The sequence below is a fragment of the Fistularia commersonii genome, chromosome 8 (genome assembly GCF_037954325.1).
Source record: "Fistularia commersonii isolate RoL2024-O1a breed Wild chromosome 8, RoL_Fcom_v1.0, whole genome shotgun sequence".
NCBI lineage: Eukaryota > Metazoa > Chordata > Actinopteri > Syngnathiformes > Fistulariidae > Fistularia > Fistularia commersonii.
The window spans coordinates 9,821,711-9,883,753 of NC_141291.1; the positions used below are offsets into that span (position 1 = coordinate 9,821,711).

The 62,043-nt window shown below is 39.4% G+C and overlaps 2 protein-coding genes across 2 annotated transcripts; both read right to left on the reverse strand.

The window, feature by feature from the left end:
• Positions 1–7,882: 7,882 nt before the first annotated feature.
• dnajb6b (DnaJ heat shock protein family (Hsp40) member B6b) lies at positions 7,883–28,705 on the reverse strand. Its single transcript, XM_086151061.1, has 10 exons — positions 28,561–28,705; positions 20,641–20,755; positions 19,100–19,209; positions 18,284–18,349; positions 17,908–18,012; positions 14,789–14,926; positions 14,536–14,695; positions 14,369–14,439; positions 9,701–9,853; positions 7,883–8,784 (listed from the first exon to the last, which is right to left on the reverse strand). The coding sequence occupies exons 2-10, from the start codon at positions 20,703–20,705 to the stop codon at positions 8,675–8,677; spliced, it is 978 nt and encodes a 325-aa protein (XP_086007187.1). The 5' UTR covers positions 20,706–20,755; positions 28,561–28,705; the 3' UTR covers positions 7,883–8,674.
• Positions 28,706–32,179: 3,474 nt separating this feature from the next.
• On the reverse strand, positions 32,180–58,244 carry ube3c (ubiquitin protein ligase E3C). The gene is made up of 24 exons (XM_086151062.1): positions 58,120–58,244; positions 57,455–57,565; positions 57,238–57,291; positions 56,899–56,973; positions 55,837–55,983; positions 55,595–55,710; positions 55,160–55,317; positions 53,065–53,218; positions 52,016–52,236; positions 51,616–51,767; positions 51,253–51,440; positions 48,089–48,175; positions 47,792–47,949; positions 47,225–47,451; positions 45,047–45,151; positions 44,322–44,409; positions 42,866–42,963; positions 41,740–41,872; positions 40,308–40,555; positions 37,390–37,602; positions 35,229–35,417; positions 35,058–35,124; positions 34,819–34,949; positions 32,180–33,208 (listed from the first exon to the last, which is right to left on the reverse strand). Exons 2-24 carry the CDS (start codon positions 57,518–57,520, stop codon positions 33,038–33,040), a joined length of 3,246 nt encoding a protein of 1,081 aa, XP_086007188.1. The 5' UTR covers positions 57,521–57,565; positions 58,120–58,244; the 3' UTR covers positions 32,180–33,037.
• Positions 58,245–62,043: the final 3,799 nt, after the last annotated feature.

Here is a 62,043-nt window from a genome sequence, read left to right on the forward strand (position 1 = left end):
AATTGCATCATTCGGGACCTTTTAGTGAAACAAATGGACTGCCGGTATTCGACATATTCAAGAATCACTGAATTTTCAACATCTCTGTTATCTGCACTGAATGATTAACTGCTTCATATTTTTACTCCAATTCAGACTCATGGTGTAGGAACAAATTCAACTTGCATGCAATTATTAAGTCTTTAGAAATTAAGATAATTAAAGTTGGCCTGTCATCCTCATCATGAGCAATGGTATTCTTCTGACCAAGGACACAAGAGGAAAATATATTTTTTGGGTGAGGTGGAAAAGGACTGATTTTCCCATAAAAGAAAAGTCTTGCAACCTTGAAAATGAAAAAAAGGACAGACACAGAAACCCCCGCAATCAGTGGTAAACTTCCAAAGCCAGCGGGGGAGCGACCCGCTGATACTTAAGCTTCACAAGGACCGGTGTTCCAGGCTCAGAGCCATTTTCAGCGCCATCGTCATTGTCATGAATAATACTAATAAGTTCCTCACACCTCATTAAGATGAAGGATAAAAACCAAAGCACAGTTAATTCCGCGGTGAGCTGTGGTCACTCAAACGGCGAGACGGCTCCTCTTCTCGACCTGCTGCGCCATAACACGCAGCACATAAACGGACACCGAGCGCGAGCAGACACTGAAGAATTTAGCCCGTTTAACTTCATCCAGACCACAACCGTCATGCAATTCCACAATGACAACAACTCAACTGGTTTAGCACAAAACCAAGTGCAATTATTCACAACGTGACCTCCCGATGAACCCAACAGGACATAGGTACGCTGACCCCATGTTGCGGCAGCTTTATTCGGCTCCCGCCACTTGTTCTGATAAGACCCACCGTTCACGTTATTCAAACGATGCCGCCATCCGATCATATAACATGCTAGACCAGGGATGGGCAGTTATTTTGGCTGGTGGGCCACATTTCTTATCTAATTCTTATGTGCGGACCAACTAGGCGAACAAAACAAAAATTGCAATTTAAATATTTTAATTTTTTGGCATTTTATTTCAATTTTAAAATCATTAATAATAATATGAATGTACCAACCAACATTTTTTGGGAAAGAAATTAAAGGAAAAAAATAAGTTTCTAAATTCAATATTAATTGAAAATACTTGTTAAATATTCGAAGAAAATAGTTTGGCGGGCCGGTTAAAAAACAAAACGGGCCGGATGTGGCCCGCGGGCTGTAAAATGTCCAGGTCTGCGCCAGACACAGCTCATGCGTGGCTTGCCATTACGACATGAGCAGTCGGGCGCAGAAATCCACAACGCTGCTGTCTGTACCCGAAAAACGCTTGCCTGTCATGTCAAAGTTCTCGATTTGCTTAAAATGGAGTAAAACTGCATGGATCACTTCCTTCCGCCGTGACATATCTAACATCCAATATTCATAATTGCGATCTTCTGGACTCATTTCCTTCAAACTGATGGACAGAGAGCCGTGAAATACCACCCAAGGTTCTGCTGGCCCCAAATTGAGAGGGCATCATGAGCAAAAAGCCGTGGGTCCCGGAGGAAGAAGGTGGCTCACTGATTCCCTGACCTCCACTGCTGCCACCGCCATTTTCCCCTAAATGTCCCCCAAATTTTCCCCGAACATCACGGCTTTGTATTTTCATCGCCAGGACAATTCCTGATCGGTGGAATATTAGAAAGGTGGAATGACTTATTGATTCTTAGAATTATAATCCGAATTAACACAATTTATTTGATAAACTTTATTTTATTTGGAATTTTATTTTATTTTATTCTATTTTATTTTCACTTCACATTGTAACAACATTTTAAATTGAATCTGACTTATTCCCGTGGATAAACTTTCTGTCCGCCACGACACGACACTGCTGCTGCTGCTCATCTCCATCGCGCTCCTCTCACATGTAAATGTCCCAAAAGCGCGAGATGTTTGTTCACCTGCCCGTCTCGTAATCATACCGCATTATTCAGGGATCACTATGACCGTCATCTGATGTCAGAGAGGCCCGATCTTCACTTCAAAGCAAGACACAGTGTGCTCGCCCAAATGGCCTGATAATATCCACTGTGATAATCATGATAATGTCTCTCTGCCCACTTCAGAGTAATCTCGCTCTCTCAGGAGCCGCAGGATCTCCCTGCTCAGCCACAAAATGAAGGAAAGTACAAGCGAGACTGTTCTCAACATACTTGGAGGTTTTTGCTCTGACACGGATCTCTACAGTGTCAAAAAAAAACTTATATGGGACTTGGCGGCAAACTTTTTGAAAAAAATGTGTTGTCTTTAACTGGATATATTGCGTTGTCGTTAATAACATAATAACGATGGTGATGATAATAATAAAAATAATAATTATTATTATGGCTGTTCTTCTCTGTGTTTTATTATCTTCTCCTTCACACATCTGGGCAATATAGGGTCCTATATAGAACCTATAGACTCCAAACAGATGTTTACAGGAACTGTTGATGGTCAAGGTCAATGTGTCTGTGTGAGTGAATTACACACACATACACACTTACATGCACTATCTATGACAGAGGCTCACACAAATGTGTGATGGCACGTCTGATTATGAGGTGAAGTCAAAACAAGCATTTCAAATCACAGATACGGCTGCTGGCCCTACATTAAGCCCCAGAGTTTGTCTAAAGGCGCCGCGATGAGCCATCAGTTGTCCTTTCCTGTTTGTGTTCCGACCACTGCGGAGCTAAGCAGGATTTTTTTTTTTTCCCAAGGACACTCTAGGAGTGTAAAGCAGGTATTTGCTTGAATACAGATCCTGTTCAGGGCCGAAAGTGCCACTGAAGACCATGTAAGTCTTCACATTTCTTAAATCTATTGCACTATATGAGTTCGGACAAACATTGACAGAATACCCAAGTGGAATCCAAAGGCTAATAATTTTAGTCTAACGTCGAAGCAGTGCTAGTCCCTTAAAAAAAGAGCTACCGCAGCAGAATACTAATCCAATTTTGCATCCAATAAGTAAAAGTGTGAAAATGTTTAATGTAAATGGCTGAACAGACACTAGAATACATCTATTCCACATCAAAATATAAGGTGAACTCCGCAAATGATCACTTTTAATGCAATTACAGCTTTTCCTGTGCCAAGTTTTTTTCAGAAGTCACTTAATATAACTTATTTTTACTTATCCCTCTTTCTGCGCTCCTTTTTAAACCCATGCTGATATGCATGTCATCGAAGCAGCCCTCAGTCTATTCCTACACATATTGAATCCACGTTCTCCTGACATGAACTAAGTTACTGTTTCGTGCAAAAATAACTTCCGACATTTGAGGAAAAGTAACTTATTTCTCTTTGTTGACATGATAGTTAAATTCTTATCACGTTATTTCACACAAATTATTATATATATGTATATTTTACTTTTTTTTTGATGTACTTTACTTCCTCGAGTGAAAGTTTTCTGTAAATCTGTCAAACAGAAGCTGAAAGTCGTGATGTCAAAAAAAAAAAGAGATGGGGACTAAATGTCATCACCAAATAGATGCTATCGTTGAGTTCCCGGGGGAACAGAGTTACATCCGAGACAGGCTGTGAGAGGTACATCGAAAAACTGAAAAGAAAGAATATGTATTGAAAAATTGAAAGACACGCTGTACTGTATGAGTGGGGCCTTTTAACCACTGGAATGAATTAAGAAATTGATTTCGTATTAACTTCTTGTCAGACCTGAAATGATTGAATTATCTAAGTTGAAGGCAGCCCAGAGGATGCTGTATGAACAATACACCGCATTTATGGATGTTTTATCTGCATTGCATATCCCAATGGGGGACCTTGCATGCTCTCCCCGTGTTTGTGTTGATTTCCTCCGGTTTCCTTCCGCAGTCGAAAAACATGCAGCAGGTTAATTGGAAAACCACGAGTAGGATAAGTGGCAGACAATTAATGGATAATTTGGTCTCCATAAGCTTCAACAAATTAGATTATATAACTACAATGACAAAACACTTACAAACATCATAATCATTTGAAACAAATTGATCAGGTTTGGGCTCTGTGAAGTCTTGTCAATTATATAATACAGGTTATTCTTTCATTCATTTGATATCTCTACTGCACTCAGGGTTGTGGCCGTCTTTTACTGTGAATTTTGTTTAGTTTATCTTTTTTTAACTGGGGGGATGCCACAGCCAGTAATCTGTGATGTTTATGTTCGTTATCCAGGTCTGGAAAGTATTGTTAGACTTATCCACATAATACTACTAGTACTACTAATAATAAAAATAATAAAAATAAATGAATGAATAATTATTGAATATCATCATTGGACGAGAGACAGGGTTCCTCCTGGACTAGTCTTCAGCCAATCACAGGGCCACATATAGAGACATGCAACCATTCACCCTTTCATTCATACGTTATCCATCCTCCAGGTCTTGGTTTCCACCCAAAGTCCAAAAACATGCAGGAGGTTCATCAGAGACCCTTAATCAGAATCAGCAGTGTGAATGAGAGGGTGAGTGGTTGTATGTCTCCATAATTAGCCCTATGATTAACCGGTGAACTCCACCTCTTGCCTAATGACAGCTGGGAAATGCTCCAGCCTCCCTGCAACCCTGAATGGAGGATAAGTGTCACAGAGAATGAATGAATGAATGAATGAATGAATATCGTGAGTGTGTGAACAGGTGAATGCAATCAAGAGGAAAGCACTTTGCAACCACTGTAAGCGGAAATCATTTCCATCTCAGCTGTACATGTTGTTTCCAGGGATGACACAGCCCTCAGACTGTCCAGACAGAGCTGCAATCTCTTTGAGAAAAAAGAACATCACGCTGTCGGTTTTTTGCATACTTTGGTGATAAACATGCTCGACCACCACGGATCTGTGTATTCTCCAGTTTGTACACAGAAACAAAACTTCAAGCTTGTACAAATCCTTTCTCCGTCCATAAAAACAAAGCAGCATTAATACCTCTAATGCATTGGTACACACAGAACTAACAAGGCAGCAAGTATGAGATCTGTTATGTTTCATTTGGAACAGAGTCTAAGAACATGCTACTAGTCATGAAAGCTCCAAAAAATCCTTCCAAATGTCCATGGATTTGCACAGAATCACAGTTCGCTGTTATTTCAGAGAGGCAGTTTCACGCATTGAGTGGGAAGTCACCATTGTAGGTTAAGGCACGAGCCTCTGCTCCCTTTTCCTGTTTAAAAAGGAAACCTGCTCCTGTGTTTCCTGTCTCCTAATCTGTTGGAGTGCAGCCGCAGAAGACGAGAAAAAAAAAAAAAAAAAAAAAAAATCGCACTTCAATTCAGCTCCACCAAAATCCCTGTCTGACAGCTGTTCGGAAATTAAGGACCCCCAGGTGGCTTTTTGTCTCGGTTTGTATGTCCTGCTTCTTTTCATCGCCATTAGGTAGTCCAGTCATTCTGCAAAAATGTGTTCTAGAAGTCGTCCTGCATCAAGCTTCCATGACCCAAACTCTTTTTCTTTTATTCATTGAAGGTCTTAAGTCCTTGAGCGCAACAAAAGCCCTCTGACAAACGGATGGGTAACACATTCTGTCTGCAGCGACTGCTCAAAGCTTATTTGATATACAAGGGATTTATGAGCCATTTCTTCACCAAACCAATTAGAGGCTGCTGCTATCTAGAAAAAAATATAATAATAAAACATCTGCGTTTCAGAGCTTGTTCTATTTCATACCCATTTTATCCAATCAGGGGAATTCATAAATGAAATTACAGTTATTTATTTCAAATGCAGGATACATTGGTGGTGGTCACACACCCCAGTTTGAATGGATGTGTTTTTTATTAGAATGACAATAAAGAGGCCGTCCACAGCCGGCCGGCTGAACAATGCCCACTCCTCTGCTCTGTGCACCATATCAATAAAACATGCAGGATGCAATCGGTAACAAGACGAATGACAAAGTTTTTGCAGTGATCTGATGACCGCCTGTGAAACAACCACCTTAACAGTTCGCATGTTAATATTTTTTGATCCTCCCCTGGTATTTACACCTCAACATGTAGAAATTAGAATGATGAATGATAATGATTTGGAGTACTTCTGTATTAACTTATTTGGGTCGTCTGTGAAACTCACTGTCCACATTAAGTTGTGGGGTGAAAAAGAAAAATCATTAATAAAATATATTTCAAAGAATTTTTAAAAATGTACTGTGTGTGTCCGTACAACATTAAGCTTTTACTACTGAGAATTATTTTCGATCGCAAGTGTAACTTTTCTGGCAACTGGCACGTCCGTGATGTGATATCTGCAGTACAATTATTGTACTGTGAGTCAGCTCATTGGAGACCCTTACCCTCTCAAAAAAAAAAAATCTGACCTTTTCCCGCTTTTCTGGTACCTCCCCAAATAGCTTTCACATGGCCCTAACATTTAGACTCTGTCCTGTCATTATTTGTCCCGTATTGTTGTCTTTTCATTTATCCATCTCCCTGTACCACACAGGGTCTCATCTTTCCTTGCACATCCGGCATCATCTCTCTCCCTGTGGTGACGGCCAATGATAGGATGCATCGCTTCGGTCCATGGAAAGTGGGCGAAAGAAAAAAATGAGAGACAGACAGAGGCTGACAGGCCACTTGACAATGAGCTGTTGCACTCTTTTTGCTTCTCGGGAGGTAGATGTCCTCAGAGCGGAAGGCAATAGGAGGACTTCACATTTTCCAGTCAGAAACACTTGTGTAATGACTTTGGGAAAAAGGACTGTTGTAAAAAGTAAGGCAATGGAAGAAGATGGGCCACTGCATCGACATGGTTTAATTAAACCCTTAGAGACTGCTGGCTGCATGGGAACAAGGGCCAAATGAGTTGCTGGGTCATGTGCATGTGTTCTGCCCCATGAATAATACAAAACACTGCAGGCTCATCCAAAATAATCTGAGAATACTGCTCCTTCCAGGGCGTCGCTTATGTGACAGGGAAATCCAGGCCGAAAGAACGCCTCCATTCAACCGCTGCACTCAGGAAGCCAGTTTATAAAGAAACGCGCAACAAGGTATTTCCTCAGGTATTTGCTCGTAGTTACCCGGCCATGTGGATATAAACTAAATACACGTTGAGTGAGGAGTGGATGTATATATCAAACCTGAACTTCACAGTCACTCATCCACAACTGTTCTGTTTTGACGTGCACAAACTTGTTTTGTTTTACGTGTGCGTCAAACTGAAGTGCAACACGCATCCATGATCATTATCAGGAGGCTAATTTTGCAGGCTGAAACAAAACATGGCTGCTTAACTGTAAATAACTGATTTCGGTGCTTTCAAGTAGAAGTGGCTGCCAAAGAGGTGGCCAGTACACCCCAAACAAAAAAAAAACATTGTGAAAACATGACACCCATAACATACCACAGCTGTGAAATCGCTGTCTCATGGGCCCACACACTCACAAAGTGAACATCTTCCAAAACTGAAAAACACCTGATTTCAGTGACATAAAATGGCATTTTGGTATATGAAAAGGAGTCATTTTCCCATTAACTATTTTGTAATAAGGGACTCCTGTGCCCCTCATTTCTATTTCATTTTATTTAAAGATACTGGGGTCATCACTTTTTTTTTTGTTCAATTTAGAGTCAAAAAATGTCAGAAGATAGAGACTAGGTTTGGAGTTAAAAGTGGTTTGTTTGTTTTCTCGGTAGTTTTGACGGCTGGTTTTGGTCAGTGCTGTTTTATTCCACGGTATTTGATGATGAGAGAGATACGGTATGCGCAACACTTGTGAAGGGACATTGAAAGACAAATGGTTTTGCTTTTTAGTGAACATTCTGATGGACATGTGGGAAAACTTCTACACATTCACCAATGTAATTTGCACTAAATATTGTGTCAAAACAGAAATATCCAGATGAAAAAAAAAACAATGCCGGTATGTTTTTCTTTAAGCATTTATTTCTAAGAGTCCATAAAAAAATGAACATTTCCTTAACGTCTGCACGTTTCCACTGAGCAACCTACCAAGGACAAATCAGCTGAAGGGAAACAGCCGTCATTTATAAAAACACAAGCATATAGGGTTAACATGGTGCTAAGCCCACTCTGTACAAAGAATACTACAAAAGACGATTACTTGTCGAGTTTCATATATGACAGGGGGCTGTGGTGGGGAGGACAGAATATGTCCCTGTACAAGCTCTACTCTTGAGTGATTCCATTCTGTTTATTCTCACATCCCAACATATTCTTTTCTCTCTGTTGAAAAAGATTCCCTGAATAGCTCAACCTTTGCTCACTCGTACATGCTATACAGTATTAATGCAGAAATGTCTCATCACAAACAAGGCTGTTTCCGTGTATCTCCTTCCAGCTGAAACCTTTTTAGGACAGCTATATGTTGTTTTTTTTTTTTTGCGCTGCATAAAGCAAAGAGTTCAATCGTAGTAGAATAAGGTTTTGAATTCTCACCCACCAGAACTCGAGCAGCTAAAGAAGCTTGACTAAAGTCATCTTTACAAAAGGAAGCACAAGAAGGGGGTGACTTCTCTGCAGGCCGCCATTGATTGACAAGGGGAGATACTCGCACAGCGGCAGGGGAGTGGGGGAGGCGGGCTTCAGCCTCTGATACAAAGCAAAGATGAACTAATGCCACATATGATTGATGGCAGTTCCCCCAACAAATAAAGATAGGCGTGTGCGTGTTGAAGTATATGATATGACTGAGCAGATTCAAAAAAAAGTACCAAGTCCACCAAATCTGGGGAAGAATCTCTGGGCTCGTTTCTTTTTCGACTCAGCTTCCTTCAGCCACAGTTTCTTCCTCTTGCTGTCCATGTGTCCTTCAGCAGAAGGGGAAAACAAACAATGATTGCATATTGTTATTACAGAGGGGAGATTGAAATATAAAACAAATGTGGCAGGTTTATAACCGGCTGATTAAAAGGTAAGATAATGTGACTTCCCATATAAAAGTCCCTATAAACAAACGATGGATTCCATTTGAGTGCAAAGCAATGACACATTTCTCACTTTCACAGTTTAATGCAATTTGTGATGATCTTTATAAAATGGCCAAAACTAATCATAAAACCTTGATTGCATGCTTCTTAGGTTAATTATATATTATTGATTCTCAAAGAAAAATACTGTACATGAGTATATCTTGGGATCTGGACCATCATAAAAACATACTAAACACTGCAACTGATTCCTCAGCAAGTCATTCATTAAAGCTTTCTACACACAAAAAAAAAATCATTTACTTAATTAATACATATCTGTAGAAGATTCAGAAGGTCTCCACCAATAGCAGCAGGACTTTAAAATAAATTCTGAGGTGCCATGTTTGAGTAATTGTCTCCAAAGGAGACTTGGTTCTTGTTTCCAAACCCAAACAGGAAGTATATATTGGGTGAAATTAAAGGTTCCCCACTAACTAATGAAGCTCCCATAATAAAATGTGTTGCAGATAATTGCTCTGCTTTTTTTGCGAGACTTCCTGACCCCGAGAGGAAAAACAGGGAGACACCTCTGACCTCTGGTCGTTACTGCTCAGCAGAACAAAGCTGCCTAATGAACACCCCTATCCTTGCTGTTTACATCTGCCAATCAAGCCCACCGCTTTTCCTTGTCATCCTTTGTGTGGGCATCAGACACAAAAGCAGACAATTAGCTGCGCTTGTTAAGACTCTACTCTTAAATGGAGAGCTCTGTCTGCCCGTAATTAATCAGCCCTGCAGTGGCGGATCGGCGGACCTCTTGTTAGTGGCAGGCTCTGCAGGCCATGCTCCTCCTCTTCCTCCGAGGGGTTCTGGGCACAGTTCCTCAGATAACGCTGGTGGAGGCCGGGAGCCGCGCCTTGTCTGCGGCGGCGCGTTTCTTCCTCCAAGGGGTCCTCCGCTTTGAGGTCTGTGGGTGTGGGCAGAGCATAGGGGGAATGAATCACAGCTAAAGCTTCTCTCGCCACTTGTACGGATGGCCCAAGGTCCTCCATATAGCATCCCCCTCCTTCAGTTGCAGCCGTCTGACATGAGGTGTGTGGCGCAAAATGTAACCTGAAAGGAAAACATTACCTTCTGTTGCCCTTGGCTATGAGAACACAATCAAGCGGGGGGGGAAAGTAGACACACACACACACACACACACACACACACCTATTACGGTAAGTTGAGCACAAGTGCAAAACGCTATATTGATGCAACCGACATGAAACAACATCAATGATATAAAACAAGAAATTCAAACTGTCCCAAGGCTATACAAGCCCCCACCTTCCTTTCACGCCAACCCTATATTTCATTCATATTTCATCTGCCTGACTTTATTGTGATTAGTCATGTAAATAAAATGAGATTTGGTTATTCTTTTCTCAAGGTAATTTACATTTATATTGAATTAGTGGCAGGACGGGTATGGGGGACAAGGGGGGGGACTTATTATGCCGCAAGATTACAGGCAGATCTCATCGCCATTGTGTTGTGTAATTAAGGCAGTGGAGAGGAGAAGAAAGGAGGCCAGATGCTCGCCGTGCTGAACTTGGTCCTATTTAGAGAAGGATCTGCACAAGCATTTCAAATCCCCTGCACGGTGTATAATAGTCCGGCCTTAAACAAATCAGAAGTCATTAGAGGCACGACGGCTTTGTTTGACATATTGTTTCGCACCTTTGGGAGCTACAGCCATCAACATAAACAAAGATGTGCATTTTACAGGGATGAGGGTTGGAGATGTTTTTGAATGTTTCAGGAGGATCTCAAGGGTGCGTGTTTTTCAGCTGAGACAAAGACACCAATTTTTAAAAAAACCTTAATTTACAATATGTGATTCATTGAAACCTTTCATTTGTTTTTGCTGGTTAAGGTCATGTTTTTCTTTACTATTATTCCCCAGCTGAACACATGTACGTTTTAAAAGAGACTTTTATGTTGGGATTTTTTCTATTAGTTTTAAGAGGTCAGCTTCCAGGGTGTTCAATGTCAGATGAACACTTGGTGAGTTTATACAGACCAAGCTGAGCTACCACGGTCTACCACTCAGCTGCAGAAAAAAAAATCTTACCTTGAATTCACCTGTTACTCAAATGTGCACACATTTGTCTTAAAGAAGATGATAGTAAAATGATTTTTTTATTTTAGCGCTCCGATCTTTTGCTCCTGAGGATCAGTATTTATGTCTCCATGTCCTGGGTACCTGAGTGATAACAGTCCTCCTGCTATCAAGTCCCATAATCCATCATCATCATCTAATTAATTTTAACAAAAGAAAATGAAAGAGCAGTGATGATAATCACATATTTTAACAATCATAAAGGAAAGCTTTTGTTTTCAGGATTAAGGAAAGCAGTGTGAACACATTGGAGATCCTGGATGTTTTCATTTGCAGCTATTGTCTTGTGAGTGTCTGTCATTAGTGTGAGACAATGTTGTTTGTCTCTTGAAAGGCTCTGCTATTTGCATTGAAATGCAGCAATTGTGCACACCAGCGCAATCACACTCGAGTCACAGTTACTGTACTAAGATAGACAAATCCAGCCATTCTGCAAAGAGGATTGTAAAATCTGAAATAAAGTCACTGGTCAGGAGGAGGATTAACACTACACAATATCTGTCCGTGAGATCATTCTCTATGGTTCACCTGGTTCAAGAAATCCACTGGGCTGATGTGACTCTGCTACCACAGGAGGGTGCAGACTGTCCTTGTTAAGATAAGGTCAAAAGGAAACTGGCACCACCTTTCTCATCCCTTATATCATAGCCAGCGGGTTGTCTGAAATATTGAGGATAAATCTTGGAAAGATAATCCAGGTTTAGGAAGGACAAATGCAAATGCTTTTTTGTGGACTTTTAGCACAATGGCCCAGTGCAGAAACTTAAGAGATTAAAACAGATAGAAACAACGGTTTGTGTTTTGAGAGTGAAAGAGAAAGAGAGTCTATGATGGTTGACTCGCCTTTTCAAATTACAAATGTAGAAAAAAAAAACAAACATGACCGGTCACCTGTTGCTCCAACTCGTGCACAGCACCGGTTCCCGTTTGGATCTTTTATGCTCTCACTGTGGAACTTTCAAATTATGTCATGCTGTCAAACAGCGTCCCCTAGCGGCTAAGCTGAGCTCATTTTTACTTTAAAATTGTTACTAGAGAGCAATTCTAGTTTTTCTGCCCCTTTTTTTAAGGTAGGTTGCTTTTTTGAATTTTTTTTTCAAAGACTGAAAATTTTCATTTCTTTTTTCTTTTACAATTTTGTGAAACCAGCTAAATTTTGCAGCATGTATGGCAACTACTACACCAGGAGAGGGCACCACTGTGTAACAGATACTGTGTGACTCATGCTTTGTCCGCCTACTCAGCCAGCATCCAACTGCACAATGATCTCCTGTCAATTAAATCATACAAACCTTCATTCTAATTACTTCCAGTAAATTAAATTTAATGATTATTATGATGATGATGATTACATTTATTTTCAGTGATCTACAGTGGAGCTACAAATGATGGGGAATACTGTAGTTCACGTCCTTCAGTGGTTAATTCAATTATCCTTGATCTACTGTGCACATTTACACACGACCACATACTGTAAACTCGGGAGTGGTGGTCGGGGTGGTACGGGTGTCTGCGTGAGAATAGACTGGTGCAGGGCTGCAAGTGTCACCTAGCAACAGTAGCGCGCAAGCGCAGCTTCCATTTCCATTGGTGCTGTAAAAGAGAATTTAAAAGACTGGAAACATACCTGAACACGAGGTGAACACAATGTGAGGTTTGCCGAGCCATTTAACTATATTCTACACCCCGCCCTTCTCTCCTGCTTCTCTTACTTCAGACCTGTCTTGCAAAATATGCAGTGGGGCTTGTGTAAATAAACTAGCCCCAAGCACATTCCTTAAGAAATACACACACAGACACACAGTTCTCTGTTCACAGTGCAACTACACTACATGTATGAATTATAGCTCTGTATTCAGGTCACATAAAGCAAGCAGATGTACATTCATTAGGTTCAGGAAGAGACACTTTTGAGACACATCTGAAAAACGTCAGCCAGGAGATTAAGCTGAAACAATTTGTTTTCAGACTTAGATTCGATTCAGGATCTCTGCTCGAGGCCATCATCAAACAGAAGGGCAACATCAGCACTTTTATGAATCCATAAACTTGGGAGGAGTGAAAAGTAAAACGAAGAAACAAGTGTGGCGACATTCTCACCTGGTCTGGAGTTAAATACCTACCGTTGCTGGGAAAACCACATATCTTCACTGGAAAAAAAAAAAAAAAAAAAGAGGACTGAACCTCTTATCTGATCCCCCCAGAGATTACTTGGGATCTTTCAGTGACAGCACGGATTGGACTTTGTGAGTGCAGTGGCCAAGCCCTTAAGTGAGTCACTCGGACTGAAACTCAGGCGTTAGTAGGTTAAGGTAATGCACAGTGAGACCTAATGGTTGAGGCAGCCATTGTGGGTTCCATTGTTGTGGCTTGTGTCAAACAAGTTTAACACGTGAACAGCGTAAGCACATGAATAAACAATCAAGGAAAAGTGAGATTATTGACAGCTTCCGAAGCCAAACAAATTATCACACAGACGCCAGGTGACTGCAGCAGTTTCCACAACACCAAATTAAGATTTATTAACCAATTCTTAAGTTGCTGTTGTGTTTTTTTCTTCTTCAATATAAAGAATGGAAATCCCCTGTCCATTAACATTTCAGAAGGGTTTCCGTTTTGACACTAGTTGAACCACAAATCAGCCTCCTGGAATCAGCGGTCATGCAAACAGCAAATGTTTTTTTTTTTTTTTGTTTTTCCAAATACACACATGTAATGCAAAAGTTAAAATGCAATTTATCTTAATTTATTAATAATCTGTCATTTATATTACACACATGGACATGTTAACAGGTTAGCAAGGTGAAAAATCATTAGGGTGAAGTGGTTAAGCTTTAATCATCCTCTTGATACAATGATCAATTAAAAAGAGCAAAACAAAAAAAAAAAAAAAGACATGCATAAGTCAATGTACAGCAATAGGATTTCTTGCTACAAGCCAGACTATATTCATCCAAAAGAGGAAAAAAATATATAGAATTGATAAACCACATACTTAGATTTCTGCTTTAGACAAAAGTAAAATTTACAATGTAATTATTGTAGAGAAGAACAACACAAATCCCAGCAAGATGGTTCCCCCCCTTAATGGAATAAATACAAATATACAAATACAGTGAACATCTCTCTTGCCTCCTTCGCAGTTAAGCTAAAATGAGAAAAATGTTACTCTGGAATTAGATGCCAGAGGCCAGAGAGAGGAGAGACCAGCTGCCAGTAGCAAAACATCAACACAGGTGACTTTTTTCAGGTGATATAACCTTTCAAATTCTGTGGTGAAGGATTACTTGTTATCCAGTCTTAGGAGTTGCTCCTTACCATTAACTGTTAGAGATTTTAATTGACCATCTTCCTCAACTTCCACCCGCTCCTGGCCGTTCTCCACAATCCTATCAGACAGAAAATGCAGCACACGCAAGCTCTTCAGAAAGTCGCTTCAAATTAAAAAAGGCTCTTTTATACTCATGCATTTAGCATCTACATACCGTTTTGTGGTGATTTTTCTACCATTGATGAACTTGGTAGAGGTTGATACTGATCGGAAGTTACCCATTCCTCCACCCCCACCCCCACCCCCGCCTCCAAATGATGAGGAAGAAAAGGATGTAAAACCTCCTACTCCCATGTCTCCAAATGAGCCAAAACCTACAAAGGACAAACACTTGAGCTTGAGAATATTCATGAATGATTTAGTTCCCGCAAAATGTCATGCCTGGATGTGTTTGGAAATACCCATACCTGAATCAAACCCTGAGATGCCATGACCGAACCCTGGGAAGCCCCCAAAACCAAACAGTGATCCACCCATCCTGCTTCTGCTTGCACCCCTGTTGTGGCTGTGACCACCTCCAAAGAATTCGTCGAAGGGGTCATCAGCTGTGGAGGGAATCACAGCAGATGTCTCAGTGAAAAAGATTTTGATTGCTCTGCAACCAGATACGTGACTCAAAAAAGTCTGTCTTGTGTCAAAAAAGCAGACAGTCACGCTGTTGTTAATATTAAGAGCACCAGTCTGTCACCAGTCAGTCCCAAGCTGTCAGAACACACACGACTAATTCACATGTCGAAGCCATTTGGACAACGTGCTACGATCTGCACACTGCCAATCTGGGTCACCTCAGCAGAATAAAGCTGGCACCATTTTGCTTAAAAAAAAGACACATTCTTCAACCTCAGATGCAGTGAGGCAGGAAAACTAAGCTTTACTTATTCTATCTGATGGGAAAGCTTAAAATAATATGTGGCATTAATGCAATACAACCCTCAAATACACAGAATTAAGGCAGGAAAAAAACTGCTTTAGTAATACAATAAGAATTAAAGGGTTAAAAAAAGAGAATGAGAATCATCATTGAAAATGTTAAATTGAGTTCCGGTTATTATATTCTCTCCCAGATGACATATTACACATTCATATTATATTGCTGTGCTGAATTCCCTTGAACAAAATACGTAATGTTTTTATAGCTCTCCAACTACTAGTTGGGAAAATAATAACCCTTGAAGGTATAAAACACAAATTACATATTTATTCCCTGCCTCATGTTAGCGTCACAAAATTTGACAACTCTGAGAGAAAAAAAATGTAAAACAAAGTGTACACATACACACACACATATTTTAGTTAGGATTAAACATCCATATTTGACAGCAGCTTAATATGAGCAACTGCAGTATTGAACTTAAACTCCTGTCAAGGAAAAAAAGTGAGGCTGTCGTAGTTCTACAAAGCATATAGCACCATTATGCAAAATTAATTGAAAATAGTTGTGCAAATGGGTGTTTGGAAAGTTTTGTTTTTGCTCACTTTCAGTAATAAGTTTTTTGGCCATTTAGACAGTAACCAAATTTTCCAGTCTGATTTGCAACTATGTGTATTTGACATTTTCTATTGTATATGGGAGGAAAAACAAAAAATAAATATTCTCTTGAGAGATATTTGACTCTGTCATCAAGAATAAAAGCATATAGTTTTGCACACGGCAATTTCAGAAAAATTGCAATACAAAAAAAATAGGCAAGCTTTATTTAACTAGGTTGATTGTCTCCATTAGCTTCATTCTACTGCCCTTCAAGTCCAATTCAAGAAAAGCCACTCAGACATAAAATATTTCATATTTCTGCCCTTTTTTCTAAACGGAGTGTATTCTAATATATCAAATGTTGGTATGTATATGTGTCGGATTATTGAGCCCTGAATCCCTGCTGCTACCACCAACATCAACCTCCTCCTCCTCCATCCACTCTGAGTGACAGATCCACAAGACCAGCTGCTCTTCTATGAGACAAGCTGCTGGACTGGCAACACTGGAGACTGGACGGGGTTCCGTTTTTAAATGTCTAACCCTTTTGAGGCTTGCATTTTAAGAAAAGGAAAGGGGGGCTCCTTGTTTGATTTTCTAAAAAGAAAAACACAGACTTTTCCCAAGATGGGGGTTTGAGCAAAAGGGGTTACCATCCAATCCTGCCTGAGGTTGGCCTGAAAAAATGTACACTTTACTTTCATGCAATGATGTTTTTCCTATCGTGTCTTATTCTGTTAAGAATAGTCAGCAGTACTTGGACAGTTCTGGAAAAAAAAACATTCAAAATATAATGACACCTTACTTGGCTCACTCAAGACATTTACTTGATATTTTCCATAGATTTCCAAGCAGTTCCACAAGCTCACAACTATTGCCTCACATGTGCTTTTACACACACACTTGGCGTTATTACATCTGCTTTTGTTTTAATACGGAAGCTATTTTTGAAAGCATTCCAGCTGAGTGATGTAGACGCTCAAATTCATCCTCTGGCTGCCTCTGAACGCCATATTTAGAGCTACACTGGGTGAACCATACATGCCTTCCAATCAGCTTTTGCTGAACCCAGACAACCCAGGACAGGCGCTAAACTTCTGTTATAGGAGACAGCCACAATACTTTGAATATAAACAGCTGTTTTCAAATATAAATCCTTTGATTGGGACAAATGATCAGCTTTGATGCCCTCTCAATTCAAGACATTTTTGTTTTCTCTTTGAGAACAGACAACAGTTTTTTTTTATTCTTTGTTCTGTTTTTGGCTTAATGGTAGTGTGATTAGTAGAGTTTAAAATAAGCCTGTATTCGGTCAATTTTTTTTTTTTTTTTTTTTTAAAGAAAAACAAAATACTTCTACAGTTAGTAATACTGATATTTGATTGTATAAGTCAAGTTCAACACATCTTCTAAATAAGATATAGGGACTAAAAATGTGCTCAGCATGACAGCTGAACAGATTATTAAAGGGTTTATACAGTGACCCGGCATATAGAAGCTTTCCCTCAACAGATTAAAAAGCACCGGAGCATTATTTTTTTCCCTGCTGCTAGTGGTAATTTACAGTTAATTAAGTCTCAGTCCTGGTTAACATCATGCAGAGACACTCAGCATTTTCCCACGTGTGACATTTAGTGGCAATGACCTCCTCTGGAGAATAGTGCTTATACTGCAGATGAATATCAAGACTGCGGCTTGAATTAGCACCTTCACATGGTCTCTATCTTTCTTTCACATTTCTGCTCAGCAGGAGGGTCTAGCTGATGGGGATACTACAAAATAAAACCATGTGAAAGATTTATAAGATGGACACCTTTTCTTCACAGACTCTCTTGATGATTCCCTGGTCACAGTGTATACATTTTTAACCAGAAGGAAATCTCTTACTAATACTGTAGTATTCAATGAATATGAAGCATTCTTAAGTGTCTTTGGCTCCTCTATCTTCACAAACACCCATTTTTTTCAGGCAAAACCATGAATGGATCTACAAGTACATGTTGTAATATGATATTGTTTTTGATACTGCTTCAAGCAGAACTCAGATGAGCTTACCAAATAAATCTGCAAATGGATCACTGCCACCAAAGAATTCCCTGAAAACATCCTCAGGATTTCGGAATGTGAACCTGCTACCACTGAAGTGATCATAGCGGTCTCCTATGAGATCACAAAAAAAAAGAAGAAAACAGGTTAATCCATCATAATTATACAGGCGCAATTTCACAAATACAAACTGTAGAAAACTGTAGAAAATCTAAATACAGGGTAAGACTGATACTCATTTATTTGAACTAAAGCTAAATAAAATTTTAGGCCTTTAGGAAGATGAGAAAAATGCTGATTTAATGTTTGTCATCTTTTACTATCTCTGACTGTAATTCAAACATTTTATTGCAAGGATATAATTATTTATAGATCATGTCCTTACCTCCTCCTCCTCCTCCTCCTGACAGCCCCTCTTTGCCATATCGATCGTAAATATTCCTCTTGTTTTCTGTTTGAAAGGACACGAGGAGTGATAAAGACACATACCAAAGGTTTTCTATCACTTCACCATTACAATGCTGAATATTGTAGATTGAACTTGAAAATACACATTCATTAGAATCTATTGTCCTGACTGTGCCTTGACCTTCATGAGATCAACAATTTTACTTCGATTAATCATCATGGCTTGAGCACAATTTCACCCTAAGCTTATTACTATCTTGTAAATCAAGTGACAATACTTTGGGCCTTGTGTTCAGCACAGGGATCACATTTCTTGTATCTGCAAGCTGACACATGGCACACAGCTGTGACTAATTTACATTAAAAGGTTTGCATTGTGCTTACAAACATAAATCTAAATTCCCAAAGCTGCACACTAATATGAATTGCATCTTTCCAGAAACTCAGTACACACAAAATCAAAAGTCACAGTTTTCAATGACTATATCAAGATCAGATTCTGCTTGATTTACAGTTTTACCTGTATCAATTCATTTAATGGAAAAGGAGAAAAGAACCATATTTTTCAGAGAAAGTACATTAATATTAAAGAAAAATAAATAAATAATTGCATTGATGGACACAAGTTTTCAACTGTTATTACTCTGATATTTTTTTCTTTTAGGAAACAAGGGGATGTCAAAGCATTCACAACGCCACATAGATTAGTAATGGCTCCAAATCACAGAACTACGATTAACGTGTAAAAAATTTCTTATTGTAAATTCAGCTTCTTAAGAAGAAGAAATCCCACCATCTGAGAGCACTTCATACGCCTCCGACAGCTCTTTGAACCTTTTCTCTGCTTCTTCCTTGTTGTCTGGGTTTTTGTCAGGATGCCACTTCAGGGCCAGTTTCCTGTAACTAAAATAAAATTATGCACGGTAAAACATACATACATACACACAATATACCAAGGACAAAATGTCAAATTAACGCAGAGGGGGAAAATATTTATACATATGAGACAGAACCTATTAGAGGCACTTACTCATGTGCATGTCTATTTTTTAGGTTGCAGCCAGCAACCATGACTACAGCAAAAACATAGGCTACTGTATCAACACATGAACACACGTACACACTGGCCTTCCCCCAACCCAAATAGGAATCAAAGACAGTCTGTACTCCACTGATGTGGATCGTGGGCTCGCACAGCAGCTTACGCTGCATCAGCCATTTGCTTCCCAGAGGCAACATCAACAGCAGACTTGCATACTGTGAACTAGACACAGACTGACAGTCAAACAGTGGAAAGGCTGCACATGATCTGGCGATTGACTGTCTTGAGCATCTACGATGAATGGTCTTTGTAGTAAACATCTTTGTTAGAATCTGGGACAAAATCTGGCCTTGTCAACCTTGCTCACTTGTTACCCAGCTTGACGCAACCTGTTTGGGTTTCATATGGTAACGGGACCCTTGTTTAAACATATATATGTCGTATAAAAGGCAGCATTCATTATCTTTACACTCTGAAAGCTTCATGTTAATTTTAGCATATTATTCCTGGTTTTTAATTAATTAACTATTACATAAAATAAATAAATATAGCTCTGCACAGAGTCTCATGGTATGGCTATAAAAATAACGGAGGTGCTAAGACTGTCAGTGCCAGTTTTTGCCCTCTCTCTTGCTTGCAAAATTGGTACCCAAAATGTCATCAGCAGAAAACCAAAAAAGGAAGCTGAAGCTGACTTGGGCATTGTGTTTTGTAGATAACTACACATTGTGGGTGTGACTATCAATGTTCTGATTTTCTATTTTGCTTTACATTGGGGTTGGGGCAGCAAGGCACAGGAGGTAGAGCAATTGTCTTTGGAACCAGACATTCCTGGTTCGATTTCCTGGCTTGTCGAAGTGTTTTTGAGCAAGACACTGAATCCCGAACTGCTCCCCTAGCACTGATGGACAGCATGCCTACTGCTCATGGTTCACCCATGATGGGTTAATTGCAGAGAACGAATTTCCCCACGGGGATTAGTAAAGGATAAATGATTATTATTAATATTATTATCATATGACAATTTAGTTAATTTTATGGGGAATTATCATAACAAGTAAATGAGGAAAATGTTATTATATAGAACTGGCTTGTTCAGTGGGTGAGTGAAGAGGGAAGGTATTTGACAGTTGCAAGGTTACAGGAACAAGAGTGGAAACTTTCTGCGTTGCAGTGTCTCCCCTTGTGTCAATTTACTCCTCACAGGAGATATAATTAACCTGTGACACTGTGCTCGGCAGCCATTAGTCGCAACAGTGGAAAGAGTGAGCAGAACAGTAAAGGCTACTTACGCTTTTTTAATGTCATCTTGGGTGGCATTTTTCTGTACTCCTAATATCTGGTAGTATTCCACCATGGCTCTGTCCGTCTGTGGATACTGTCCTATTCAAGGGTCCTCTTTCCGGCCTATGTACAGCAAGAGTTATGTTCTGTTAAGACATGTTAGGTTGGAGAGATAAATCTTCGATATCTTTGACTGAGGGTAGCCATGTGTGACGGGTATGATTCCTCTCTTGCAGAGCAGCAGTGTTGAAAAGAGAAGGGGGCTACAGCATTAAACAGGGTGCAAATGCTCAACAATGTAATCAAGGTCTCCAAAATAGAGAGAAGGGAGGAGGACAGCTAAGCTAATACAAGCCCAGGAAAATTACATAACCCAGTGATCATCCCTCGCCCGGAGGCTGTCAAACAGAACATGTGAATCATGTTCTTTTGAATTTTGGAGATGGCTATGAAGACTTGAGCTGATGTTGAAACAAGCAGCTTAGCCTCACAAAAACAAGACAGAACAGGCCGAATGAAAAGGGATCCAAGTGACATTTTTAGAAGCCAAGTTTTAGCTGTTGATGTTCAACTAAGTTGCAGTAACTCAACAGGGAAAGGACATATTAACATATTCAAAAGTCATTCCTACATTCCAGATCTAGCAGGTGAGCTATGAAGTCAATGAATCGAAAATTGTAGTGAATCATTTGACTCTGCGTTTCACCCAGCAGACTACTATTACTCATGTAGCTGAGTGGTCAAATCCGCATAAAATATTATACCCAAAACATAGGTATGATATTGGTAATCAAATTCGAAACCCATGATGAAAGTTTCCTCTCATTTGATTTCTGAATTAATCTTTTTTTCCCCACTCACAGCAAACAACTGCCATAACCAGGAGACTACTGTTAGGTCATTAAACTGTGACTGAACAAGATGCAAATAGTGGAAATAAGAATTAAAGTTGTTGCTTTTTTTAATCATACATATAAAATCACCAATACAATATTTATTCATGTTTGCGATTGAAATTATGCACAGTCATATGAATAAAGATGTGATACTATTTTAATCAACTGTTCACAAACCACAAAGAACATCCTCTATTTGCAAAATGCCTTATTATTTACCTCCTTCATCATGTGTTCTAATCCATCATATGACTTACCATATTGGTACTTATTCTTGTTTTGGTTTTGAGATGATCAACCATCTTATGAGATGTAAATAAACAATGCTGTTTGCTGGTATAAGGCTTCCAAATATTTTAGGCCGCTTTCCTTTACGGAAAGCTGTGCAGTGGGAGGGACCTAAACAAAGTATGTTGCGAGTTCCCTGTCATTCCAAACAGCAAGGCCCACTATTTAAGCTCTGATATCTTGGGACCTCACTCGGTGATTGAAGTTACAAATAACAATAATTGAGAAAGATTTCTTTTACATAAGCATCCAAGTTTTTGGGGACTTTTTAGAAATGTGGAAATGTTTGGATTTTCATATAAAAGGATTGCATATACTGTAACATCCTCCCTTCATGTCAAGCTGTGAGGTCTGTACATTTGTGTACAGAAAAAGAGACACATGTTATGATTATAGGAATTAACCCACACAAACTACTTGCTGTGGCCTCACATTACAGCATTCACACATGTATAGACATTCTGGATCATTTGACCTGTGTAAGACATGCAAAAACAAAGATGAAGGTCAACCAAATCACGGGAGGTAAATAAAAATGAATAAATAAACCCATATTATCTAACAAAATGTTTGTGAACAATGTAAAATGATACACAAGTCAAGACTACTTACTCTGAGAGGCCTCTGTGTCCTGTTTGTTTGCTATTTATATGCTGTGGCCTTTAGAGTTAGATTGTGTATGTGTTGTGAGCATGTGGGAGGGTCAGGGGTATTTGGCAGTGCCACTGAATGGCTCCTGAGGGAGATGTATAAATGAGGTAGAGCATGCCCAAAACCAAACCTTTTTCATAATTTAAAAGGGAAGGTGCAGTGGAGGAGTGCCGGGAGAACGTGTGAGACGCTCGCATACTTAACACTATTAAAGAAAGACAAGCCTCAGGGGTTTTCCTTGGATTTGTTTAACAAACAAGGCAAAGGCTGATTGTGGATAGCATGAATGCTGAACTCCTACGCAAAGGGAATAAAAATCCCAATCTTGATAGATAAAAGGCCTAGGAACAAATTTGACTAGGATGGCAGGATGAATCAAAAAGACAAATTATGGTTTTAACAAGGAAAGGGAACCAGGTAACTCAAGAAGAGTAAATTATAAATGCTACCGAAACATGTGCTCCTTCCTTTTTTGACTTTTTGTTCTCTTTATTTCAGAGCTCACCTATCATCTGTCAACTTAACATTGCCTGAAATCAGACTTCGCATGAATGCTTTGAAACTAAATACGTGCGCATTTTCATTTTTTTACAATTTTAAAGACATGAGCATGGTTGCACATGTGACTGAAAATAAAACAGACCCCGAATATGCTCAGTTTTATTGATCTACTAAATATGATATGGATATTGATGTATGCGGTTTCATTGGAAAATCTTGGTTTTAGAAATCTGGTATATAGTTTGGTTGCAGTGTTGCCAATTCTTTGCCAGCTGTTTTTAGATCCTTCTTTCAGCTACCAGTCAGGTGGTGTGTCCAAATCCCCCCACCCCCCACCCCACCCCACCCCCACTTCAGCTCTCCATCTCTGCTCAAACATGCCTAACACTGTACCGCCAAAATTTCTTTTCAACTCTTAATAAATAACATACATATCTGATAACAAAAATGTTACAAAATAACAACCCACTATCCTGTCTCATCAAGCTGAATTTTGTGACTGTATCTGCTTTCATCCCACTAATATTAAGCCATCTCTGACACACCCTAGTTCCCTGAAGCAGGGAACTTAATAGACTTAATAGACGTTTTTTGCTAGATATTGCTGCTTCTGTGCAGTGTGTACATGTGGGTCTGTGTGTCTGTGTGTTTAGATTAATACATTACAATAGAATCAGACAGGTAACCCTGATCTGATGCATTTCTGCTCTGCTCTGCTCATCATGGATGTTACTTTGGAGTGAGCAATATATATAGGTCATTTGACCCCATGATGATTCAGACAACCAGATGGGATGGTTATAGTTGATATGAGTTTACCAAAAGGAACCTCACAGTCATATTATATTATAGATGTCTAAAATAACCAATGGTAAAAGTCACTTGAATGTATCCTGCCCCTGGTGTAAACCTGGATTGTGGGTTCTTAAAGATGTTTTCAAGATGATAACCAGAATCTGTTTTATGTGTTTTCATGAAAATGAAAACATTTTAAAAATTACCAAGGCTTGCAATCATGCGCGCGTGTTAAAATTTGACAGACGGGCTGGGTCAGCACAAGATATGATACATGTAAAAAAAAATGCATTTGTTAACAGTACATATCTGACGTTTTCTATGAAAATAAAACCAGCTTGGCTTTGAAGGCTCTGACGTTAGCTTGCATTTCATATACAGACAGTTTTGTCCCTTGTAGCTTCACGTCCAGCTCATTCATGTGTATCAGTATGTCCACAGTAAAGGCTAAATCACAAAAACAATCTGGGTCATTCATCTCAGGAAAATTCTCAAGTGTTCTCAAGTAGCTCCAAAAATTAAATAAATCTCCTGTTAGGGCTCCCACATTCATTGACCCAATCATTCAATCATTCACGTCAAGTATGAATTCTGTACCAATCTTTGGCGGGCCGTAATAAAAGGACAAACAGGCCGGATGTGGCCGTAATTTGCCCAGCCCTGGAGTAGTTTGTCTTATAGCCAATTACTGAAAATGCATATTTAATACTTCTTGTAGGCTAAAATTAGAAAGTATATGCAGCTAGAAATCAACTCAATTTTGATAAATAGCTGAAGCAGTAGCATATTGATGGTTTAATAGAGATGGATGCTAAGTTCACGTGGTGATCATCAAGGCACAGAATAACAGTAGAATACATCCATTCTTGATAACTTTTCTGAAATGCTCTTTTGCTGAGGCATTGATTCCTATAATTTTTTTTAGGGGGGGGGGGGGCAAGGCAAGTTATGCAGTGAAAGATAACATTATCTCATTATCTGAATCATTATCTTTTTTTAAACTGTGCTACACTGCCAAATGACTTTTTCCTTGAGGAAATGCTTTTTAGGGTAGACAGCAGATAGACGAAATTTAACACTCGATTCCTGGGAGAGGTATTCACAAGAAAAACAGTAAAACTGAAAGTAATTATGTTAGTCAAACGATTTCTTTGGCTGATCAGTTGATCATCATTTCAGTTAAATTCTGTTATATTGCACAGCTTCAAGATCAGGTCAGAGCAAGATTTCAATCACATAAAGAGACGTCAGAACAGGATGTGTGTCATGAGGTAAGAACCCATCAAACGAAGAAGAATTTTATGTGCAGGTATATCCCACAGTTAGACAATAAGCTCTTATTTCATTAAGGACACAATAATTTGCATTTGTAAACTGTAGCCAAAATAAAGTTATTCCAAATGTGAATAGACAAAAATAAGCAACTAAATCTGGGGACCAAGATAGATTGTAAGATAGGTGTCATATCTGATTGCATTCTTTGTTACAGTTCATTCAGTTCTATCTGCTTTTCTGTCAGACTCAATATTAATTATTTGATAAGGATGAAATGTGATGAAAACAAGACAAGGAATAGTCCAAACACTGGATAAAGGTCAAGTAAGGAACACATATAGCTGAATCATTTTGACCAAAAGATTATTGATTTGACATCTCTGTTTGCATTTCTTATACATACAATTCTGTGTGAATTTGTGATCATTTTAATGTCCGAAATACATCTGTTTTATAGGTTGATATTTTGACTTCAATGGTGAACAGGAAAGAGGTTGATCTGATCAGTTTTCGTCAGAACAAACAGTACAGATCTTATCCAAAACACATCATAAGGAAAACATTTTAAATTTAGAGTCCCCTGCTTCCACTGTGAGCAAAAATATCAAACTTTCTAGAGGCTAAATGTTGTGCCCTCTACCATTCTATTAAGGAGGTTAAAAACAATAGTAGACAAGAATTAAAATAAATCACATCAGCCCATAGTCACATAAATCATATTAAAAATCTTAAACATGTCACAAATCTCTTCACATTCAATGTATGAGCATTTGGCTTTGTAAATATTATTCATTCTGCCGGCTGCTGAACAACATCTCAAGTACATCACAACAGAATTTTCTAGTATATTTGTGACCAGGAGTCTTTAGGATTTCATATCGTACTGACTAATGTCTCTTGAATACCGGACTAAGGACAGCTTCCAAAATATTTAATATCTTGATATCACAAAAGGTCCACCTCATAATTTCACCAAGTGCAAACAAAATAACCAACTTTCAGAAAATGATAGAAGTATGCTTGAGCAACAAACTTTGCGCACACACGCACACACACACGCGCGCGCACACACACGCATGCGCACACACACGCATGCGCACACACACGCATGCGCACACACACACACACACACACACACACACACACACACACACACACACACACACACACACACACACACACACACACACACACACACACACACACACACACACGACCAGAGAAAGTCTGCAATATTTTAAAGGGAAAAAAAGAAAACACTTTTTGGCCGAAAGTCAGATTCTGGACATTCTGCTGCTGAAAGACCAGCAAGCTGAGGTCAAACACAGTTTAGTGAAGGAAATGAAGGCGGCAACAGCCATTATGAAAGTATGCCCAGATCAGATCAGATCATGTTCTAGTGAAAGGGGTTTGCAGAGTTTAGTTATTACTCTAGGGGTTAAAATAATATACAGAAAATTAATGACCATTTTTAATGCTTTATAATATTGTCAGCACATCATGACCATTCAAACCATTGTTGAGCAAGTATATTGACAAGTCACTGTTCTGTGGTCAGATTAGTGTTAGCTGTTGGCTCTCCTACAATCTGTCTAATCCAGGGGTGTCAAACTCATTTTAGCTCAGGGGCAACACGGGGGAAAATCTATTCTAAGGTGGGCCGGATCGGTAAAATCATGACATATGAAGTACTGTTAGGTACCTATTGTTCAATTCACTCCTCAAACCAGGTATTTTTTAGATTTGCGAGCCGGATTAAACCTGTTCACAGTCCTAATCCGGCCCACGAGCCTTGAGTTTGACAACCCTGGTCTAATCCGTAAATAAATTCTCACTGACATATTCTACAAACATTAAACTTTGCACTACAACCTGTATTCATGCATATTACCTTTGCTCTTTATGCCTGTTATATTTGTACACCAAAATAATGTCAGTGACTTCTTCAATATCTATTTTGACACTCAATTTTTATAATTTGGCACATTTTGACATCTGGTGTGTCATTTTAATTCTTTTTTTTTTTTTTTACACTGTTTTCGCTACACATCTCCGTATGTCTTGACTAACATCAACGCTCCAGAAAAATGGTTAACTTCTGACTGCCTGTATAGCAAGGAATTAACAGAGGGGCCATGCATATTCCTAACAAGTACAATCAGAAAAACTTGTTCAACAGTGTTGATGGAAGAAGAAATCATTTTTGTATTCAGTTTTTAATAACACCTGCTGTTGTTTTAACTTCAATAAACAACAGAAAATAACATGTATAATAGAAGATAAAGATCATTATGTTGTGTTACTGTTGGCTTCATAAGATGACTGCCAAAGTCATTTTTATGGGCAAATTAAGATGTCTGCATAACTTAAGTTTACTAACACTGTTGCAGCACTCAGACCAAATATGTTCTGGTTACATTTGTATGTCGGTAAGTTGCTGCGTATTCTCTACAAGATTTTGCACCTTTGTTGCTTTTATCCATCAGGCAAACATTGATGTGTCTTGCTTTTCTGCAAACCGTTTTCACACATCTGGTCGAACATACTGACAGACTATCATTAGAAAAACAGTTCTTGTGTGTTTGCTGAAAAAAGTTTTTCCAATTATCCTAATCAGGCCGATGTTATTTCACAATATCTGTCAGCAAAGAATGTTATTGAGCAGGGGAACTCACTGTGCATGTGACAATAAAACACTTTGAATCCTTGACTCGTTTTCAGATAATACACACTAAACATTATCTGAACTAACGTGTGCTGCCAAGTCGGCATCCACTTGTGAAAAGCACATTAGAAGTGAGGTGGTCACACGTCTCTCCTATGAACGGGGGTCGGGAGGGTAACCAATGGCAACCGCTGGTAATATGTGTTTTGTTTCCGATTGTTGCTATTGCGGCTGAACTTTCTGGAAGCTAACAACAGCAGGCCGGACGAGCATCACACGTCCAGTAGGGGAATACGGACAGAAAGCAGCCGAAGAGATGTTCATGGGGGGGGGGGGAGCACGAATGAAGACGCGGAGCAAATTAAAATGTCTTTAAAAAAAACTGTGACGTCGTGAGTTTAATATTGGACCGGTAGTCTCGGATTGCTGAGCCAACGTCGGTTTGGACGAGTGCTAACAGTCAACTTGGAATTGTCAACCCGATCCGCTTGGAGGTTTATAATAGTCTCCTGCTCGTCGGAGGTTAGTTTGGCTAACAGCTAGCTGTAGCTGAATTGTCGTTTGAAGAAGCTCCTGTCGTATAAGAAGGGGGGCTATTCCACTCGTCAATTTTGGGGGTTGCGGCTCATAAAACCGTTAGTTCGTAACCTCAAGACACGTCTGAAAACTATTTCTTATTTGTTAAACTATTTGAGGTAAAAATGTAGCCATTTCTGACAGAGAAAACAGAATGCGACACTCGAGCATCTCCACATGTACCGCGGCGGACGTTTGACGTGTCTAAAAACACTTCTCTCCGCAATGCCAAGTCGTCTGGGCTCTTTAAATTGAATACACAAGAGTTAAATCAAGCTCACCTGTTTCAAGGGAAGAGTCCGCATCAACGACTTTTTTTCCGTGGTTGCTTTCGCCCTGCCTGAGTGTGGGAAGTGTAAGGACGGCCGTTGGTAACCGCGCCGCTGGTGTGACGACTTATCGACTAGCCCACTCTGCTGCTGCGTTCACTGTTTGTAGGACGTTACAGTTGCCAGAAAAAACACAGCAACCATATTGAATAATTCCAACACTTCATTTACCTAAATTAGTATTAGTTGATATATAATAGTAACTGAATATAAAGTGGTATTCATTATATAGGCTGACAATTGTCATATCAGTTTTCTGTTACTAAAAATGGTACGACTAAGGGGCTGAAGGACACTGTGAAGTAACGGGCACTGGCAAAGTGTCAAGGAATCTCACAATACCTGATACTTTATCTTCCAGTTCCTAGTGAGCCTGTGGGAGTTGATGAAATGTAGATGTGAATGAACGTTTTTATTTATTTAGTTTTTAAATGGTAAACCTGCCTTTAAGATAATACATGCAAGAACTGTTTACTTCCATTGTTGCTATTGCAGTGCCATCCACAGTGGCATCAGTCACCTTTGTGACATCACAGCTCTGGCGCTGAGAGTGTGTTCTACACAGGGTGGAGGAGCCTGAATTACTTACCACCTTCATGGTGTCATCACAGCTTCCCATTCCATGAGCTCTGAATTTCTTTGCAAAATGAATGAAAATCACTCACATGTCAACACATACGGCACATAAATTGTATATCTGAGTTGAAGTAATTTTTTATCGGGAATGTTTTTCATAGTTTGGGGGGAGGCTATTACATGTAAGCACACCATATGGTGTTTTCACAATAAGATTAGCACCTCATCTCTTTTAAAAGGGGGTGCTATCCAGTTTGTTCTGGGATAATTCAAAATGGCTGCATGTTAATCATGTCAAATGTACATAAACTGCATGTAATCAGCACATGATCACATCTTTTTTTTCCTGGGAGAAAAATTTTGATGTTAGACTTTTTTATTTCATTTACTTATTTGTGGAGAATGAGAAACATAAGCCTGCAGAGTGAGACAATACTACAAGACTTGAAAAATGCAGTGGTTGTAAAACTGCATTATTTTAAAGCTTGTGTGATTGTAAGATACAGATACCAGATACATACATTGAATTTGCTGCCTTATGTGCATTTGTGTCTTTCTTCCATTGTTATTTGCGTTACTGGGCAAGGAGCATGTTCAAGGACACGTTTGCTTTAACAGTCGCTTACTAAGACGCTCGTATTGCAGATTTCCAAGGCGGCTCTGAGAACTTAGTGGGAATCCTCTCATTTGTCTTTTTCGATCTGATAAGTCCATTTGAGGCGTTAGAAAAACGAATCTGATTTTTACGAATAGTACATGAACGCAGCGCGTCTTTAAGTGTCGACGGCAGCGCCGTTTCACTGATGCGCTCACATCCATGATGACACTCGACACAGCCCGCGGGCGGAGGACGACGCGCCGTCCTCACTCCCACCAGTGCACGACACTTTGACAGACGGCGAGGCTTCACCCTGCCTGCCACCTTAAAACACCCGAGAATCTACCAAAGCTGCAAAATGCGGGTACACAAGGCAATCTCCTGCAGCAAAGCTGGGCCCTGTGCGCCATCTGTCGTGTGTCCTGGGAATCAGATGCCCTGTGACTATTTTAATCTTCCAGGGCGCTCGAATGGACTCCGACAAGAATAATAAGAATAAGGAGATGGAAGACTAGGGAACAAAAACATTTGGCGAGGACGGTTTTAGCTGTCCTCAAAGGGCCCAACGATAAATCAAGTGTTCGTAGTTTAAGTGTAGACCAGGCGATTCAACACACACACATTTGCACACAGCCAGCCAACGGCCCCTTCAAATATACGAGTGTCATAGATAAAAATTAATTTGACGCAGTTTTAGAACGATGTAATTCCTCATTTATTTCCTTTTTTGTACTTCATGGCAATTGTTACAAATCTATTCTTGTAGGGCAATGTCTTACCAGTTTGTTTTATAATTTTCAGTCAATTTCAAAATATAGATAGATAGATAGATAGATAGATAGATAGATAGATAGATAGATAGATAGATAGATAGATAGACGGAGACAGAGACAGACAGACAGACAGATAGACAGATAGATAGATAGATAGTTTTTTTTTATCTTATTTGACATAAGAAATACTCCGCAGAAACACACAGTAAATTAGACTGACTCTTATCTAATTTGATAAATTCTTGTGTGATGCAGCAAATTGAATGACGGAATTATAAAGTTAAGTTGTTCAATGCAGATCACGGGGAATGTGTATTAGACACGAGAAAGAAAGAAGGAGTGAGGTGAACTCATCTTAACCCAGAAACAAAATGAGGCCTCGCAGTTTATTGCGGGTTGGGATCGAACTGGGCCGAAAACGACGGACTCGCATTGATTTTAAATGGAAAATGAAGGTCGTCTATGCAGTTAAGGCCGACCGGAGCCGCTGCCAGTAGAGGGAATGAAAGTGATGGATGGCAAAGAATTATACTGGACATTATAGTCGGTCAGCAGCTAATTACACCCATCGAGCAAGAATCACGGCGAAAGATACCCCCAGCCTGCGTGGGTCCTGGTCCCCTGCAGCCAGCAGCCTGCGAGACTTATTCAAATCACGTTTTCTCTCGCGGTACTACACCACCCGTTATTAACCAGCTAAAAACCTCATCAACGCGAAATTGACGGACGTTCAGGTCCTGCGGTCACACTGTGATTTTTTCCTTGAGCGTCATTTACTCTGCTTTAGTTTTCCGTTACATTTTTTGTTTGATGTTGGTTTTGTTTGAATGTTTTTTAATTTTTGCCGATTTTTCTTTTTTTTCTGTTTAGTGTGCCATTCATGCAGTTACACCTGCCTACCGCCAGGTAACAGTCTGAGACAACAAACTGGAAGTAAATGGTCTCATAATTTCCAGTTGTCTAAGCCAGGGATTCATTGAACCACGGGTCCGTCTTTTAGCCTTTTTTGCAATAATCTTCTTTATTAACACCAGTCAACCTCAAAGAACTTCTCCCTGCAGCGCAGCAACATAAACAAGGCTAAAAGCTTCACGCAGCCCTTAAAAGGTCTATGAGCTAGCTAAAGTATATTGCACACTGAGGGATGATTCATAACTTTCTGCATTAACTTTGTCAGTTATAATCCATCACAAGGTAATAGTCTTAAATAAATCTCACAGTAATTGAGATGAATCCCTCATTTCAATGACAAGTCCAGTTTTTAAGACCCAATTACCACTTTGAGTTCCCTGGCCCAGCAGATAGGAAGGTTTCAGACTCCGAAATTGGAAGCAGTTGGCTGTTTCAGAGGATGGTGGGATGGACCCGGTCCAAAACAGAATGGGCATCTTCCTACAAGTGCCGCATCAGAGGGCAGGTGGATTTATGACAAAGGAACACAATCTTAATTTGTGCTCAGCCCGATAATGCATCTCAAGGCCAGAACAGTTCTGCTCAATGTTTCTTAACTGGATGTTTCTTTAATTATATGTCAGAGGCCGTCAACTAAGGATATTTCCCAACAAAGCACTTCTTTATGTCTTGGTTATTACTGTAAATTATGAGCATACTTGTGGAAGGGAAATGCAAAAAGAAAAGTGGGTTTATTCATTTTCACACATTCCCTCTGTCGGGCTGGTACACTGATCGGATGTAAGCCTTATCCATTTGACACGTTTGTGCTCCGTGAAAGCCAACTACTCCAGGAAACCTGACATTGTTCAATTTGAAGAGAACACATGTTGCTGCCGTTCAACCAGAGGAAAGAGAAACGAACCTGTACAAATACAGAATAAAGGAATAATACAAGGGTAGCTGTAAACATATACATATTCACAAATCATATAGCACTTTCACCCAAACTTGCTCATTCACAAAACCTTGACACATCCACACATCAGCTGGTATTTGCACACATCAGTATAGTATGGACATGGGTTGTTACTAATAATTATCATTTCTGAGTCTTGATGATTTCTAAAATACATGATGCACAAATGCTCCTCTGCCTCCACAGCCCTTGGCACACCACAAGGTGGCTTTAGAGTCCTACGGTTAGTCTCTTTACCCGCGTATTGCCTTTCTCCAACGAAGCCACTTAATCTTTGGTGGAAGAAAAACACAATTTTTTTTGTTTTTTATTTCAACTCTATCGCTGTCATTCTGAAGGGTTCCGGCATGTGATTAAACATTGAAATTACTTAAAAAGCAAAAAGGATTATAAAAAGCTTTCCTACACTGCCTAATCATTCACCCTTCAGTTTGAGGATGATCATTTCTATGCCCTTGGCTTGGCACACACACCCACATACACACAGTAAATCGGGCAGGTCAGTGCATCATACAGTATGCTCCATCTTTTCTCTGTCTCCGCTCCCTCTCTCAAGCCATAATCTGTGGCATCAAGTCCATGGATGCAGGGACAGAGAACCCTTCGTCCTCCTCAGCTCAGCTCAAACCCGGCTGAGGACTCAATGGCATACAAGAGCTTGTTCCTCATTAGATGTTGGTCACAAAACTCCGGGAGCTTCAGCAGGTTCATGCAGGTGCTGGCCGTGGGAAGTCGCTCCAGGTCGGAGCCGCCGTTGTGGATGCAGAAGGCTGGGTAAAGTTCCTGTATGTGCGGACGGAAGCGGTTACTGAGTGACTGACGAACTGGACGTTAAAACTGAAAAGCTCACAGCATTTTTAAAATAGATGGAAAAATTCCATTCGACTCGTGGCAGCGATGATCAGTGTCCACAGCAATCCCAATTAAGCAATAAATGTCAACGTCCACAAGAGGATAAATGTTAAAAGAAAGACATTAAGTGTTAAGGTAATACAGTGAAAGTATAAATTTAGGAAATCAGTTTAGCGCTTGATGGGGACTGAGTGGGTAACCAGCCCGCAGTTTGACCCTCAAAGGAATGGTCATTTCATGTTGTCTATCTGGCATTTTTTTTTAAATCAAGCCATCTTGTGATGAGGCCACCTCATCCGCAGACGATGACATTGACCGTTTTCATCAAAAGCCACACCGACCAATGAGCTCCTCCACTCTGATTTTCCCCCTGCTATTTTAAGTTGGCATATACGGCTCAGTGGCCATATCAGCCCGATTAAATGGCCCTTCTGGGGCTTAGCCGCAATGACCCCATTTTTCGGACAATTACCGTATTAAACTATCGTTGCTTATTGAGAAAGTGTCATTACCACCGCTATCATTTTAGAAAAAAAAGAGAGTTTCCATCATCTTTTTTAAATGGCTTCTTCTGACAGTGCTATTTCTCCTCTAATGAATCCTGGGCCGTTTCACGACAGCTAATTAAGGTCTGGCTGGCGCACGCTGAGGGCCGGGTCAGGGGCCGCCCCCCCTCCACAAATTATCGCCCTTTCCAGGCCGAGAACAGACAATGAGAGAGGGAAGAAACATCCACACTCCGTAGAAAGTCAAATTGATTAAAGGAGGCGACAAACCCAATATTAAATGCAAAGAGGAGGCAGTGTGAGGAATTTTAAGGAGAGTTTGGTCACTAAATTCTGCTACAGAACAGCAAACGGATTTTGTTAACAAATTACATTAATAAAGAGTAGTAAAATCAATCATACAATGATTACAGGTTCTATTGATATAAAGAAAGAACCATAATTACCCTCTTTAAAGGCCCTCAACAACACGTCCAATTTTTTCCACTCCTTTCTCGAACAACTTAAGTATCCCACAAATCAAGTCCGTGACAAAGTGAAATGACTTCCAATAAGGAATCCTTTCAAATGGGTTCGAGATAATGATTCAGCCCTTTAAAAATGGTATTGTGAATTACGGAATATACGCCTTCCTTATATGTTCATTAAGTGGGAAATTACAACTTTCTTTGATTTCAAACAGAGGTCAGAGGGTCAAAAGTTCAACCTGCCTAGCTTAGCCTAGCCTTAAACCTTCCATCTCAGGAGGGGTTTTTGTCAAGCCTAGTATTTCATGCCAAATCCAGAAATACATCCAGCTGCAGATGTTATTCAACAGAAAGGTTACAACCATAGAAATTAATATGCTGTGTGGATCGGGCTCCAGCCCAAGATAATCTTACTGCCACTGTATATTAAATCTATGAATTTGTTAGCTGCCTTTTTTCTCATTAAATGCGTTTTAGTCAAATAACCCATCAAGAAAACATTGCCTTCCTGGTTTTGTAAATAGAGGGTATAGGGTTCAGGAAAAGGAGAAGTTAAAGTCATATGAACCTTAAATCCCAGGAGGGGAGGTCTGGAGCAACTGGTGACAAACTTCAGCAGTTTGCGTTTTTCCTCATCTGTGAAGCCTTCAACCACCTCCCAAAAGATCTGGATGACGGGGTGAGTAGCTGAGTAACCACCTAAAGGAGATTGGTCCTAGAAGTTAATGTCGCTCCACACATAAATGTTTTTGGAATTCTACATACCCTTGTATAGCAACAGATAAATATTTCATCAACAGTTAGTACCTGAGTAATTGGTGAACTTTTTTAGGTCATCCAGACAAATAGGTACATGAGCTCCAGATATCAGCACCTATCAAAAAGAACAAAACCATGAATTCTAACTTCCTCAGTTCAAAAAAAAAACAAACAAGCATGCAGGAATTGCATGCAGTTTGCTTGTTTTATGCAAACAACCTGAATCTCCTGCTGGTCAAACATGCGCAGCCATTCCAGGTTGACCACATTGGCCAGGCCCTGTCTGAAGGCCAAGCAGTGAGGCCTGATCTGCTTGTTCAATCGGTAGTCTGCCACCAAATGGATGTAAGCGATCCGGTTTGCTGTGGTTACAGGAATGTCCTTGCCACCCGGCTTCAGTTCAACCACCTGGATAAAAAGCAACAAGATGTTTACATAAATTGTTTTTTGTTAAAGTAAAGGTGTTCTCACTGTCCTGAATGCCCTGATTGTATTTATACAGGACGAATCATGATTTTGAGTTAAACAACTGTCAGGTAAACATCCTGCTGTCTTCATTACCCATCTGCTTTGTCTGTCTCTACTGCCAGATGATCAACAAACAATGTAAAAAGGTTTAATTGTGCCAGGTCGACATAATTCAATCCGAGGAAGGTAATTAAAATGTTTTCCTACAGCACTCTGATTAAAGGTAAAGCTCTGTGACTGTGTCTAGTTAAGTGCATTTCAGTGTTTCTAAATATAACGTGCCCAATGAACATCTGGTCCAATACAATTTGGCCCTCGGCACTCTTTTCATTAGCTTTAGAGCAGTAAGCGCTTGATAAAATGTGCTCATTTGTGTTCATAAAGCTGGATATAATAATGACATCACAATTTCAGAACAAAATACAGAGCCTTTTTCATGGCGGGTATTACTTCTTTGGGACTGTGGATTTCAGAAATTTGAATATTGGCGGTGCAGCTCTCAGTGCTTCTTTTAACACCATCTAATTTTCAAGTATGTGAAATCATAACCAGTAGTTTCAGTACATAAAAAATCTCCTTATATATTTTTTTATTATGGCTATAACAATGCAATATTGTTGCATCACAGCCAAATCAAAAAATACAACAAAATGCATTGCCGATTACATAATTACCTTCAGGACAAGGAGAGAATGTAGATTTGCACTGTTTTACTCAGCAGACTCAATTTAACCCTAAGGTTCAGTGATAGACAAGTCTCAAAAAAAATAGTCATTTTAGTGAGTCCAACAACTTTGTTAGGCAGTTTCATCAAGATCTGGGGTGGCATTTGGTAAGATAAAATACTTAGCTGTTTCATTCAGCTCATTATTTTATCTCTAATCCCGAATATCGAACGTGGTACACAAGCTACTGAAATATAGCCATAGGTTTTACTGATAAGCATTTATCAAAAATTACCAAGACCTAAAACAGCGCAAAATGTATTTGTGATGTGTCAAGAGCAGTCACATGTAGTCCGCTCAGACACCTAACAGGATATTTGCTTAACAACTGTACAAACTACAGACAAAATTTACAATAGCACTGACTCAGCACCTATGAGAAAAGGAAGACAGATAAGCTTGGCTTAAGTATTCAAACCAGGGATATTGAATTAGTTTATAATATAATGGAAGTTGTTCCTCATATTTTGCCCATGCCTTGAATGTTGTGTCCTGCATGTGGCCTCACCAACAGGTAACCATTTTCTGCCATTTTCTCCCTCACAGTGGATTCTGATTATGTGCTAATGTAAGAGAATTACTGTCGTTATCTTGCTTGCTTTAGTTATCTCATGGGGGCAAATGGAGGGCAGACTGCTCCCGGGTGTGTGCCTAATCTTTCACAAATTGTTTTCCCTATCGTGTTTGCGATGCCCTATTTTGCGAGCAGGAGGGCCACATTGTATCTCAACCATCTAAGGTGATGTTTGAGAAGAGCTAATAAGACGCGTTAAGGCACTGAGCAAACAGGGGCTCTGGGTTGAGTGCACGTCTGGGCCCCGGAGAATTAGAGTGCTGGTGGTGCCTTGTCTCCACAGCCATGAGCTTCGCTAGGGACGTGCTTAAGAGCACCTAGATGCGTCTGTCAGGCGTGTTCTGAGATTATTTCTGGGGTAAAGGAAGGCTGAACGGTCAACAGAGTTGCTGTATTCCCTGCACTGCAGCAGAGCATTGGGTGACACCGGCAACGTGCTTTATCTCTCTCTGGGTGAAAAAGTGGTACATCAAGAGGAAAATGAATTATTAACACCACAAAGAAGCACCAAACAGGAGGAAGGAAGGATGGCTAAGTGAGGGGTGGTGACCACAATAGAATCATGTGAATCATTTATCCAACCTCATCCCAAACACTCCCCATCCCCAGTCACCTGAGCTTCGCCGAGGTCATTGTTGACCACAGTGAAGTTGAGGCCCAGCTCCTCCACGTCTCCCTCGTAGCTCTTGAGGAAGAGGAGGTTACGGTACATTTCTGGGTCCAAGGAGGCTAGGTGGTGGATGTCCACGTCAGCACTTGTCCCAAGAAGTTTGGATAAGAAGAAACTGGCGAATGGTAGCTCCACCAACATGTTCTCATACAGCGCCTAGGGGAAACACTTGGATGTTAACTGGAGGGCAAAAGCGTCAAAAACAAGGATACTGTCTATTCTTGTAAAAACACTCACAAAACATCAATCAATCCCTATAATTGAAGAAATGCACAGGGCATTAAACACAGGGATTGTTTATTGCTTGCGTGTCACTGAATAAAACATGAAGATTAGATAACCAGATAATCAAATGGACTGCAAACTGCATCAAGTAGCATAATACAACTGGGGTATATACTCAGAGCACCTTGGGCAACTGATCCATTTGCTCTATCCTTGTAATATCAAAGAACCGAGTGATAAGACAGTAAATCTGATTATATCGGAGACTGAGAGCAAAACATGAAACACAACACAATCTATATAAAACACACGGGGTTCCGCTTCAGCCACCACAAACTTTATAAATGCCAATTCTCACCTTGACCTTAAACACCATTAAGAACCACAGCCGAGCAGGTGCCTCATAAAACCCTAAGCTAATGTACTGGAATAGTCCGAAAAGGAGCCCATTGAAGGCATTAAAATATGCAGGTCTTTATAAATGATAGCGTTAAAAACCCTGACCGCATCAGCTAAATGGATTATAAATCTAGAGGATTTCCATAATGCATGCATCTTAAACACACACACACACACACTCACACACATAAATCTAAGCTATTTTCTAAACACAGGTTAATTGCACAACTTCAAACATTGTCTATTTTTTATGCAAAATAATCCACTTAGTATTTCTCTTGTGGCCGCTCTCATTTCAGACCATATGCGCAGCATGGCCTCTTGAAACCTATCAATAACACTTGTGCCGGGAAGAGGCAGCAATAAGTATATGGAAAAAACCTGTAGCCTTATTTTTTCAATGCCACTTACTTTATTTATGAGTGTTTATTGCCAGAAATTGTGCCAAAATGACTTGGGATGGAAAGAATTAATTATTATGGCCCAGGCCTTTTAATATAAGTGAGTGCAGTGGCAACGCAATTAAAGGAGATCGCAGCACCATCAGGTGGAATAAATGCCAACAACATTGCAGGTGCATTCTGTTAGCTGCCAAATAAAATCCTTAATTTACAACATTAGGAATCAATAAAATTATAATGCCTTTAAAACACATCACCATCTATCAAGGGTGCCAACCTAACAGACCCTTCGGTGCCTGAAACAATGAAAAGAGACTGTGGGCACAGAGAGGGCAGGATCAAACTTCACCTAGCTCAGAGATACAGAGTAGAGAGGCCGATGACGCACGAGAATTTAAGAGAATGTCCTCCTTGTCAAATTGCACTATGAAAACTTTTGTCTTCTTTTTTCTGTGACCAAACACTATCAGTAAACACGGCCATCAGGATTAAATTAAAATGTTTTTTATCATCAGGTTTGAGGGATAGAACCGCAAAACCAAACTAACCTGTTTTCATGTTTCCCCATTTGTGGCTTAAATCTTTCTACTTGTCAGCTGGGTGGACAAGTGAGGAAGAAGGATGATGACCGGCCTCTATTCTGATGTTCAATCCCATTTCAGTGAGTACCCTAGACAAGCCACTCCTGCCTGTAATACATCAACCCCACAACAATGGCACGCCTTGGACATTAATTAACAATATTAATCTCCCGTGTCCTTTGAGCCACAATGTGCACTGTGCACACTTCAGCAGCGGTGATGCAATCCCAATCTCTATAAACGCTTGCCTTTTATCCAGGCAATAACAGCACTAAACAAATATCAATACGCCTCTCAAATGGCCACTCAAACATCCATTTTTATAGAGAAAGAGGAAATTAAGGTAGGGTTAATTGAAAGTCAAATTCAAATTAATTTCCCCTTTGGTAATTGCTCTGACCATTAGCTATGGCAAGCAGAATATCGGGGGAGAGTGAGCGCAGAGCTTTGGCTGTTGATTGATCTGTTCTCACGAGTACCGAATACAAAGGACAGGTGTAGCACAGACGGGGGAGGGTAAAAGTGCTCTGATGAGTGGACCGGACCACCATGGGCCAAGCAAGAGGGAAAAGACCTGGATGTTCTTGACTGCAAAACAGATCAAAATGCTATTACCACATGCTTTGAGGGCTTATTTATGTCCTGTCTGTGTGGGTTGCCTGATTTAGTGCTGGCCAAATGCAATCACTACACAAACAAGAGGTAGGAATCATTGGCTAATGGAAGCCCTAATTGAGAAGCGACCGCTTGTCATGAGGTAATTCGTCTCGGGTTGAGATGATAGCCACCCCCCCACTGCCACCACCACGAGGAAGGTATCTTGATAAACAATCACTACCACATGCATTAAGGATGATTTAGAAACATTACGCTCTAATAAATAGTGCCATCAGAGGAAGGGACATAAAAACAATGCAGTCTAACGATTTCGCACATGACTAATTAACAAGGATGGCACAAAAGCCAGGAACCCTACAATTTATTTATTGAATAAAAGACAGCAGTGTCTTTAAACATTGTCAGCATCTGGGGGGGGGGGGGCAAAAACAATTCCATGTGCAAATACAAAAAGGCAACGTGGACAGTGACTGATTTTATTTACAATCAGCCTTCAAATCCAAACTTTGTTTATCCTCATTATTTTATGCCTTCTGCTAAGATTTTCTACATAATGTGGGTTTGTGTGAGTATTCAGAGACATGAAACTGTCACACTATGACACTGTGATGCCTATTACATTTCATTTCTGACTAACCTTTCCAAGTATCCTGCCAAGGAAGTAGTAGTGCCTTGTGAAAGAATCTCCCACAAGCATCTCTGCAGCAGGGCTGGGATAGAGAAGACCCTCGTTTGTCGTCTTGAAGATGCCCTGGTTGGGATTGAAGCCAGACTTGAGGAGTTCATTTAGGAATTCCCGAAAGATGCCACCTCCGTCAATGCCCGCCTCGTCCAGGCCGTGAGCATTCAGAAGATGGACCCTGATCCTTTTCTTCAGGTCTGGTTCTAATGCAAAGGAAAGTTTTAAGAAAAAAAATAATGACACGTATATCTAAACTAAAGCAGACAGTGGCTGATGGTTTGCAAATATTTGCTACAGTTATTGAACATTTGACGGAAATTACAGTTAACTGTAAAAGCTGCGTGTAACTTAACTATAAAGTGCACTCAGCGCCAAATAAGCGTCAGCATGGCAAATTATAAGACAAATTTCGCAAGATAAGTTTTAATGAAATTAATACAGTATACATACCATTGAATCCATCATAAATGTCCTTATTGAATGATAAAAATTATATACTGCTTTTTTTTCTACGAAAGAAACCTTTTTTTAACTTTGTTTTTAAAAAGTGTTGGGTTTCACCTTTTTTACAGTCTTCATCTTTTTTTTAATCTCCTACATCTTAGTTCAACTCCAACATTGAAAATGGGCCCCTGAGGATTTTCATTTATAAGACATGACGTTCTACATGATACAGATATTTCCTCTTATTTGGCAATTCGGCAGGTTCTTGATTAGCAACATTTTCAACTTCATTGTAAACTTTTCAGTCTTTTCACAATTCAAAAAAAATCAATTTATACATCACTTAAATTTATTTTATAATGGGTTTTTCTCACAACAAATTTTTCAAGGAAGCACTCTCTTGACCTGCTGAATATTCTAATCAAATTCTATAAAAGGTCATCTTTCAGAATAATTAATGTATAGTGATAAATCAAGGCAGCTATAACTTATAGACACATAAATGATATAGATCATGTCTTCAGCTCAGATCGCCTACTACTCTTTTTAATCAGATTGCCCCCTCTGAAGTGCCCTTTCAAATTCAAACACAAAAGAGGTGACTTAAAAGAATTGATTCCGCTTTTATGTGATCCATTATAATAATCGGAACCACAATTATGCTTTACCGAAATTCAATACTGCGCACGAGGGAGAGTAACCTTCATCTTTAATGTTAACGCAATCCCCCGATTCTCAATATTAGGATTTTATAGAGCATAACAAGAGTTTTAGGTACAATCTCAAAATTTACAACACTGTGTGCTCTGCCCTTGTCATCTTGAAAATAAATTAAAAAAAAAGCTACTCGGATACACTATCCCACTAAAACCAGCTAAAATATTTCTAGCCACACACATTTAACTCTAACTCAAACAAATACTACTTGAGACGGACACTTTACCATTTTCTGGAGAGAGTTTATCATAGGCGTCTTCATAGATATAATTGCGCCTGATGGTGACATTGATACCATTAGGGAATGGCCCATCCCCCTGCACCTCCCGTTTGTCAGCGTAGATTAACCTCTGGAAGATCTATAAGGCAGAGAGAAGGCCCAAGGCCGAGTGAGGGTCTCACAATCTCTCCAAGAGAGGCAGTCAGGCGAAGTTCAAAAACAGGGATCTTAGACACCATCTGCGGCTGGAATGGTTTCTTTTGAGGTTATCAAGATACATTAGATATCAGCTCATGTAATTAAATATCTTAACACAGTCAACAGATTTGCACCAACAATTTATTTCATTATAACATACTGTACTTATGATATGCCCTGACAGCACTAAATGAACAAAGACAAATATATTGGATCATTTTAATTCTTGAGAATTCCAATACGGAGTGAAAGAAAAATAAGATAAAAATAAAAGATCATGTTTCCTTGTTGTTTGTGTATATTATACACACAAACAATACATTGCTAACTAAAGAGCCTTCTAAGTGATTGAAGACTCTTTGCATTAACCTGTTAATAAATGTGAAGATTTTATTTAATAAAAAAAATAATAATAATAATATAATAGCAAGGTGTTGAACTTTGGACAAATTTGGAGATACAATACTTGAAAGTAATGGCAATTAGCAGTCTAGATATAATATCTCACGAGAAGCTTCACTCTGTGTCTTCCAATTGATGTCAACATTTTTTTTGGTAGAGATGTTAGAAAATATCAAAAATACCGAGCTATCTGAAAGTATCAAGAAACCTTTGCACTAATCAATCTGTGAAAGGTCAATGTCAGCCAACACTGACCTTTCAACCACTGGGCTAGTCTGGCACCAATCCATGCTGCTACTCACTTTAATCTCGTGTTGTTGACAATGGCTGGCATCGCTGACAAATGTTTGTTACGTTCAACATTAGCACCATTCCACTTAAAACAGGATGCTCAATATTTAGCAGCATGCAACCACTGGATATGTCATACCCCGAAAGTAATGTAGAGTTCTTTGAACACTACTTTAATATTCTGTCTCAAGAAAGCAAACAAAATGTTGTCGTTGTGGTGCCGGATATTTAGACCTAGTACCTTGACTCGTTCTTCGAAGGGAACGACAAAAGGGAGCTCTGTGAGAATGGCCAGATGTCTTTCTTCTGAAACAGACAGCTGTGGAGGTTCTAGGCCAACTGGAAGAAGACATAAATTACACGGTTTTAGCATTTTGGATCACTCTTCTCCTTCTCAATGTAATTTAGACCTAAAAGCAGACAGCGGAGGTAGTCACACTTATGGATTTCAGCAATGTGTGTGTTGCTAGCAGGAGAGTCAAGGACTTAATTTCATTATGCAACCTAGATAGGAAGGAATGCTTATTTATTGAGACGGGTGTGTCGTGCTGTTGTAACAGAGTTGTTCTCTGCAGAGCCACCATTAGTATTATCATTGCTGAGCTCTATATTGAAGACCCATTACTCTGTTCACAGGCAAACCATTAAAGAATCTTCCATTCTACATCCTCCTAATTACTCCCGTTTAATTTAGTAATCCGTGAGCGGCACATGTACCTGCCGGGCTTCATCCATTAAGCTGATGTTTGTTTTGTATTTAACTGCTAAGCCTACAAAGAAATGCCAAAAAAGGTAAACCACTCTTCGCCCTCCTCACTTTGCATTTACTGCACCTCAATTATTCTGCCCAATTAGTCAGTCTGATCTGCATTTTCCCATCAGGTTTCCATCTTTGAGGAGAAATATGGCCTCAGAGTGGTCAATACGTTCCTCATTCATCAGCTATGGGCCTGTCCATTTAAGGAAATGAGAAAAGGCTGGGCAAACACATGGACCAGATGTGGCTGAGTTCATCAGGTACTTTCACACTAATTGAATTTATCCCATACAGCCGGAGTGACATTAGGTAGATCGTACACTCATTGTTATCAGCTTGTTTTCACACCATACTTTCACAGTTACCTGGGATGGCTAAGAGTGAGGTTGATAAATCCCTGCCTCCTTCAGCACATATTTTCCTAATGCCAAAATGAGTCAATGATGAGGAGATTCTGACATATATTTATTAAAGCTGGGAGGGTTACAGACATTCTAGATTAAGTGGAGCATTGTTTTTTCTGACAGAAAAGATCTTTTATTCTGTTGAACAGCAAAATTATAAGCTTAATGCTTAATTGCTATATAGTGAGACCACTGTGAGGCTGTAGATGTACAGTTCAAGTCAGTATGTAAATTCAGGTAAACTGAGAATGGAAGCATTTGGAAATCCTGTTTTGAGCAGTCATGAGCAAAGAATTTTAGATTTCCCTCAGCAAATGCAATAGTACAGAATAACTATGAATCTATTTGCCTAAAAAAGGTATACCATAATTTTAATTGTTATAATAATTCAAATACAAGATTATGCAAACATATAAAAGGTGCTGGTAAATGATCATAACTTAATTTTTGACATTTAAAACATACCAGGGAAAATGTGCTTTTGAAAAAAATGCTCAGAGCAAAATAAAAAACAACCATTAAACGATTCCTACTACCATCAAGCGTTGACTGGAGCGGTCCAATACAACCCATCCTTCGTGTTCGCCACACATGTCTGGCAGAGGGCACATACAGCTGAGTGACCTAAAAGGAGGAAACGCAGATTAATGAAGAGAATTATGCAGCTGCCAGCACAGGGATCTGCAATATGGAAGAAAGTGTCATAAAAGCGCTGAACAATTGGCTTGAAAAGACTTGCAATCTCAGGAATTTCTTTGAAACACCCAGTAAAAATGTAGCACTTTAGACCTTTCCATGCATTGTCTTCAGGTCTGACTAGAGAATTACAATATTAAATAGGTTAGTACAAGTGGTTTTTGCTTCTAGAAGCAACATTATTCAGCTATTCTACCTAAACAATTTCTGTAAATTCATAATTATTTATCAATGCTTAATTAACAATTGATGTACATTCATGCATGCTATTTTTTGGATTAGTTTCAGCAACATATTTGCTTTGTGGAATAAAATGAAAATTGTTAAATAAATGAAAGACCACCCCAAACTACACTCTTTCTTTTAAGCTAAAAGACTTCTGTTCTCTGTCAACAAAGAAATCTTTACTGAAACTGTGGCCAGGTTTGAGCTAAATTGAAACTATTTTTGTCTCAAATGGTATTTAAGAATCTTTGTGACTATAGCTAAAGAAAATCACATACATTTTTAAGGTACCACATATAATTACAATTAAACAGGCAAAATATAAATAGCTATTAAGAACCTTATCAGCTCGGATGTTGACCTCCTCGGAGAGCCAGTGACCTGCTGGGCAGAAGGGTCGTCTAATGTCGCGAGCTTTCACCATCTTCACCAAGTTAGTGATGACCTGGACAGTAGATCAAACACAGACATTGCATTAATATGTATCGACTGGGATGTTTCGATTCGAAAAAATGTAAAAACATTCCCTAGAAGGTACGCCATGTTTCAAGAAGTTTGCAGGCAAAAGGATCAAACACTGTTATTAAGCAAGAACAGGTGCACCAATTTGAAAATGCAGACATTAGCACACCATTTATTGCAGAGTATTGAAGAAAAACGACCTGTTCCGCCCCCGGCCCTGTTAATTACTGACAAGGTCTGCTGACATCAGCCACTGGACTGAAAACGGCAAAGCAACAGCACCACGTGTTCACAGCACTGCAAGCACTAGTATTTTGCATTATGTCTGGTAGGAGACTACTGGAAAATGTAACCAGGTTATAATAGTTTAATAAATACAGCCACATCAAATTCCCATGAGCATACCCTTCAACAAAGATGTATCCTCTCGGAGTTAGTTTTCCTTTGCTGGACTCTATATTTACTTGAATATTTTTAGCCCACATTACACTTCATCTCAAATTAGGAAACTTTTTCTGGAAATACAAGTTTTATGTGCAAAGTCAACTTCTCTTGGGAGTTAGGTCAAAAAGTTGCATGCTCAATCTCGTGCTTCCAGTTAGGTAATAAGTTATCCCTGTAAAAGCTAAAAGTCAAGCCTCGATTTTATACATAACCGGCTCATTCGATGCTATATTCATTCGCTCACGTACTTGCTAACCTCCAGCATGGTACTTTGTGAAGATCTGATAAGTGCTCATCATAACAATTACAGCCATTCCACTTCCACATAATACAAGGGCTGGATTCTCTCAATCAAAATGTTCTTCTCTAAAGCAAGCCATTTTCATAGAAAGACAATCAGTCTTGACCAATCATTGGGAAGCAACCAAAGTCCGCAATAATGGCAAGTGCAAAACGCTGTAAAAAGAGCATGGCAATGGGTTTGGAGCAGGCCTACCCCCTGACTCCGGGAATGAATAAGCATTCCTTAATTAGCCCATCGGGTTAAGTGCAAGCCTTAATGGGCCTTTCCCAAACTCCAGCGTGACATCGTTCTCCAAACATGGCCAAGAAGAAAGTTCCATTAGCAATATTAATACAAGCTTAGTTGATCATTTTCATTCAATTAACTTCTTTCAATTAAATAGATAGCTCGACAATGGAGGTGATAAAAGATAGGGAGGGGTGGCTGATGACACGAACCAAACATTAGTGTGTTAGGGGTCAACAGCGTTATACCGACTGTAAATCCCACTGTTCAATTTGGAAAATGCATTTTCCTTGCTCCCTACTTCTTTAATGGGTCGTTTTAGATGACAAGAGGCCTTTGAGAAGATCTTTTATGAAAATTCTTGATGTGCTTTTCAGGCGTCTATCAGTGAACACTGGTGTTCACTGTTAAGATTCTTGTGTCAAAGACCAACAACAGACACAAGGTCGGCGAATAACCCTTTCCCTGATAGGGAATCGAGATAAGTAGAAACAACGAAAAATAAATAAGGGAAAAAGAGTGGGGGAGAACGAAGCGAACGATGTCTTCCGTCTCATTTCCATTTTTAATGGTTTTGATGGCGGTTCTCCACCTTGTCTTGCCAGTTCATGTGTTTATGCTTGATTTCCGCAAACACAGGCATGCATTAGGTTGCTAAGCTCCAGTGAACAAGGAGATTACACGATGTTAAACCCTCTGGTAATGCGCCATATATCCTGATCTTCAATACAGGTGTCACAACTTACCAAAGCAAAAAATATTTGATTTAAATCATCAAATATTAACATTGGGTTATAACATGCCCATAAGCATATAATTACTAATAAAGGACCAGTAACATTTGTTGAAATCCAATTTAGTACTGCAGATGTTGGTTTTGCAGGTTGTCGCAGACCTCAGTACACACCTGTCAAATGTTTGTTAAAACTGAAACAAAGCACATTTTTCATCTTTGACAAGTGTGTTATTTCATTATTTTATGAATCTTGGCAGTGTGACTGTAAAGCCATAATAATTTTGTCGCATAATCAAATCTAGTGATAACTACTGTCAAAACACATTTCAGCTTTGACATGGTACTACCTTAAAGAGCTGCACCCAGCGTTTCTGTTCGGCCTGAATTCGCTGCTGAACTTCAGTGTTTGTTTTGACGCCAACACTGCGGAAAGCAGCCATGTACTCCTCACGGTGCTCTGCTTTGGTCTCGGGGTAGGCCAGCTTGATGATTCCGAGGCACGCATCCCTCAGACAACGAGACAGAGTCACTAGCTCTGACAATGTGAAGGGCATCATGGAGGATTGCGTCTGACCTGTCAAAGAGGGAGAGTGGATTGATTGTCATATTGAATTTCAATATTATGTGTCTGAAAGGCACTGCAGGAATGCTGTAAACAATGGGCAGTAGTTATAAATTCCTTTTCTCAATACTAAATTAAATATTTGGGAAATATTAATGGAAGCCTATACAAGGTCACCAACTTCACAGAAGGTATTTTACCCATCTAGAAACACGATGCCGTATAGCGGTTTCCCGTACAGTATTAATTTGTCAAGACATAAATTCTCAACTTATGACATAATTATGAGATTATCTAGACAACCAATAGTTAATCTAGACTTTCATTTAATTTATATTTTTAAGTCTACAACCTTCCATATCATGACCAAAAAACTCGCTATCATGCACAGAGATAAGCGAGTGGCTGAAGAGAGAGCTGAAGAGATAGAAGAGAGGAATGATGCGATTGGAGTCTTCAAATGACATGGGAGACCCCCGTGAGATCAGCTGGAGCAGTGGGACCATGGAGCTGGGGGGGAAACAGACACACACCAAGAGTAAGGTAAATGCTATCAACACAGGAATCTGTAGATGAGCAATCAATTTATAGAAATATTTCAGCACATATGCACTCATACAGGCCAATAATCAGCGGCAAATTAGCTTACCCAGTAATCATTTTAGTTGTCATGGATGTTATCAGGTGCCAGAGATGCCTCAGGAAGCGAGCATTGAACGCTAAACTGTACAAAAGTCTGCAAGGAAAGAAAAAAATGAATTCCTACATTTATCATGATAAAGACTGTATCATAAAAGCACACAGAGAGCTATTCCCATCAGATGACCCGATCGGACCAAAGAACAGTAAAATTACCCTCCGCCAATCTGTCCGCTGTTAACTTTGCCCTGTTAACCAGGGAGCATAAGTAAGAGGGGGTAAAATAAATGACACCACAACTAACATTTTCCTCATGGAATTTTCTTGGCCTTTCCTCTCCCCTTTTATACCTTGTAAGGGCTGAAAAGAGATTAAATGAGCCATTAAGCTTTATTTAGGCGAGGCACCTTCCATTAGTAAACTAGTTGCTGGCGAGGGTACCCAACGCAGGTCATAAACAGCCCTTTGGCTTCCTGTGGGAGCCCCATTTAACTTAATGGCCAAGGGCTCAAGACAATGGAGAACAGAGGAGGAGGGGAAGACCAGTCCTCACTGTGACCTCACAGCACCAGCGTGCTTCCACACTCAGCGTGAATTACATGATAACACTGAGGAGGGCCCCACATACCATGCTTTGGTAACATTGCACTCAACGGACTGTGGCACTGAGGTGCGAAGCTGCTCTTTGTTCAAGTGTATGTGTGCTTGTGTACACGCCTAAATTGCCTGGCTTTTCACACAGAGGATAAGTACAGGTGACAATAATGTGGTAAGTAAGCTAAAAGGCAAAATAAAGTTCCTTAGCATAGAACAGAACCTCGTTTGAGGAAACAGCACTGACATCTATAAGCTTTCTTGCCTTTATTAAGCAAGTATTAAGTCATCTTAGCAAAAAGAGTCAATTTCAGCGAAGAAGAAGCTAAGAGGCAAAATGAAAATAGGAGGAAGTCCGGGAAAGGGAAGCAAATTTACCAATATTCAGATGGCATCGCTCAAATTCCCGATCCCAACCAATTTAATCTACCAAAACACAATCAAAACCCCCACATGGGAATGAGCAGTGGTAGCAGACTGGCCTTCAATACAACTTGAAAAATGGTTTGTGCCGAGCACACGCCATCTGTCAGTGGTACAAGACTCGGGAGAGAAGAGAGAGTAGTGCTGTGGGCTCATAACAAGTGATGTGGGTGTTTGATTGAAATGGGAAACAAAGCACTAAATGCCAGCTGACATGCTGATTTACAGCCTGAAAGAACCCAAACCCCCATTTCAATCATGAAATGAATCACTAATAAACAAAGTCAAGACATCAAAAGGGGTTACACGTGTGTGTGTGTGTGTGTGTGTGTGTGTGTGTGTGTGTGTGCGCACGCGCGCGTGCGCGCATGTGTGTGTGTTTGTGTGTGCGCAACAGACGCTGGATGAATCATGCCTGGATCATTTCGTTTTACCATGACCGGATCTGTGTTTAGCAGAAAAACGTATCAGCCAAGCTTTGGTCATGTTTGACACCATAAAAGCTAAACAAGTTCCCACCTAAATACAAATTTGTTCTGCGGCCTCTTGCATTGGCGTGATCAGCACCACTATCTCATGACAACACAAAAATCACAGCAACCATTCAAAAGTAAATGAAGGACTAAAGCTCATCTGTGTGTACTTTCATCAGAGGAAACCCCTTTAATGACAGAGTGCTATACTGTGTAAAACCATTAAAGTGAAATTACACCAAATAACCAGTGCTAACAATCAAAATGAAATTACAAAATACTCACAGGATTGGTAATGGAAAATCTATTCAATTTATCTTTGGAGTGGAATCATTGTCCTGATTTTTATGTTGTCCAATAGGAGAGTGGTGCTTCGAAATAAATGCAATATATTTATTAAAAGGCATCGTGCTGGGTTGGCTGGACAACTGGTCAGCCTCTTTTTTGCTGTTGGAGCAGTAAATCAAGGCCGGGATGCAATTTGCTCCCCTTAGCCTCTTGTAAAGCTATCCCGTCCACTCCTGCAGTGATTAATCTTTCTCAGAGAGCTAATTATTTTGTACAGATATCCGATAATGATCGAGGACGAAGGGCAGGATTTACGATAAAAGTGGAAGGAAGGAGGATGCCATAAATGTTAAAGGGATGAGTGAGTAAACACTGAAATTCATTTAAAATTCTGTTTTAGCATTTGTGATCAAAACAGCACAAGTGACAAGTTAGTATCACTCTCCTAATGTGGAGAAGATACACATTTGATTTAATCTTAGGGTAATACAGATATTAAAGCCTCATAATAGAAACAAATTAAAGCTACACAAAACTAATTTTCATTCAGCGCACACAGAAACAAAAAAAAAAAAAAACGACAAAATCCCACCCACTCATACAAATCAATTGGTAGCAACTGGCTTTTACTAATAATTAACAAGAGCAGGTTGACCATCCTCAAAGCTCAGACAGGGTCCCCACCCGTCAGTCATTGTGTGCAAACACACACACATACAAAAACAGACAGACACGCACACCTCTGACATCCTGGCCTTAATGTAATCAACCTGAGAAGGGTAATTGCCCCCCCCCCCCAGAACTGACAGCTTCCCTGACATCCCTGCTTCCTCTGCCGGTTGTAAATGCCAGTGGGTGCGGACCACTGATAACTGCCTGCCGCACTTTGTCGTTATTTACATTACTGCTTACAGTGCAGAAATATATGGAGACACAGCTTTCCTCTCAATAAAGCCACTGTTCGAAAAAAGATCTTTCGGCGCGCGCTTGATCACAAAACATACAAAATGCAATATGATTCTGACAAACCTTTAAATTTCAGAATCATTTTAATGAGAATTAAAAACTCATTGGGTACTGTTGGCCTGAGCCAACGGTTAATGATATTTTAGTTTACGTGAACATAAAAACACATAATATTAAAACGCACTATGCTTCAATCAGCTGAACGAGCCTAATCTGGCCCCTTTAGATATTGTCCTGAGTGGCATGGCATATCAGTCATTGCATTTTCTAAAGCAAAAAACACTTGCTGAAAACCATTTACTGTGACTTGGGATCTACAGAGAAGAATTGGGTCTGGCAAGTCCACTGGCTTCATTTAAGGTACCCTAATTCACAGCAACATGTTGCTCTAGGTGTTGTTACTCATTGTAATTGTTTTTTTTTTTTTTACCTGACTTTTGGCACCATGAGGCGATGCTGGACCATGAGTGTGTGACAGATGGATGCCATCATGGTGAAAACCTCCTCGCTGGCAGAATCTCTCCAAACCAGGTTCAACAGGGTGTTAGTCTGCTGCTTACTGTCCAGCTTGTGAACACACTGTTCTGTGATCAGCTGCAAAGAGATCCGGCTGTCATCCTAAAAATGACGAAACCATATAAGTTAAAAGTCTGGAGTGATATTACTGCTTGCATCAATGTCAATTCATGGAAAAAAAATGTTAAAAGAAATTATATTTCCAGCATCTTTTTGTAATAGATTATGAAAATGCAATAATGCCTGTGTGCGCATGTATCATATAAACACGTTGTACCTGCATTGGTGGTGGATGGATGCCAGTGTCATCATCGTCCTCTGAATCACTGTTCACCTCGGGCCTGTTGCAGCTCTCCGACACTGGCAGCAGTGGCAGCAGAGTCTGCAGAGCCCGGAGGTAGAGCAAGAGGCCCTCCTCGGAGAGGGAGCCTGCCAACACACCCATCATCATTACTGTTCATGGTATCATATCATACATCTCTATAAATCAGTCTCTTTAAAGGGTAATGCTTCAAATTAGCAATATTCATTTCAAGTCAAGTCAGTTTTGTGGTGCCAAATCATAACAGAACTTATCTCCGGTCACTTCATATAGTGCAGGGCTAAATGGTTCACTTAATAGGTATAGCAATACAGAGGAGATGGAAGTTATGGAAGTCCTTCACTGCACTACTCACCTAAGCAGTTCTCCCCTGCAGAAAGGACAAAGTAAAACAGCCACGGTGCCTGGCTCTGTGCTACTGAGGAGGAGCCAATGGTGGCCTCTAGCGAGCTCAGGAAGGCCTCAAATGGGAATGAGTGACGGAGGTCCGATAAAGCCGGAATAAAGAAGTGGAAAATCTGTTCGGTGAACGGCGCAGAGATAAACTCCTCAGTAAAGGCCACAAATACAAACTGCCTGAAAGGCAACAGACAAACACAAATTATGGCAAGTAAAAGGAAACATTTACAAGAACACAAAAATATCTGCCTGAAATTATATATAGACTTTAGTGCAGCTTAATCAACCTGTTCATTCCATCACGTGAATACTCCAATATTATCTCCCCAAACACAGCTCCTTTGTGTGGCTCACTCACACATCTGGTGGGCCAAGTCAGATAATTAGCTGTAAGAGTCAGTGTGTACACAAGTTTCTCTCACTCCCGCCTCGCTTTTCTTCAAAGAAGAAAAGAAGTTCCCCTGACGTTTGTTATTAAGAATGTCACAAACTGAGGGCAAATAGCCTGATAGTTTTGTGTCTGGTGAGTGAGCAAGTCTGGGGGGGCTTTTACAGCTTGTTGTAAATTGGACTCTGAAGCAGTTACAGCCTCAGCATTGAAAGGAAGGGACAAAAAAGTGCTGCGGTTTGTCTGATCAGTTTATTGGATGATTCGCTAGAGTTACTTTGCCTGCAGGACTTTCTGAAGGTCTGCTAAAGACAGATAGAGACAAGTGCGAAACAAAAATGCACAATTTGTTGCAACTGATAAGAGATAAGATTTTAACTTCAAGTCCTCTTTCAAAGAAAATCTCACAGAAATTAAAAAAAACAGACTTGATTTTGTCATTACTTGCCCACAAGTCAAGTTCAGTAACAAAAAGCAAGTTAGTGACTGATCTCACAACAGGCAGTGTTGATTAGATTTTTCTACTCCCACATAGTTACTTTACTTTTAGTAAATTTTTTCTACAACCAAGAGATCTTCAACCATCCCCCATGCAACCATTTCCTCTACTGTTGTACCTTGCGCCTGTTGTGCAGGAGGAGTAGGTAAAGTGCAGAGGTTTGAGGATGTGCTCCAACAATGTGCTTGCCAAGGGGATGGAGGGAGCATCTGTATATTCCAGACTGGAAGGGAGTCTGTGATTCACAAGGATGTACAGGGACCTGTAGTATCCTGCCCAAGAAACAAAAAAAGGAAATAAGGCTCAAAAAGATTTTAAAACATCAAGTTGTCTCAACTAAAAGATACACAGTAGCCATGACTACATTAATCTTAATCTTAATCATGTTAGTTTAGATGCTTCAGATTTTATGCACCCAAACAGTATTATTATATTATATATTATCATATTAGAGACATTCAGTTGTATATCACCATGATGTTTTTCATTTCAATTTTTTTTTCTCCACATTAAGCTGTAATTATTGTAAGTCATTTTTCACCGAAAGGATATTCTAGTACTTTTTTTGTGGGAGAGCTAGCAAACAGAGGTAATCATGCCTTTGTATTTGTTGCTGCCACGCTTTGGAGGAAATCGTCTTTGTACATTAAATTGGGCCCTTACAATAAATCCACTCTTGAAAACAACTTTATAACTTGGCTTTCAATCCACTTTCAGACTGTTACTCTGGATTACTGTTTTTATTTGTTTTTTATGTGTTTTAATCTAGTCTTTTAGTTTTTCAGTTTGTTCTTTAGGATATTTTTAATTCATGAAAATAGCACATAAGTTTGTTCAACTTATGTTGTAATAGATGAAAAAGACTTACTTGAAAACTAACTGGAAGTTTTCTGCTAAGATATTCTATGCATTCTGTTAGTATACATGCACTCCACAGTTGGTGCTGTCACGCAGCCTTGAAGATGAATCAATTTTAGTATAAAATGATTTTACGCTGAAATTGATTCATATGTCTCAGGATGTTTAAAGGTCTAATCAATGCTTTGGTAAACTAAGATGTGATTTGTGTTTTAATAACAAATCTACAAGATTTCATACAACTACTTTCACATTAAAAATCAACAACTGAATGCATATCAATACACTACACTAGGGGTCAGCAACCTTTATCACTGAAAGAGCCTTTTGGACTAATTTCCCCACAGTAAAGAAAACACGGGGAGCCACACAAACCTTTTGAAATTCAAAATGAATTAACACGGCATATGACGTTTTTTTTTCCTCTATTCTATGCATAAACAAAATATGTGTTGCATTACTTTTTTAAAACAGTGAACAACTGCAGAGAAAACAAAACTATATTTCTGCATGCAACAAAACAATTTGAACTCCGAAAAAAAGGCGTTGGGTTGAAGGTTACTTTTAAGCAAAATACTCAATGTCTATTTGAGTCGTTCTTGTATTTATGGAAAAAATAGCCAAACTTAAATTATCCACCGGCAGCAAACCAAAAATGCTGTCCTCTCTGTTTGTGCTTTTACTGCCAGGTGCAGTAGCTTATTAAGCATGACAAAAATATTTTACCATGTATTACATTACATTACATTACAGTCATTTGGCAGACGCTTTTATCTAGAGCGATTTACAAAAAGAGCAATTCAGTCACCAAAGATCCGAAGTACCATGACCACTCAACCAAATAGCCATCTCAGAACCATACACATGCATACATTCATTTAATTTTTTTTTTTTTTCATTTCACTGTTCTGACCTTTTTCGGGAGTTCGTTCCACCACTGAGGAGCCAAGACCGAGAAGAGCCGAGACCGGCTCGTTTTATTTAGATGTTACAGGATCGCCATAGTCTTCAAATTTAAAATTACATTTTAAAAATGAATGAACTAAAAGAAAATACATTTTAATTAAATACTTGTTAATTATTTTCAAAAGCCACATGAAGCCGCATCAGAGAGATCATAGAGCCGCATGCAGCTCCAGAACACAGGTGCTATTGGAAACCCCACCCAAGACAATGTGAGGGTAGGCCCAATTTGTCATACGGTTCTACAGATAAACAATTTGGAGGATCAGCACTTTGGTGATGGTAATTATAACCCCCTAACCCAAGCTATACTATACTATACTATCATTTCAAATGCAACAACATAACTATTATATTAATGCCGTTTTCAGCTGTAGTCACTGTAAGCTTACCTTTCTGTACCATATAGTGCAAAATCTGTTCCAGTAATGAAGACACGTAATTAGCATCTGTTATAACAGGAAGATACGTTCTCTCTGAGGAAAAGACTTCCAGCATCCGCATGGGAACTGCCACATTTAAACTGTCATCTCTGCAGTTCTGCAGGAGCCTAGGAAACAAAGATGTGAGATGAGAAATGCAACTAATTTGATCATAATAATAATGATAATATGCATAAAGCACTTCTCATCAAAGTGCCGTACAGGGAATAAGAATAGGACACAATGACAAATGAATTCATTTGTTGTCTTTTCTACCAGTCAAGTAATCAGGGACGTGGTGGGAATGGGCATGCTTTGTATTTTCAGTGTCCCACCACTTAAACATGGATTTGATATTGTTCACGCTGCCAATATCAATCAACAACTTATTTTAAAGGGGTGTACCTGCAGCAGAAGCCTAAGATTCTCTTGATCTGGAACATACAGGTCTGTTTCTGTGGGCCCAACAACAGCTTTACAAACTGGCTGTTGTGTTTTACCAGGTTCTGACAGAGCCATATCTTCATAAACACAGGAGATAAACATGATGCTGATTATAAGCTTGAAATTGACATACATGGAGGCTTCTTGTGTTATTGAAAATTATAAAGTGTTGAAAATGCAAAATAAACATATTGGAATCTCACCAATCTATGTGCATCCATACTCTGTCTGTAGAAAAATATAAGTTGTCTTGATAGGAGGCAGAGGCCAGAACCCTCCAAGACCTGCTGAGCATTCCCTGCCTGTGTCTGACCGGCCCACTCGTCAAACCTGGCCCTCTGTATGGCATACTAAAAGCAAAAGTTCAAGGGTCACATCTTTGAGACATAAAAACAATCAACAGTATTATTTAAAAACTACACTGACTACTAATATTCATCAAAACTAAATTGGTAAACATTTGGAATGCAATTCAAGAAATAGCTTAATCCTCAACAGTTATTTATGACACAAGATAGATATCTCTGTCAAGATATCTTTCAGTCAGTATTGGTCTATTTATCTTTGTAACAATACACATACATACTGTGTATTATGATAACTGAGTGTCAACAATTATTGTCTATATGCTGTATGTGAAATCCATTTGACGTAGTCACAATAACAGCATTACAATTTCTTTCAATAGATTATTTATCCAAAAGTTGGCATAATTGCAACTCCAGAAATGATTTGTAATGAAATAACAAGATGGATAAGTGCCATGAAGTCAAATTTGTTAATTAAGATGGCAAAAACAAAAAATGAGCATTAGGGTGAAAAAGTTTTTAACAAATTGGTCAAAGACTGATTAAGATTTTTCTTGGGGTGGTGCCAATATTTAGAAATACAGATGGAGAAAATGCTCCAATTCTAATTAAAACAAGCAATGTCAGTGCATTGAGTAAACTTTATTTGGTTAATCAACCTGATTAGCACAGGCATTAGCACATTGTAGATGTTTAAAAAAAAATCCCATTAGTCAGCCTATCACTGAAGTACATGACTACCAGATAACACAGGTCATAAATAAAGACCCAACGGCAGAGGATAAGCTTAAAATCTTGATTTAGAATAAGCTTTCAAATGCATAAAAAGTGTGCTGACCATGTCAAATAAAATAGAGGTTAATATCCTTATTTAACCAGTTCTAGTTTTCATATGTATGTGCAAGGTCTCACATCCACAATTTTCTTTAACTCCGTGTAGAGTGCTGGCAAATGTACCTGGCGTTTCAGGTCCTGGTATCCCCGTATGTAAGATTGAATGATAACCGCATTCTTCAGCCTCTTTCTCTCATCCTAAGAGATGAAATGACAAGTTTTTATCATAAATGAAAGCACAGCATCCCTGCCTCACACAGTCAGCCACCAATGACGGCTGAATTTCACTTAAACTGATAGTACAAAGTCCTATATCTGATATAACTTAATTTCAATTGAGGAAATTAGGTATTATTGGAAAATCAATGGACTTTTCAAATAAACGTAAACTCCTTCAAGGTCAATTAAATCCTTACTTTTTATAAGCAACTTGTAAAGATACAATGGGCAGACAAATTTTACCTCTCTTTTCCTCCTTTCTTCTTGAGTGCGGTGCAGGAGTGACGCTTTCTCCTCCTGAAGAGCAACAAGAGAACTTTCAGAAGAAACACACTTTGTGATTTTGCCTTGTTTGGACATGAAAGAGGCGACATTGCTTATAACTGAGTTAAATAGCAAACCTTTCAGGAATGTTTGGTTTTCAGGGAGAACAGCCAAACAATTGTAGCCAAACACACACCTTTTTACTTGCTCCTCCAAGAGACACCTTTGGTCTGGTCTTGAATTCACCTTCAAAGCTAAACATTTTTAGATTTTTCCCATTTACTGATTCGGTTACTGTCCCTGGATTCTGCAAAAAAGGAAACAAAACCGCTAATTGGATATAAGCTGGAAACGAAAGTGAAACGACATGACTGTTCCTGACTTCGGTCCGATTCAAACACATTAGACTAAAGATGATAGATTTCAAAATTCTGTCAGCAGGTTACGTTACGCTTTCTGAAGTATTTTCGGCGACAAAATAATCACACAAGATCGATCTCTGACAACTGAAGCAGGTAGTCCAGCTGACATGAGCAGTTAGGTTACAACAATAGTTAGCTAACCGGTTAACTTAGCTAGCTAATGACTCAGCAGCTGTCATGTGCTAAACACTGGCGTCTGCATGATATAACTCCAAGAAACGACAAAGACCCGTGACTACAACGTTTTATTGATGGTAGGTTGCACACTGAATCCCACGTGTGTAAGTAGTATGATATTGTTGTCGTTAGCACTGCAGTTAGCTAGCATACGAGCTTAGCTCTCACTCAGGCTAACTTCACGGGGGTGTCCCTTTTGACATCTCTCATATTACGGGGTACACGTCGAAGAATCATGACCAGCAAACTATGAATCGTTTACCTTCGATTTCGAATTGAGTAACCCAAACACAGTAAGATTGGTGTTGTGAGATGGTTTAGGTTAATCCAAACGTCAAGTCTTCTTTTCCTCTCCCTTTCTAGGAGTCAACACAACACGGCGATTAGCCAACTTTACTGCTTCCGCTTCCTACAAATTGAGGAAGCTGATTGGACCAAAGACACGTCAATAATAAGACCGCCCCCCCCACCACCACCGCCACCCTCTGTATTCTGTTCACAGACACTGTTGTAGCGTCAGAGTTTTTTTCTCATGCGATTGCAACTTACATAATGTGGCTATGAATTAATCGAAGCATATTTTTGAATATTTGAAAAAGAAATTGAAAAAAAGAGATGTTGCTATCTACATTGTGAAGGGGGAAACCGTGATGTCACAAAGGGGACGTACACATTCTGGGTTCACATTGTCTGTGATGTCTTAATATTTACGAATACAGTGGTGAATATTCGCGTTGCGCGGACAACAGTGAAAGACAACCGGGGTCTACTGAACCTGGACAGAAAGGGGCTGCAATGTAAAGCAAATGCAAATTCTCACCAACAAAGCCAACCAAAAAATATCTGTTTTTTCCGCTTGGTAGAAAGAATTTAACAGTGTGATTAAAATCTCAAAACAACTTGATTTCAAAACAAATTGGAGTTAATATCACGTTGTCGGCATCAGCTCTGTTTTAAAGAGATGTTACTACTTTGATTCACCTGATTAACATGAAGATAAAATATTCCAATAAATGTCAAAATATTGACATAAAATGATTAAATTAATTACATCAGAACAGCTAGAAAATCAGGATTTATATGTCTTTCCATATAGAGCTATGTAGATAAGACCTTATCAGGTTTAACTTTGAGGTGCAAAGTATTATTATTTCCCCTTTGGTATTAAACATTTAATTTAGTTTTTGACTTTCTGAGTTTACTGACTCAGAAGCGCCATTATTTTCAGCATAGCTGCATCTAAAACGATGTTTTGTTTCTTTCTACTTTATGTATAATTCTGCAGATAGACAAACAAATGGCAGCACAAAGCACAACCCCCCTTGGCCGGGGTAATAATATATTGCTTAACGTTAATGTGGCCAGTGACTTCATTTGACACTGTACAGCATGGTATTGTTATTGATGAACTGAGGCACATCTTGGCATTGCACTGCATCAGTTATTTAATTTGACTAATGGGACTTTTCGAGTGTGTGTGTGTGTGTGTGTGTGTGTGTGTGTGTGTGTGTGTGTGTGTGTGTGTGTGTGTGTGTGCGTGTGCCTGTGTGTGTGTGTGTGTGTGTGTGCGCGCGCGCGCGCGTGCGTGCGTGCGTGTATGGTCTCATCTGCTTACAACCCTTAACTGTTTTTTCATACATTTGCAAAGTGCTCTTTACCTGTTGTAGCCAAAAGAGAGAATGGCTCGTACGTGTTGCCAAACTCTAAAGTCTTTTTTATCACATAGCTAAATATTTCTCCTGGTTGAAAAACACAATCTTGGAAAAATTCAAAGATTTCTCTTCATAGAAATCTGTTATGATCAGACTCACAGCCTGACATCCAAGGGATCTTGCCGCAAGAGAAGGTGCCTATAATGCTGTGGATAGCAAAGTTAGTGTCGCCCCATTCTGTCAAAGGATTCGACTGTTAAAAATGCAACCAATTTACATTGCTTTTTCCCCTTCAATTTTTTCTAAGTTTATTTGATTTTAAAGCTTGACATGTGTTTCAGGGGTGTTTTTTAAGAATAACTTACAGTGCAATATGCCATGTTTATAGGAAAGTAATAAGAATGCTTATTATAGTCCTTTATCAGTCAGATAATAATAATAATAATTATCATTCTATTTTTAGTTACTACAGTTATTATTAGGCCAATTGTACAACCACGGTTTTTTATTTCATTGCTTGAATTATCTGGGTGATCATAAAATTGCAACGATGATAATGACATTGATGTACGTGTTACCAATATTATCCATCCCCACGAATGTATTTTACATGCTGTTTTGTATCAGATGTTTCCTTTTTTTCTTTATACAGTGTATAATTTATATATTTATATCTATTTTCTTAAAAAAAAATCTGGGTTCTGGGGAATCAAGCAGAGCCTACTAAAATGTCCCAAATGGTCCAGTGGCTGTGAGTCCTGCAGTTTGGGTTGCTATGAGAATCTTCAAAGTTATAGCAACTTGTGCCTCTTATGCTTTCCCACTATATATCAAGATTAGATGTCTAATGCATTCATGATCCTTTGTATACTGTTGAATCGGATGTCCCTTGAATCGGATCTTGTTTTTTATGCACTTCACCGTTGTTATTGTATTATAAGTTCAGGCTCTTCATAATTGTATTGATAATGGTGCATCCTGTTAAAGTGCAAAACTCAGACGGCTTGTTTATTCACCTTTATAATTAAAAATCACCCTCCAATAATCAAGAATAATAGAAGCGACATTTTATTCATACGTATTGTGGTCTTTGTCATTTGTGTTTTGTGATGTTAAACTCAATTTCATTGTATTGCAATACTTGTTTTTGTTAAGTAACCACTACATAATGAGAATAATTATTTTACAATATGTATTTAATGTCTGTGACATTTTTCAGCCGCAAAATTATTGTACATTTTGCATTGCTTACTTTCTTTTTGTCAGAGTTGTATCTATTGTGATCTTCAAATGAGCCCACAATGGATCAATAATAAACCTTTAAAAGGTGCCCCTTGGTCCCTTGTCCCACCTGATTCAAGGGTCAGAAGGATTGCAGTTGCATGAATGCAACACCCTGCATTACTCAGTTTGTCAAAGGAAACATCAGGTTTCATGAACAATGAAATTATAGCAGCTCAGAATTGCTCAATCTCGCTGAAATCTAAAACTGGAAAGGAGTCATAGTCATAATCAGAAAAATGATAATTCAAGCACTGGTTTAGACACTCTATAAATCTATATAAAAAAAAGCTCTGGCAAAAAAAGCTCAAGGCCGTTTCCTATTTGGAAAATTAATCCAACTTAAACCTTCTTAAACAATTTGTGGTAGAAAACCAGTTTAATAGATGCCAACCACGGATCGAATATACACTTGAACATTACTGGTCAAATATTTCAGCTGGATATTATTATTATTATTATTATTATTATTATTATTATTATTATCATCATTATTATCATTTTGAGTTACATGATAAAATTGCATGTCCTTCCAAAATCCATCTTGGACTATTAACAAATCGAAATTCTGAATTCGAGAAACCGATTGTCCAAACAGAGATCCATTTGATCCACTTCGATGGAAGCTGTTTATTTGCGGTCGAACAGACAGCGTGGGTCCCTTTAAATCGCCTTTACATAATGAGCATATCTGCCGAGGGTAATTAATATATAAACTATTCCAATTTGTCATCCTTGATTTGTATTTTAGTTAATTGTGAAAGTAATTAGGGGGCAAATTAACAGCTCTCAAGAAGCACCGGTTTGAGGGTTCGGTCCCGACTCGAAGGCCATATTAATTTTCTCTCCCCTAGATGTGATGAAGAGGAGCGATAAATCGTGGTGATCGGTGAGGGCCAATACTAAATGGCTCCATATTTCACCGCGGCTCTAATAGAAATATTCATGCCCGGCCCCCTTTAATGAAATTAAACCCCGCGGCGGGTCCGAAGCGGACGGAGGCGATCAAGTCTCCGGCTGTTAGAATAATCATGCAGAAAGCTGATAAAATGCATTTAATTGACGAGAGAACTGCAAAATAGCTTTGCTGCGTACACCCGTCCCTGCAGGGGAGCCGAGGGTTTGCACGCAGCTCCAGCGCCGAGAGTATGCGCAAATGGGCCATTACCGTTTAAATATTTTCTTTATCATTAAAGGTGCACGACTTCGATCTTTAAATTCCGCACATCCGGTACGCGCATCACGCTCCCCGC

Excerpts from the sequence above, each read along its gene's own strand:
- dnajb6b (XM_086151061.1), bottom strand. The coding sequence starts at position 20,705 with ATGGTGGAATACTACCAGATATTAGGAGTACAGAAAAATGCCACCCAA. Across the intron at positions 14,927-17,907 it reads TCCATTTGCAGATTTATTTG|CTGATGACCCCTTCGACGAA; the intron begins GTAAGCTCATCT and ends TTCCCTCCACAG. Across the intron at positions 14,696-14,788 it reads CATCTCAGGGTTTGATTCAG|GTTTTGGCTCATTTGGAGAC; the intron begins GTATGGGTATTT and ends TGTCCTTTGTAG.
- ube3c (XM_086151062.1), bottom strand. The coding sequence starts at position 57,520 with ATGTTTAGCTTTGAAGGTGAATTCAAGACCAGACCAAAGGTGTCTCTT. Across the intron at positions 52,237-53,064 it reads TCCTGCACAACAGGCGCAAG|GCAGTTTGTATTTGTGGCCT; the intron begins GTACAACAGTAG and ends GTTGCCTTTCAG. Across the intron at positions 45,152-47,224 it reads GCTGGGTGCAGCTCTTTAAG|GTCATCACTAACTTGGTGAA; the intron begins GTAGTACCATGT and ends TCTACTGTCCAG.